Source organism: Cervus canadensis, chromosome 8 (assembly GCF_019320065.1).
Source record: "Cervus canadensis isolate Bull #8, Minnesota chromosome 8, ASM1932006v1, whole genome shotgun sequence".
NCBI lineage: Eukaryota > Metazoa > Chordata > Mammalia > Artiodactyla > Cervidae > Cervus > Cervus canadensis.
The window spans coordinates 87,979,548-88,046,703 of record NC_057393.1 but is presented as its reverse complement, the minus strand read 5'-3'; the positions used below and the strand labels follow the sequence as shown (position 1 = coordinate 88,046,703).

General features: G+C 45.8%; 1 long non-coding RNA gene across 1 annotated transcript; it reads right to left on the bottom strand.

Moving 5' to 3' along the window:
• Window positions 1-9,146: 9,146 nt before the first annotated feature.
• Window positions 9,147-33,658, bottom strand: LOC122446533. Its single transcript, XR_006270894.1, has 3 exons — window positions 33,589-33,658; window positions 16,063-16,069; window positions 9,147-9,238 (listed from the first exon to the last, which is right to left on the bottom strand). It is a non-coding gene; the product is annotated as an uncharacterized LOC122446533 (long non-coding RNA).
• Between the last annotated feature and the right edge of the window lie 33,498 nt (window positions 33,659-67,156).

The window sequence follows — 67,156 nt, the reverse complement described above, 5'->3', positions numbered from 1 at the left end:
TTTTTTTTTTTTTGGCTCCAAAATCACTGCAGATGGTGACTGCAGCTATGAAATTAAAAGATGCTTAGTCCTTGGAAGGAAAGTTATGACCAACCTAGGTAGCATATTATAAAGCAGAGACATTACTTTGCCAACAAAGGTCAGTCTGGTCAAGGCTATGGTTTTTCCAGTAGTCATGTATGGAAGTGAGAGTTGGACTATAAAGAAAGCTGAGCACCGAAAAATTGATGCTTTTGAGCTGTAGTGTTGGAGAAGACTCTTGAGAGTCCCTTGGACTGCAAGGAGATCCAACCAGTCCATCCTAAAGGAGATAAGTCCTGGGTGTTCATTGGAAGGACTGATGCTGAAGCTGAAACTCCAATACTTTGGTCACCTCATGAGAAGAGTTGACTCATTGGAAAAGACCCTGATGCTGGGAGTGATTGGGGGCAGGAGGAGAAGGGGATGCCAGAAGATGAGATGGCTGGATGTCATCACCGACTCGATGGGCATGAGTTTGAGTAAACTTCGGGAGTTTGTGATGGACAGGGAGGCCTGGAGTGCTGTGATTCATGGGGTAGCAAAGAGTCGGATATGACTGAGCGACTGAACTGAAATAGCAGGGAGGGAACACAGCTCCACCCATCAACAGAAAATTGGATTAAAGTTTTACCAAGTATGGCTCTGCCCATCAGAACAAATCAGTGTCTCTCATCAGGAAGCTTCCATAAGCCTCTTATCCTTCTCCATCAGAGAGCAGACAGACTGAAAACCACAGCCACAGAAAATTAACCAATCTAATCACACTGACCACAGCCTTGTCTAACTCAGTGAAACTATGAGCCATGTCGTTTTGGTGCCACCCACAGCGGACAGGTCATGGTGGAGAGTTCTAACAAAATGTGGCCCACTGGAGAAGGGAATGGCAAACCACTTCAGTATTCTTGTCTTGAGAACCCCATGAACAGTATGAAAAGGCAAAAAGATAGGACACTGAAAGATGAACTACCCAGGTTGGTAGGTGCCCAATATGCTGCTGGAGATCAGTGGAGAAATAACTCCAGAAAGAATGAAGAGATGGAGCCAAAGCAAAAACCACAGCCAGTTATGGATGAGACCAGTGATGGAAGCAAGATCTGATGCTGTAAAGAGCAATATTGCATAGGAACCTGGAATGTTAGGTCCATGAATCAAGGCAAGTTGGAAGGGGTCAAACAGGTGATGGCAAGAGTGAACGTAGACATTTTAGAAAGCAGCGAACTAAAATGGAATGGAATGGGTGAATTTAACTCAGATGATCATTAAATCTACTACTGTGGGCAAGAATCCATTAGAAGAAATGAAATAGTCATCATAATCAACAAAAGAGTCCTAAATGCAGTACTTGGATGCAATCTCAAAAATGACAGAATGATCTCTGTTCATTTCCAAGGCAAACAATTCAGTATCATGGTAATCTAAGTCTATGCCCTGACCAGTAATACTGAAGAAGCTGAAGCTGAAAGATTCTATGAAGACTTATAAGACCTTCTAGAACTAACACCCCAAAAAGATGTCCTTTTCATGATAGGGGACTGGAAAGCAAAAGTAGGAAGTCAAGAAACACCTGGAATACACCTTGACCTAGGAGTACAAAATGAAGTAGGGCAAAGGTTAGTAGAGTTTTGCCAAGAGAACACACTGGTCATAGCAAACACCCTCTTCCAACAACACAAGAGAAGACTTTACACATGGACATCACCAGATGGTCAACACCGAAATCAGATTGGTTATGTTCTTTGCAGCCAAAGATGGAGAAGCTCTACACAGTCAGCAAAAAACAAGACCGGGAGCTGACTGTGGCTCAGATCATGAACTCTTTATTGCCAAATTTAAGCTTAAACTGAAGAAAGTAGGGAAAACCACTAGACCATTCAGGTATGACCTAAATCAAATCCTTTATGATTATACAGTGGAAGTGAGAAATAGATTTAAAGGACTAGATCTGATAGGGTCCCTGATGAACTATGGATGGAGGTTCATGACATTGTATGGGAAACAGTGATCAAGACTGCCCCCAAGAAAAAGAAATGCAAAAAAGCAAAGTGGCTGTTTGAGGAGGCTTTACAAATAGCTGTGAAAGAAGAGAAGTGAAAAGCAAAGGAAAAAAGGAAAGATATTCCCATTTGAATGCAGAGTTCCAAAGAATAGCCAGGAGAGATAAGAAAGCCTTCCTCAATGATCAGTGCAAAGAAATAGAGGAAAACAATGCAGTGGGAAAGACTAGAGATCTCTTCAAGAAAATTAAAGATACCAAGGGAATATTTCATGCAAAAATGGGCACAATAAAGGACAGAAATTGTATGGACCTAACAGAAGCAGACAATATTAAGAAGAGGTGGCAAAAATGCACAGAATAACTGTACAAATAAGATCTTCTTGACCCAGATAACCACAATGTGTGCTCACTCACCTAGAGCCAGTTATCCTGCAATGCAAAGTCAAGTGGGCCTTAGGAAGCATCACTACAAACAAAGCTAGTGGAGGTGATGGAATTCCAGTGGAGCTATTTCAAATCCTAAAAGATGATGCTATGAAAGTGCTGCACTCAATATGCCAGCAAATTTGGAAAACTCAGCAGTGGCCACAGGCCTGGAAAATGTCAGTTTTCATTCTAATCGCAAAAAAGGCAATGCCAAAGAATGCTCAAACTACCACACAATTGCACTCGCCTCAGTAAAGTTCAGTTCAGTTCAGTTGTTCAGGCATGTCCGACTCTTTGCGACCTCATGGCCTTCAGCACGCCAGACTTCCCTGTCCTTTGCCACCTCCCAAAGCTTACTCAGACTCATGTCCATTTCTCCCAGCAATCTTGATTCCAGCTTGTGCTTCATCCAGCCCTGCATTTCGCATGATGTACTCTGCATATAAGTTAAATAAGCAGGAAGACAATGCACAGCCTTGACGTACTCCTTTCCTGATTTGGAACCAGTCTGTTGTCCAGTTCCAACTGTTGCTTCCTAACCTGCATACAGTTTTGTCAAGAGGCAGGTCAGGTGGTCTGGTATTCCCATCTCTTGCAGAATTTTCCTCAGTTTGTTGTGATCCACACAGTCAAAGGCTTTGGTGTAGTCAATAAAGCAGAAATAGATGTTTTTCTGGAACTCTCTTGCTTTACCAGTGATCCAGTGGAAGTTGGCAAGTTGTTCTGTAGTTCCTCTGCTTTTTCTAAAAGAGCTTGAACATCTGGAAGTTCACGATTCACGTACTGATGAAGCCTGGCTTGGAGAATTTTTACTAATGTGTGAGATAAGTGCAATTGTGCAGTAGTTTGAGCATTCTTTGGCATTGCCTTTCTTTGCGATTGGAATGAAAACTGACCTTTTCCAGTCCTGTGGCCACTGCTGAGTTTTCCAAATTTGCTGGCATATTGAGTGCAGCACTTTCACAGCCTCATGTTTTAGGATTTGAAATAGCTCAGCTGAAATTCCATCACCTCCACTAATTTTGTTTGTAGTGATGCTTCCAAAGGCCCACTTGACCTCACATTCCAGGATGTCTGGCTCAGGGTGAGTTATCACACCATCATGATTATCTGAGTCATGAAGATCTTATTCGTACAGTTATTCTGTGCATTCTTGCCACCTCTTCTTAATATTGTCTGCTTCTGTTAGGTCCATGCGATTTCTGTCCTTTACTTCTGTCCTTTATTGTGCCCATCTTTGCATGAAAATTTCCCTTGTTATCTCTAATTTTTTTGGAAATCTCTAGTCTTTCCCACTGCATTGTTTTCCTCTATTTCTTTGAATTGATCACTGAGAAAGGCTTTCTTATCTCTCTTGCTATTCTTTAGAACTCTGCATTCAAATGCATATATCTTTCTTTTTTTTCTTTGCCTTTAACTTCTCTTCTTTTCATAGCTATTTGTAAGCCCTCCTCAGACAACTATTTTGACTTTTTGCATTTCTTTTTCTTGGGGGTGGTCTTGATCACTACCTCCTGTACAGTGTCATGAGCCTCCATCCATATTCCTTCAGGCACTCTGTCTATTAGATCTAATAACTTGAATCTATTTGTCCCTTCTATTGTATAATCATAAGGGATTTGATTTAGGTCATACCAGAATGGTCTAGTGGTTTTCTCTACTTTCTTCAGTTTAAGTCTGAAGTTGGCAATAAGGAGTTCATGATCTGAGGGTTTGGTCAGACCTTTCTATTGTTAGGTCTTGTCTTGTTAATTTAAGATGTGGGAATGGGTCTGATAAAAATATATAAGGCCGTTATAAAACCAACAATGGGGGCACTCTCTGGCCCCTTTCTGATGCCTATGTCAGAAGCTTTCTCTGTCCTTTTTATTCTTTAATAAAACTTTGCTACACACGAGGGGAAGCACACTGACTGAAACCGCCCACCCTGGCCAGGCACCATAGTAACAATTTGCATGAGTTATTTTATGACAGGAGGTCCTGGTAAGGAACATGGAGTTAATACGCCACCACCAACCAGAAGAGCTCAGGAAAGGTCAAAAGGAGACACCACATGTCCGACCACCTCCCAGAATCCTCTCTGGCATCCATCGTGGCTGAACAAGACATGTGCCACCAGAAAGGACTCTGAGTCACTCAGAATGATTGGTTAAGGACAACCCGGAAACTAATCCCATCACCATAAAACCGGAGACTGCAAGCCACAGTGGCAGAGCAGTTCTCCTGGGTTGCCTGACCCTCCTGCTCTCCACCCAGGTGCCCCTTCCCAATGAAATCTCTTGCTTTGCCAGCACATGTGTCTCCTCGGACAATTCATTTCCGAGTGTTAGACCAGAGCCAAGTTTCAGGCCCTGGAAGGGGTCCCCCTTCCTGCAACAGACACACACACACACACACACACACACACACACACACAAATCCAACCCAAACCCAAATCTGAAACACAGATTCTGTATCAGGCCAGGTCTTATAATCCCCACCCCCCAACGTACAGACACTGTAATGTGTCCACTGTGGCTAAAGACAACATCAGTACTCTTTGTTTCCGCTTCTATCTAGCACCTTTCTCAGTGGTAAACTGATTTCAGTATCTTTTTCAGAGCCTCATCACGAAGCTTCTATAGTTAGGTATAATTCATCAAGGTTAAGAATTAGCCCAGATTTCTCTAACTCCCTCCTTATTTTTTTCACACGAGGCTTCTTGATTGTAGGTTCGGAACATTAAGATGCAAATGACAGAGGAAGGGAGCACATTTCAATGTGCAGAGGTGGGGGTGGGGTGGGGCAAGGCAAGAGGCAGTTCCCAGAGGAAAGAACCGCCGTCCCCTGAGGCTTGTTAAGATGGAAAGGGGGAGGGCAGGAAAAAGGAGGGGGCCATTAGGCAGGTTTCTTTTGACTCACACTTTGCTGGTCAGGGTGAAAGAAAAAACTTTACAAGCTCTTAAAAACCTAATCACTAATCCACGGGCACTCTGCGCACAGACCCTGACTCAGCAGGGCACAGCAAAACTGGGAACAGATGGTCTGTTTTCTACCCAGAAGCTAAGCTGAGGTCTGACTGGTGTATCTTCCTCTTCCCCTTGGAGAGTTTGTGTGATCCAGTCTACTCTGAACAGAGTTGGTATATTTCCTTGGAACAGAACTAAAAATGACAAAGGGGAGAGGGAGTGATGATGTAGGAACAGAGGCCAGGCTGTTCCAAATTTGTTCTCCCGGAAGTGTCACCACCCCCATGAGAGGCCAGGGCTTCTATCGGCCCGTCCCTTCTTCCTGGCCACTTCTCGGCTGCTTGCTCTGGATCTTGTTGTCTTCCCCCTTCCCCTTCTTCTTCCCCTCCCCTCTCCTCTTCACCCTCTAGCCCCTCCCCTTCCTCTTCTCCCCTCTAGATCCCCCTCCTCCTCCTGGCCCCTGTGTCCCTCATCCATCCATCCCTCTGGCCTGCAGCCCGTCCTCCTGGTCTGATCCTCCCTGCTGCAGTCACACACACATTTCCCATGGGCTCCACGCCCGAGTCTCTGAAGTCCGCCCACCTGGGGAAAGGTGAGCAATGTGTTCTGGGCCTCGGGCCTTTGAGGATGGGCTCTAAGAAAGGGTAAGTGCTTCCCCTTGACTCTGAGCCAAGCTTACTGGGGAGAAGCCTCTAACATGCTCGACTTGCCTGACAAAAGGACAGCTGAAGCCCTGCCCTGCTCTGCCCACATGCTTATGGACAGAAAAGAGAGCCAGGCCTGCTCTTGCCTCTGCCAACGACATTGCTGGAAGGCTCGTCAGATTGTAGCTAAATTCATCTCTGGGTGGAGAGAGGAACTGCCCGAGGCAGGAGCTGGAGTCCAGGAAGCCTCCCCATACCAGAGGACCAGTGAGGGGCAGTGAAGGTGCCCAGCCAGCCCCAGTTCTGGGATCACAGCCATGACCATGACTGTGGCCAAGTCGCTCACCTCTTTGGAGCTGCTCCTCATTGGTCGGTGGGTGTTGGGTGAGGCTATATACACTTCTCTTGTCAGGGTGTCTCAGGCATGAACTCACAGCATGCTGGGAAGCAGGGCAAGGCGCTGACCATCCTCAACCCCCTACTTATCCGTCCTTCCTTCTGGGGCTTCTCAGAGAAGTGCTTTCTGTTGACCCATTGATCAAGGGGGTGCTCCTAGGAGGGACAAGGTCAGCGGGTAGGTTTTAACTCTCCAAGGAGGGGTTTGCAGACAAGAGGCATCATACCCTGTGCCTTCAACCTTTAGAGCAAGTCATTGAAAGCATCTCTGATCTGAGATGCTCCAGAGGAGAAGGCATGGGTAATGTCTCAGGTGACCAAAGTAAGATCTATATCTTATCATGATGTATTTTAAGATACTAAGCCTAGGAATGCTTGTCTCAGGCCTGTTTGGAAAGCAGCAAGACAATAAAAACATTTAAACTAAAAAAAAAAAAAAAAAGTCCAGGAAGAGTTTCAGGGAAGCCTTGTCATGTTTTATCCTATGATGACAGTCCATGTGGTTGAGCTGGGACTTTAAAGTAGAAACTTCTCCCCCAGATTCCTTTGTTTTTAAGGGAACAAACCTTTGCAGCAGTGTCACAGAGAGAAGGCGGGGTGTTCAGCAGCTGGGCAGGTGTCCTTGTGCGGATCCCACGCCAGGAGTTCACACTGACCTCACAGCTGGAGGTGTTGGTGTTGGTGGGGTGAGCATGTGAGGTGAGGCACCCCCGGTGAGATCAGCGCCTCCCTGCTTTCCTTGCCATATTTGTCCTGGGGGAAGTGAAGATCAGTAAACCTGGTTCCACAGCCCCAAATCTACAGCCAGTTAACAGATATTCATTTGAGAACCAGCTCACCAGCAGGAAGTGTTCACACTGAGCATCAGCCTTCTGGTGCCCAAGCTTGCTTATTCCTTTCCCCGGGGATGTGGGGCACCCCCAGTGGGGGAAGAGCCTGAGAATCTGGGAAGACCTAGAGGAGGGGCAAGGAAAGCCATCAGACTCTTCCAGCTCCAGGGATGGCACAGCCTCCCTCTTTGATCACTCCAGCATACAGGAGTAAGAGCCTATCCAATTGGTAATTAAGAGGTGATATGTGTTTCAGGAAAGCCATCTTTAAGTAGCTAAATCTACAAATCAATTGAAAATGTGATGAGATTTATAAAAGCTGTGCTTACACATGACCTTTAAGAAGATAGTTACACTAGAAATGAACACTACACACTATTTGTTTTTCCCCACGTTCTCTATCATGAAATGATACACAAACAGGAAATAATGTGCCTCTAACAAAAGGTGCTACTCTCAGGAAAGCCCAAGAAGTATATGTGTGTACAAGGGTCTGAGTGTATGCATATATATATATATATATATATATATATACACACACACACACACACACACACATATATATTCACATGCTTTTATATGAAAGAGGATGTTTATGGAATTTAAAACACATAATACAAAAACACTCATTGAGGCAATCATATTAGACAGAGACACAGAAATTATGAACTTGTCTGCTTGTTTTGTCACATATTTCCTCATAAATTTTTTAAACCCCAGCATCTCTAATATAAAATTTGACTCAGAATATCAGTTTGGTACAGATTTCTCTGACACAAGTTGTGAATTATCCTATGAGACATTGTCTGTGAAGTTCTGCAGATTCCCCCAGAAACAAATATACATATTTATTGATAATATTCCAAGGAAGCTAAAGTCTCCATAAAACCAAAAGTGACTCGCTTCCTATGTGCCCAGCTTCTGTCTCTCCAGGCTTCGTATACTCTTCGTGGGGATTATAATAAGAAGCTGTCTCCAAACCCATCCACTGTCCCCAGTGATAACTGTACCCCACACATTACAGGATTTGAGGGGAGTGGGCAGGGTCCCACTTCAGTGGTTAGAGATGTCATCAGTGTGCTGACTTCCTCTCCCCCGGCCTCCTCCTGATACCCAGGGGTGCCTGTCTTTCTCCAGTGGAATGTACACAGCCATCGCACTTGTCTTTCTGCCCACTTCCACCTCTGGTCCTTGCCCCAGTCACCTGACTGTCCAGAGCACATCCAGTTGTCCTGCAGTCCCACCCCTCCTGGGGTGTGACTCACCACAGGAGATGCATCTCTTGAATGGCTGCCCTCAGCACGCAGTGGTGGGCATAGCAGGGCAGTGTCAGATAAATGACCTGTGTGATTTGGGCCACCCTCTCAAGTATGACTATTCTGAGTTCCTGATCGAAGTCTGCATGATGCCAGGATGTAGTAGGTACACCCTGTAGTAGTCTACAGTAGATCTGAAGCAGGATGGATGTATTAGATACCAAGTCAGCAGCAAGGCAGCTGGTGTGGGCACAAGGCATCGTTAAAAATCAATATGGCGAGGACTTCCCTGTGCTCCAGTGGAAAAGAATCTGCCTGCCAATGCCGGGGACACAGGTTCAACTTCTGGTCCAGGAAGACCCCACATGCCAGGGTGCAACGAAACACATGTGCCACAACTACTGAGCCTGTGTGCTGCAACTACTGAGCCTCGCACCTGCAGCTGGTGCTCCACAATCAGAGGAGCCACTGCAATGAGAAGCCTGCGCACTGCAGCAAAGAGTAGCCCCCACTTGCCACAACTAGAAAAGGCCTACAAGCAGCAACGAAGACCCAGCACGGGCAAAATAAACTAAATAAATAAATATGACTAGCCATCTAGTCAAGGCTATTGTTTTTCCAGTAGTCATGTATGGGTGTGAGAGCTGGACTATAAAGAAAGCTGAGTACCAAAGAATTGATGCTTTTGAACTGTGGTATTGGAGAAGACTCTTGAGAGTCCCTTGGACTGCAAGGAGATCCAACCAGTACATCCTAAAGGAAATCAGTCCTAAATCTTCATTGGAAGGACTGATGTTAAAGCTGAAACTCCATTACTTTGGCCACCTGATGGGAAGAGCTGACTCATTGGAAAAGACCCTGATGCTGGGAAAGATTGAAGGCAGGAGGAGAAGGGGATGATAGAGGATGAGATGGTTGGATGGCAACACTGACTCAATGGATATGGGTTTGAGTAAATTCCAGGAGTTGGTGATGGACAGGGAGGCCTGGTGTGCTACAGTTCATGGGGTCTCAAAGAGTCGGACATGACTGAGTGACTGAACTGAATTGAAGGAGCTTGCAACTTTCTCTCAGTATTTTAATCTTTGAAATTATTATGTGTGTGTTGCTTGTTTGGGTTGATTCTTATTCTAGACTCTCTTTCTCCTTCTTTCAACTATACCTTTCAAGCCTCTTTCCAAGAAGCAAGAGGATTCCAATCCATCTCTTTAAGGGATCAGCTCTTTCTTGCAAAGATGGAGGGAGCTGGTATGAGTCTCATCTTGTCACAGCCCTGAAGGAAATGCTCCAAAGAAACCATGTCAGGAGGCAGGGCCTGCCTGACTGACTACTTGATATTGACCAGCTGTCTTTCTCCTATATTTATTTCTAGAGGAATGTGGAAGTTGGGTGCTTGCCTCCCTAACCACCACTTCCAGCTCAGTGCCACCCACTCCATGCCCTGGTAGGGTCCTTCCCCACCTCCCTGCATCTTTGCATGATATTTCTGCTCCCTGCCTCCGAGCACGCCTGGTCCTCACCTCCTGTCTGTCTGTCAGGGCCTGAAGCAGTCCATTCTCCTCCCACATCCCCCTCTGGGCTTCTCTGGCCTCATACACTATGCCTGTCTCCATGCCCACCCATGCTCTGAATCACTCACTGTAGCACCTAATTATGGGCTGCCTTGAAGGCTTTGACTTATTTTCTGTCTGTTTTAACATCTATAACTGAGAAGCGAACACTGAGCAGGGCCTGGATAAATATCTACACAAATTCTTTTTAAATCAATGAAACCTGTCTACAGGACATTTCTAGAAGAACTGTCTGCATAGTTAATCCTCAGAGTTGTATGTTCTAAGAGCCGACCTCCTGTCTGTTCCTTCTTTGAAACTCCCAGGGTATGTAGTCTTGACTCAAAATTCACTTGACTTTGCTTCTTTCAGTACCCATTGATTATTATACTTACTTGAAACTCAAAGAATTTCGTTTTATACAAAACAAATCCCATTTCAAACCTGCCATCTAATTCCTTGCTGGCAATTTGTAAGTGGTAATAGTACTTACCTTATACAGTTACAGAGCAGATTACATAAATTCTGCATGTTAACTGCTTAGCACAATAGATAGCCTGGCATAAAGTGAGTACTCAGTAAATTTAACTAGTATTATTATTGCTGCTTCTGACTTCTAGCCTTCTTGTAACAAACTGCTTGCCTAATCTCCCTATTTCATATTTCCAGGTGACTGAGGTTTGACAGTGCATCATCTAAGTGAGGGACACACAAAATTAGAAATTTGGGCTCAGATCATTCTTCCAGGAATGTCTAAGATGGAAGTTTGGAGGGGAAGTCACCTCTCTGATACCCTAAGATCTATGAAAAGAGAGCTCAGTGGGACCTCTGGAAGCTGCTCAGAACAGTAACTATTCTTTGTTTGAACCAAAGAACATGGGCCTTTGGTTCTTGGACTTCCTGAAGATCACAGGGCTGTGAATGATCTCCTTTCTCCAAATATCACCATGAAATACGGTGTTCTATCTTCTGGACGTCCTGTCTTGGAGCAGCGTGACTTTGTCATTTTAAGCTGTATTTTGGCACCAGCTGGTGCTTCAGTTCCTTTTAGGTACAGCTAGAGTGCAAGACTCAGCTCTGTTTTGTCAAAAGTTTAGCTTTCCTTTTAGGTTCAAAGGATTCATTAACAAAAGAAACCACTCGTAACACACAAACAAGCAATTTCAACTTTTTTAAAGGAGATTATTTGACTTAATTTCAATATGCAGTCGTTAAAAGAAAAGAAATAGAAACAATAGACAGAAGTAACAGTGTACACAACACCAAATTGTGCCAACTTACATCCAAACGTGAACATCGTTGCAAAGGCCAGAATGACAACAATCTGGAGTCCCAGCCGGGAAAGGGTCCTGGGTGGTGCATCCATCCCACAAGTGAGACCTCCAATTGCAGTCTGAGGGGCTTCTGCTTATAATTCCAGGCTGCAAACGGGTATCATCATCAGTTTGCCTGCAAAAATGCAGCTCTGGTTTTAACTTTTTACAATGCTTCTTGCTTCACCCTGTGAATCATAAGACTTCTTAGACCCTGGGGCACTGGGCAGGACCTGAGGCGCTTAAGAGATTCCAAGACCCACTGCTTGACTTGCTGGTAACAACTGGTGTGCTTGCAGGCAGGCATGTCATCCAGGTAGGGTCCAGGCAAGGTCAGAAGTTGATCAGCGGCCTGCTTTCCTACTTCTGAAGGCTGAACAAGACCACCTCCATTTTAATTTCCCTAACAAGTTCTCTGATGGACAGTTATAATTTGTGAAACTGTATGACTATGAGGAAACAGTTGAGATTGCATTCAAAGAAAGGACAATTATCTCATTGGTGGGCAGGACACAAGGCCTAGACCTATATTTGAAGGCTGCTACTGTATTTGAAGGCTGCTACGCACATTTACAAATGGACCAGAGTCCTTGACTGAGGGGCATGGCTTCTCCTCCTACACTACTGACTTGCTCTGGAGGTTAGACCTGGAGGACACTCTTGGACAACTGAAGTCATACTGCTTCACCAGTGTGGATGTATAGAGGGTCAAGAAGGACCAGGATCTCCATAGATAAAGTAAAACTGAGAAGGAGTAACTATATGGATTTTTTTTCCTTTTACAAAATGATCTTCTTTGCTTGAAAGTTTATGGTTAATCCTTGTTTTCCCCTCAACATAGAGCTTTGGAAAAGAGAAAAGGTATCTACAAAATATTCTAATTTTCATTCCCCTTGGCTGAGCCACACTAGTCCTAATTCCTGGCCATACAGGCCAGAAATAGTTCTGCCAGCCCCTTCCTGGGTCTCAGCCAGATTCCCAAAGAGGAAAGAGAGTGAGGAACCAACGATGGGACAGGCTGTTTCTAATGGGCTCATTGCCTACAGGTTCAGACTTGACCCCTCAAAGCCACCTTTTCCAAGCTGCTTCTCTTCAGTTCCTAACGAGCTGTGATGAGGGCAAGGCTGTGTTGTTCCCTGGCTGCTGATGCTACTGCTGCTCCTTGGAGGGTGTGAAGGGCCGGGACAGGTGGAAGGGGCCCAGAGCAGCAGGAGGGACCAGGGCAGATGGAAGTGGCCTGGACAGATGAGAGGGGCTGCAGGGCAAGATGGGCTGTGCCCAAACAGCCGGAGCCCAGGTAGCTACAAGCGTCAGCTCTCCTTGGACAGGCCTGTAATATCTTTGGAAGAGAAGACAACACAGAGAACTTCTGGTCGAATTAGAAACCCCAAGTCAGGGTACGTGGGCACTGGAATGGGCCTGCATCTATGGGGTTGTGGGAAGGATCTGGCCCAGAGAAATGGTACTGGGTGGATGTATAATTCATCCAAAGTCTGAGTCAGCTGGCACATGTTCCCAGGTGAGAATACTGGAGATAGTTAATAACCAACAACATCCCAGCGGATGACACCATCTGCAGCCGAGCTGATGAATGAAAATCTAAGTGACAGTGGCAGGAGCTGGAGAGAACCTTGCAAATGAGGCTGATGGAAGAGCATGCTGAGGGAATACACCCTCCTTTTATAATCGCGCCACTCTCAGAGGCACTCCTGTCCAAGCCTGCAGGCTGCCAAGGATTGGAGAACCAAGGGCATTGCACTGCAAGAAGCAGGCAGAGGGCTTCTCAGGACACAGCTGGAAGGAAAGAGAGAAACACTGGACCTGAAATGTCCAGACCAGGCTGGGTCCTGCTTTTGCCTTGTAAGAGCTACATGACTTTCCCATGCAAACTTGACCTCTCTGGGCCTTGTGTTTATTATTTCCAAAATTAATACATGCTGGACAGGACTGTTGGGAGACTAAAATGAGATACCATCAAAGCTATTTTGGTTTCAAAATGCAAAACTCCCATTTTTAGGCAAAATGGGGAATTTTTAAAAGAATGCTGGAAGATCTCATACACTGTAATTGAAGGAAGAGAGGAGAGCCACATCCAAGAGCTCCTAGAACCAGGGGCTGAAATGCTCCCAGAACTTTCTCTTCACTTCATGCCTCTCTGGAGATTCCCTTGGAGATTAATTTCTTGAACATGTCAGAACCCAAAGTCAGTGACAACTCCCAACTTTCACATCCACTGTTTTACCAACAGAGAATTGACTCTGCTCCCCAGAATTACAGGGAAGGCCTCTGTTTGGCCCACCTAAGGCCAGGTGACCAACCTTCACTCAATCAATTGCAGGGCAGGGGGATATGGTCTGTGAAACATGGGTTTTCCTGCAGGAACCTCATGGGGGAGATGAGGTTAGAAAAATCCCAGAAGATGGAGTAGTAGAACCAGAGGGTGGTGGGTGGACAGACAATAGATGTCCACCCAGGGCTTTGTAAATTATTACGCAGGGCCCTTTCCATGTGAAGTCTTGGCAATGGCTACTGGACAAACACCCTCAGTGCTGAGAAGTGCTTTAGAGTCTTGTGTGTATGGAGACAAACAAGCTTCAGTCTCTGTTTACTGGTCTTAAGGAAGACATCTGTTCTCTGCACTTGGGGACTGCTGCCTTGAGGCAGTAGTTTTATAATCTCTGAGCTATACTTTGGCACCTGTTGAATGCTAATACTGCTGGGAAAGAACTAGGAAGAAATCTATACATAGAGTCTGAAGGTCAATTAGCATGCACCAACACATTGAACTTGAACAGCAATCAGAAAAGACTAGAAGTTTGTGCTTAAGTGGGAAGAAAATGAACTTGTCGATGGACAAAACTCTGTGGCCAGGGCAGATTATGAGAGTCATGAATCTAAGATACTTAGCTCTGGAAACTTTACTGCCATGGTTTATTATCTGGTCTCGTTGCTCCTCTTCCAAGAGCTCTGTCTACCTTGAAATAGATGGCCTGCTTTGCAAGTGGAGAGAAAGGGCATGGGGCCACACCTTGCAAAGGGGGATAAGGGGAGAGGAACATCTAATTAGAATTAAAGCTCAAGGAGCTGGGCCTCCTTATACAGTGCACAAAATGTTCTGCCTTTCTTCCCACTTTTAACTTCTCACCCAGAAGGGCTTAAGTTTCTCTGAGATTTCAGAGTGTAAACTGGCTTCTAGGTGGGCAGCCCTTGGAGGCCAGCATCAGTGGCAGTGACCCGGCACCATCAGCCTTCATTTTGTCTCCTCTAGTTTGTGCTTGGCATCTCCCGGCGATAAATCCTTCATAATTAAAGAATAAGGGGAGAGAGGAGGCAATCTTTAAAATGTTAATCCTGTCTTCATCAGCATCAGAGAGTCTTGGACTCTAAAACTGAGTAATTGTTTACACGGGCCGAACACAGCTGAATTAGAATCCCTCCTTATGCTGAACGAAAGTCAAAGTGTTAGTTGCTCAGTTGTGTTAGACTCTTTGCAACCCCATGGCCTGTAGCCTGTCAGGCTCCTCTGTCCATGGGATTTTCCAGGCAAGAATAGTAGAGTGGGTTGCCATTCTTCTCTAGGGGATCTTTCCAACCCAAGGATGAGACCTGGGTCTCCTGCATTGAAGGCAGACTCTTTACCGTCTGAACTACCAGGGATCTGGTATCGATTCCTATGCGGAAAAGCACCAGGCACAGACAATGCATTCTCAAGGCCTGGCTGAGGATCAATGACTGGGTTTCAATACCTCAAGTCTGATGATTTTGTTTCTGTGGGTGAATTTGACAGACCTTGGCCTCATAAAAGGGCTTCCCTGATAGCTCAGCTGGTAAAGATTCTGCCTTCAGCACAGGAGAGCCCAGTTTGATTCCTGGGTCAGGAAGATCCACTGCAGAAGGAACAGGCTACCCACGCCAGTACTCTTGGGCTTCCCTGTGGCTCAGTGGTAAAGAATCTATCTGCAGTGCAGGAGACCTGTGTTTGATCCCTGGGTTGGGAAGATTCCCTGGAGAAGGGAAAGGCTACCCACACCAATATTCTGGTCTAGAGAACTCCAGGGACTGTATAGTCCATGGGGTCACAAAGAGTCAGACACGACTGAGTGACTTTCACTTGTCTCATAAAACTCTGGTCAATGCTTTGCACTGAGCAGCTCTGGCATTAGGCCCATCTAACTCCTGCCTTTCTGTATCAATGGACAACAGGAAGCGGGATTCATGACAAGGAAGGATGGGGTGCCATGACAATGACACCTGTTTGGTAAAAAGTGAGTGGATTGAAGCAGGAATTGGGAATTTTAGGCATCTGTGTCCACTCCACCAACCCGCCCACATGGGCAAAAAGCTATGCCTAGGAGACTGTTTGGATTCTCTTGTACTTTATGTGATCACTGGAAAATATGAGTGACACAGGCATGGATGCAAAGAGGAAATGGTAAAATAAGAGATGGCTTGGGGCATAGAGCAAAGGGCCACAGCCTAGGAACAAGAAGTGGGGTCGCCAGAGTCCCAGGAAGGAAAAGGTCCCATGAGGGCGTTCTTAGCCTGAGAGTCTGTGAACTGGGCTGGTGGCACTGACTCTGACTTCCCTCAGATCTAACTCACTTGCTACCCACATCCTTCTGAAAGGGCCACTTTTCTGCTCCATGACTGAGTTGACCTCTGCAGCCTACTTGACTGATGACTCTGGACCTTGCTCTTAGGTTCCAAAGTTCTCAAGATGGCAAGTATCCTGACAACACTCTCCCTGGGGTTTATCTTCATGTTTCCCTCAGTGGATGCCTGTCTTAGTCTGTTTGGGCTGCTATAACAGAATACTATTATATAGTTTGTTTATACATGACAGAAATTTGTTTCTTACATTTTTGGAGGCCAGGAACTCCAAGATCAAGTCTCTGGTAAATTCCATGTCTGGTGAGACTTTGCTTCCTGGTTCACAGACAGCTGAGTTCTCACTGTGTCCTCACAGGGTAGAAGTGGTGAGAGAGCTCTCTGAGGTCTATTTTATAAGGGCACTAATCCCATTCATGAGGGCCCCACCTCAATGACATGACTACCTCTAAAACCCCCACCTCTAATTTCTTCACACTGGGCATTAGGATTTCAACATATAAGTTTTGGGAGGACATAGGCATTCATGCCATTAGAATGCCTGAAAGAATATAAATATATCTTAAAAAGAACCATAGAGGTAATCTTAAAATCAGAGTCATCTATTTGAAACTACAAATTATAAGTGGGGCTTAATTACTTATTGATAAGGAAGTTTCCTTTCCAAGGAAAAACCAACCTTTCTTTAATTTAGTGCAGATTAATAGCATCAGTGGGTTTCCCAGTTGACTCTAGTGGTAAAAAGAACCTTTCTGCTAGTGCAAGAGACATAAGAGATGTGGGTTTGATCTCTGGGTCAGGAAGATCCCCTGGAGGAGGGCATGGAAACCCACTCCAGTATTCTCACCTGGAGAATCCCATGGACAGAGAAACCTGGTAGGCTATGGTCCATAGGATCTCAAAGAGTCGGACATAATTGAAATGACTTAGCATGCACACACATAGTATCAATAAGGCTCTGGGAGTAGATTTTAAAGTATCTAATTTGGAGAATGCTTTCCAAACACTCATTTCCAAACGAAAAGCTAAGAGTTTATAATCATTCGATGAGTTTCTGAAAAGACTTGGGTGTGAGGTGGGTGCTGTGCTACCCGCATTGCTCACAAAGCTTTCTTCTTGAAGTGTTTGGCTTTTCAGTGCCATGTCTGCGTTGCCGCTTCTCCTTCCCTTCCCTCAGCTCAGCACACTGCCTCACACACACACAGACACACACACACTACAACAGAGGGGGACTCTGATTCTGGGTTTTCTGGCTATGGTGCCTTGTGCAGGACAGAAATAGAGGAACGTGAAACAGATACCAACCCACACTCAGCTCTCTCACCAAATATCAGAGCAATGTGCCCTCCCACTTATTGTTGCTGTTTAGTGACTAAGTTGCTTCTGGCTCTTTGTGATCCCATGAATAGTAGCCCGCCAGGCTCCTCTGTCCATGGGATTTCCCGGGCATGAATATTGGAATGGGTTGCCATTTCCTCCTCCAGGGGATCTTCCCAACCCAGGGATCGAAGCTGCATCTCCTGCATTGAGAGGTGGATTCTTTACCACTGAGCCACCAGGGAAGCCCCCACTTCTGTTAGTCTTGCTCTATTTATGTCAATGCAGGGCAATGGTGCCTGGTGGGGATGAGGACAGGGACACTACAGAAAAGTTGGGAATTTTCAGATGGTTCAATACTTTGCTATTCTTTCTAAACTATCTCCCATTCAAACTTTGGGCCAGGTGCTATTTTTGAACACTAAGCATGAAACAGGAATGATGAATTGTTTGGTGCCAAGGACATAAAATAAAGAAGGACAATGTAGGTAAAAATAATGCTGCTGTGATTTATGGAGTTTCTTTATGCTTTTTCTCTTTTTCCCATATTCTTCCAAATTTTTCTCAGTTTGCTTAAATAACTTCTCTCACTTTTTCTCTTACTAGGAGTGAGAAAAGGACTTAGTCATACTTTTACCTTTCCAAAGTTTGTCTTACAATAAATAACTTTCCCTCCAAAGCCATGCTCTTAATAAGGTGATGAAAATTCATTCAACAAGATTTCTTCAGCACCTACCAAATATCAAGTGCTATGGAGGAAGCAAAGGTAAGCTATCAACTGGCCCTAGGCCAAAGAGGCCACCCAGTGGCCGGGGCTAGACCGTCATGGATCTGCCCTGGATCCACGGTAGGTTGGAGGTCCCTACCCCAAGCAGACACAAGCACTGGCTAAGTTTGGGTAGGTGTTGGGTAAGGCTTCTGGAGAACCTCTTGGGGCAGTGAGGGTGGGTGATCCTTCCTTAGTAGGGAACTCTTGGTCTACTACTCAATAATGAAGATTCGAGAAGCAGAGTTAGTGGCTTTGGAGCCAGGGTGCCTGGATTTGAACCCCGCCACTGCTACATGCCACATGGGTGACCTGGGGTAATTTACTTAACCTCTCCAAAACCCCAGATTTCTCCTTGATAAAATGAAAATGATAATAGAGTCTGTCTCACAGAGTAATTCATTAGCTGCAATAATATTAATAACAACAACAATAATAACTCAAGTCCAATCCAGAACGAGGTTCATGGGCAAATATGGGCCTTTCCAGGAGGAGAATGTTTGGGACTTTCAGAAAAGTGTTACCAACCAGGGTTCTCAGCCTCCTTAATTGATAGAAATGTATCAGAGGCCAGACAAGAAATTCAAGTAAGGCTTTATCAGAGCAGCAGGGAGCGAGAACAAAGAGCAGGCTCCCTGGCTTGCTTGCTGAGGGGAGGGGCCAGCTGGTTCCTTACATGCAGTGAGGGTAGGGGTGTGTCCAGGGGTCAGGCCAGAGGGGTAGCTTGGTGGTTTGCCCACCGCTTTGGTAGTGCTATGTGCAGGGGGCATGCTCAGTACCCTGCTTGGGCTCCCAGCTCTCGGAAGAGGCAGCTGGTTTTTAGTCTTTTTGTGTCTCGCCCAGAATTTGTCTCAACTGTGTACACACCCGGTTGTCTTTAGTCCCATATAGTTTCTTTGTATTTTGTAGCTCAAGGAGACGTTTGTCCAGGTGCAAGCACTCCAGGTTCCAAGTCCCAGCCTGTCCCAAAAGGGGGCCACTGGGTCTGGATGAGGGAGTCAGATCATTAGGCTGACCGATGGGTCTGCAGACATGGGTGTTCTGGTGCCAGAATGGTTGTTAGAGGGGACCACGCACTGAGGATGTAGGGGAAGGTGAACACTTAAACCTGTGACCGGGAGGGAGGCCTGGCACCGGGGCCCACCAGCCGGTCAGCGCTCTGAGGCCCTGGGGAGGGCATGGCTGGCCCCCACAGGGCCCTGGGCAGGCTCTTGTTGGCCCAAACCCAGGGAGCGGCTCCTCCTGCCGGTGCTCAGGCAGCAGCCTGGTGGGCGGGGCTGAGTCAGCGAGTGGGACAGTCAGCAAGCATCCTCTGAAGTCCCTGCTCTCAGGGAGTTTCATTCATGGAGAAGACAGAAAAATCCATGGCTGTGAAAATCCATGAAGTGTTGCACTTGTGACCCTCCTAACATATGGTTGTGAACTTTGAAGTTGGCTTGCCTGGGATCCAAAACAGCTCTGCCGTGGACCTGCCATGTGTCCTGGGCAAGGAATTCAGCCCCTCTGTGCTTTTATTCCCTGTTAAATAGGCCTGATAACAGTAACCATCTTGTTTTTAGAAGGATTAAATATAAAGGTAAAGTGCTTGGCACAATTCTAATTATTATTATCATTAAAACTAATTAAATAAACTCCAACCACGGGACACCTGCTTTGTCCTTTCAACCAAACACTTACATTTTCTCAATGACTGTTTACTGGAAAACATTCATTACAAGGTCTTTATCAGGGTCAAGGATGTTGGATGAAGTATGCGTGTCATCTCTGGGGCTGGTGACGCAAGTGATTGTCGGGGAAGACAGACAACCACTCGCATCTGTGGTCCTTGGGACAGGGTCGGGTCTGCTTTAACTGGAGGATAGAGGAATGTCCAACAGGAGGTCAGGATTTCAGGGCTGCTGCTGACTGGCCCTGACCTCCAGAGGGCAGGGCTTGGGTGTCTGATGTCTGAGGGCCTGAGTCAGACGGCGGAATGGCCCAGCCAAGCGGGACAGTGCAGCTCAGCTCCCACAGCAACCGTGGCAAAGAGAGCCGAAGGCCAGCTGGGATCAAGAATGGATGAAACATCAGCTCTAATTTTATCTTACTCCTGGCATTGGTCTTTCTGCAGAGATAAGGAAAGAAATTGGAGATGGGAGGGCTGCAAAGGTGAAAAGGCATGGTGGCCTGACCAGAAGCAGGAGAGTAAACCTCCCTGACATAGGCATGGGGCCATCTTATCAGGAAAACTGGGGCTCCAGGGTCAGCACAGACTTGCCAGGGGGCAGGGAGTACAAGGACCCAGAGTGGGGACCAGCTATGCAAGGGACAGCCAGAAGATCCCAGGATGTCCCTGTCTAGGGAAGCCCTGGACCACTGTACATCTTGATAAGAGGAAGACTGGACCAGCTCTGCCATGACTGCAAGAGCTGGGGCAATGCCTGCCACCCACAGATGCTCTGCATCACCATGGCTGCTCCCTGGCTGTCTGCACTTTGGAAATGACAATGAATTAAGAGCAAAAGATGAATGCTGCTGGCCGGCTGTATTTATATGCTCGACTTCCATGGAAACCCAGAAGGTAGTAAATCAGTCAAAAGCCATATTTAATAACTCCTAGTAAAACCCAATTTACTCACCTGCCAACCATGGAAAAGTTGATTGCCTTGTCACAGGAGCCCCATTCACTGCAGACCATTGTAACTAACCCGGACAGAAGAATCAGCTTTCCCTTTTTTGGATAAGGATGATGCTTTGAAAATGAGCCATAAAATAGCCTAGAAGCAACATGTCTGCAGTGAATAATAGTGCTAGATTACTTTATTTGTCATATACTCCAGATCTGTCTACCTGGGTAGCCGGCATCATTCCTGAATTTTTAACAAGAGGCCTTATAGGGAAGACAGAGGAGGCAAATAACCCTCAACTTGTGAGGGAAGATATAAAGAGCCATGCCCTTTATTCCTGGCTGTTAAAAACAAGTATTTGGCCTTGGCTTTGGGGGATGATGCTAGCTGTCTGGATCACACCTTCTCAAACGCCAGTTGCATTGGTAGGTTTTCTGGGGTCCTTTCTACATCATGACCAGCTAGCTCAGTGAATGGATTGACCTGATTGAAATGATGGGGAAGCTTTCATTTCCACCTCACCGATCTCCACACACTATTGTGTGCCCCAAATTTTCTCCAACTCTGCCCACTGCCATCAACAAGCTGCTTGTTCCTGCGAAAACTCCTGATGCTCTCCAACTGTTTTCTAGATGCAAGTGCACTTTGAAATAAGTTTGAACCGAGATGGCTCAGAGCTGAAAAAGAGGAAATGATGCTGGTTACTGGGTAATTGAGTGCCCACTATCCTGTCTCTTGCATTTTTTCTTTGCTGTGTAATCAATTGTTCCAAATAGGTGAAATGATTTCTGCTTCCAATCAGAGCCATAGAGCTGGCATAACATAACATTTCCTGTATCTCTTCGGTGATCAAGAACTGGAAAACTTGCAGGAAGACTCCAGGATCCAGGACTGAGAGAGAGGCAAGGAACTTGAAGTCTGCATCCAATATCATGACTGGTGTGAGTGTCCTAGGATGCAGACCTTTCCCTCGGGCTCTGAATTCTGTCAATGCTGGGCTTGAGCCCATGTCTGCAAATAGGCCACATTTCACAATCAGCTCACTAGTTAGAGTTCTATGCTTTTGTTTGTTGCAGACTAGCCTCATTTCCAGGGCTGAACTTTGTCTCTTCAGAATTCTTTCACAGTCATAAGCAAGAGGATGTGAATTGTGCAGGCCTCCTGTTTAATGGGTGGGAGCTAAGTTTGGCTCAATATTTTAACAAATAAATTCTTTGCAGTATTTCTCAGATTAGGCTAGGAAGATATGTTCTCAGCAATCAGAACGCTTGAGACTGTCTTATTTGTCACAATTCTCCCATACTTAACTTTTTTTAAGTTGTGTAACCATTTTCCTAACACTATTAAAAGTAATCCATATGTACTTTCTGATCATCAGCTCACAACTCCGGCCTGGTTTCGGTGTTTCATTTGGTTCCCAGTTAGACACCAGCACTGCATACATTTGTTTCCCTAATGGTACACTAGATGGGGCTTCCCTGGTAGCTCAGCTGGTAAAGAATCCACCTGCAGTGCAGGAGACCCAAGTTCGATTCCTGGGTCAGGAAGACTCCCCAAAGAAGGGATAGGATATGCCCCTTAGTATTCTTGGGCTTTCCTGGTGGCTCAGATGGTAAAAAAATAAAAATCTGCCTGCAATGCAGGAGATCAGGGTGCAATCCCTGGCTTGGGAAGATCCCCTGGAGGAGGGCATGGCAACCCACTCCAGTATTCTTACCTGGAGAATCCCCATGGACAGAGGAGCCTGGTGGCCTACAGTCCATGGGGTTGCAAAGAGTGGAACATGACTAACCACAGCACAGCACACTAGGTACCTTTCTTCATAACTTTTAATGTAGGTGCTGGTTTTATCTTCACAGAAACCCTGCAGGATGGCTATTATCATTTGCCTTTTACAGAGAAGGAAACAGGCAGAGATGTTATGTGACCTTCCCCGAGTTACACAGCCAGGAAGGGCTGGAGCTGGACCCAGGTGGCTATTTGACCTCAGAGCTAGTAGCTCCTAACTGCTTTGCTATTTTGTCCTACTAGCTAATAGCACGTCACTTCCCATGTGGGGTTTCTCAAATTGGGCTCCATAGAAACCAGGAGATTTGTGAGTTTATACTAAAAATTATTGAAAGTTATTTTTCTGAAAGCAAATTTGTAAATTGCTTAAATTTGCAAAAGCACAAGCTTTGTGATAATCATTTGGGGTTTAAATCTAGACAAAGGTCTTACTAGCTATGTGATCTTAGGCATGTTTCTTTATATGTCCAACCTGTTTCCTTCTCTATTAAATGAGATATTGGTCTCCCTGTGTGGTCATTCAGAGTTTCTGTCGGAGTTATGTCATAGTTTGATGAAGCAACACGTGTAAAGTGCTGGGCATACCATGTTCAGTGAGGTTGTTCCCTCTTTCTCTCCACTCCACCACCACGTCTTCCTCTTGTCAGCTGGGTGCAAGGTCTGTGATAACAAATGCATGTCCTGAACTGGTAGAACTGCAAGAGGAGAACTATCTTTAGCTTTGTCAGTTACCACTCTTGGTCAAAGGATGAACCATTTACAGTTGACCCCTGGAATCTGCAAGGGATTGTTTCATGGATCCCCAAATCTGCAGATGCTCAAATTCTTTGTATAGCATGTTGCAGTATTTGCATATAACCTATGGACATCCTCTTGTAGTCTTTAAATCAACTCTGGGTTACAGTATAAATGCCATGTAAGCAGTTGAAAAACACAATGTAAACACTATGTAAATAGTTGCCAGTGTGCTGCAAATTCAGGTTTTGCTTTTTGAAACTTTCTGGAGTTTTTTTTTTTCAAATCAATCCAGTTGGCTGAGCCCACAGATGTGGAGGCTGTGAATATGGAGGGTCCATGCAGGTAAAAGCATTCTATGCACTGGGAAGATCATTCCAAAGAGATAATCATTTGTAGACAGCCATAAAGATGTAGTGAGGCTTCGGACAAGAAGCAAGATAAAATGTCCTAGTCTGAGGCAATAGCTCAAATTTTTATTTTTGCCATAAACTTGTGTGTTCTTGACCTGAAATTTCTTTTTAATATCTAAAATGAGAGAATTTTAATAGAACAGTGGTTTTACACTTTCTTTCTAACACTTAGAATACTTCCATCAAAAAAACAAAAAAAATTGTGTCCCTGAAAGCATGTTAGTTTCACAGAGCATGACAGATTTGATCAATTTATAGTGGCTGTCTGGGCCTAATGGAGAGAAGGATTCTATGACAATAGAGAAATCTGTGATGGATTAGCAATGTCTGCCAGGGGTGCAAAGGGTAGATAGGCTTCCCAGTGAATATCATCTTGTCTGGAAGACAGATATGATAAACAGGTAATGGGGAACATTTCAGACTCAACCAGACAGAAATGCCTGACTCCAGTTTTACTCTCTCTAGCAAACCTTTTTGCTACATGATCTTAGAATTCCTCCTAGCATCTCTGTCTATGATGTTAAATCTTGGAGGTAAAATACTAAAAAACCATATGATAATTGAAACTTTGAGAAAAATTTTATGGTTAATTACTAAAATTGCCCCAACCAAACTCAGCAGAGAAAGTGAGACTAACATCCCTGGCATTGGAACACTAAGCCCAGCCAGGATAACATCACTTTTTGCTTAAAGCTTCACTTTAATTGAGAGATGAGAAATAAATTAGGCTTTCAGGAAACAGGGGTTAGTACCAGATCATCATATTTGGCTGTGAAATGTTTAGTCTTCTCCTGCAGGCACCTGCTTCGTGTAATTGACTGTCTTGTGGGATGTTTTAATAGCCTTTTCCTAAGGGGTGAATAATGTCCACTGTAGTGCTCCAGGAGCAAAAAAAAAAAAAAAGGCCGCAGCTGGGCAAGATGCTTAGCAACTGTTACTGCGTTGAAGAGATTTGCCAAACTCAGCAATCCGAGGCAGTAGAAATTTATCATTGTGGTCATGAGGTTGACTCAGTATCAGCTAGGATAGAGACTCTCTTGCAGGAAAAGAAAGACCCTTCACTACAGTCCTGGGAAGAGACCTACCTAAATGCCCACCAAGCCTTCAGCACTCGGCACCCTCAGATCGAGGTGCCAACTCTTTGCCCTGGGCACAGAGTGTTTGTTTAAGAGAATTTGCAAAGTATTAAGGCGGAGTAACCCTCAGCAACTATCCACAAATGGCTATAAATCGTATTCTAATACAAAAGAAGAGGGAAAAAAGCCCTCAGATAAAGAACAGTTAATGACATAAATGGGTAGTTTATAAGTATACCCTAATGTTAATGTTAGCGAATGCCACCTCCTTTATCAAGTTTTTTGCAGAGTTGAACTTAAAAATATAGTTCCAAGATGGTGAAACTACTCACTTGAGTTTTGCTGGACTGAACAAGTGTATCGATCTGATAAGAGTATATGGGGCCATAGACATTAAACGGTCAAAAAAAACAAAAAAAATTCTAACATTGGCCACGTCTTTCTTCCTGGATAATCCAATGTCATGGGCAAGTTGCTGCAGCAAAACCAGAATCCTAGTTCTTATCTGTAAATTGAGAGGGAAGGAATAGGAAGTAAAAATGAATTAAATGATTTAAGTCAATATTTTCAATTATTTACATCACAGGGTATTTACAAAGGCCTACAAACATATTATGACCTTGAAAACTAAGAACTAGCCTGACTTGGAAATAGTGTCATTATTTTTCTTTTCAAGCACATGTAAATGCTGTTATTGTCAGGCAGTTATGAAAGTCATCGCGCTTCTCAGCTGTGCATCTCCAGTCTGATGTATTTGTCTTCTATCATCCAGTGTGTATTCTGCCATCCATTCAATCAGGACATGGAAAGATGTTCAACATCATTAGCCATACCCAAGTCAAAGCCAGGTGAAATACTACTTCATGACCATGAGAATGTCTCTAATGAAAAAGACCACAACAAACGTTGGCCAGGATGTGAAGGAATTGGGAGCCTCATACCCTACCAGTAGAACGGTAAAATTGTGCTTGTGTGAGTGCTCAGTCATGTCCAACACTGGAGTGGGTTACCCTTTCCTCCTCGAGGGGATCTTCCTGACCCAGGGATCAAACTCAAGTCTCCTGTGTCTCCTGTACTGGTAGGCAGATTCTTTACCACCATGCCACTTGGAGATAATGGTACAGTGCTAAAGAAAAACAGTCTGGAAGTGCCTCAGAAAGGTTAAATATGGCATTACCATATGACCCAGAAGTTTCACTTTCAGTAATATACTCAAGAAAAAATGAAAATGCATGTATCTGTATGGCTGAGTCCCTTCGCTATTCACCTGAAACTATCAAAACATTGTTAATCAGCTATACCCCAATACAAAATGTTTTTGGTGTTAAAAAATAATAAAATTTAAATTAGCAGCAATATTCAGCTGGTAAAGAATCTGCCTGCAATGCAGGAGACCCTGGTTCAATTCCTAGGTTGGGAAGTTCCCCTGGGGAAGGGATAGGCTACCCACTCCAGTATTCTTGGGCTTCCCTGGTGGCTCAGATGGTAAAGAATCCACCTGCAGTGTGGGAGACCTGAGTTTGATCCCTGGGTTGGGAAGATTCTCTGGAGGAGGGCATGGCAACCCATTCAGGTATTCTTGCCTGGAGAATCCCCTAGACAGAGGGGCCTGGTGGGTTACAGCCGTGGGGTCGCAAAGACTTGGACACAACTGAGCAACTTAGCACAGTGTATTCATAATAACCAAATCTGGAAATAAGCTCAGCAGATCATCAGCTGATGAATGGTTAAATAGCATGTGGTATAGTCATATAAAGCAATATTATTTGGTGATGAAGTTAAAAGAAGAAAAAGAAATGCAGTACTGATGCATACTATGTATGATGTGGATGAGAATTAAAAATGTTATACTAAGTGAAAAAAGAGGCATAAAAGACCTTGAATTGTATGATTTATTTTATATGAAATGCCCAGAACAGGCAAATCTATGGAGACAGAAAGCAAAACAATTACTGCCTAGGACTGGGGAGCTCAGGGGAAATGGAGGGAGATTGTTACTGGGTGGGGGAGTTTTGGGGGGTAATGAAAATGTTCTAAAATTAATTCTGCTGACAATTGCACAAGCTTATGATTGCTGGCTCAGATGTTAGAGAATCTGCCTACAATGCAGGAAACCTGGGTTCTATTCCTGGGTCAGAAAGATCACCGGGAGAAGGGCATGGCTACCCACTCCAGTATTCTTGCCTTAAGAATGTCGTGGACAGAGGAGCCTGGCGGACTACAGTCCACGGAGTTGCAAAGACTCAGACGTGACTGAGAGACTAAGCATACATGATTATACTAAAAGCCATTAAATGGCACACTTTGAATGGGTGAATTATATGGTATGTGAATTATATCTCAATAAAACTGTTATAGAAGAAAAAGAAATAACCCAGAAAAAACTCAGAATGTTAACAGCCTAGACTAGATAATTAGAACAAGAAATCAATGGATTAAAAAAGAGGCAAGAAATGTACCATAAGCTCAATATGTGATAAAATTTGCACTCCAAATCAATAGTGAAATAATGAAATTATTTTATTAATTATTCAGTAAATTATGCAAAGAAAGTGGCCAACCATCTGTGAAAGACAATAAAGTTAGATACTATGCTCACAGTATCAATATAAAAACAAATTCCAAATGGGTTTAGAGGTAAATGGACAAAATGATATACAAGTGTTTAAAAACTAGACAAAGAATTTGTCATGTAGAAGGCCTTTCTAAACAAGAAATAAAACTGAGTGTTCTAAAGAAAAAGGCAAGCAATTCTGAATACTTGGAAATTAAAACAATTTATGACAAAAAATGGTAAAAATTTTAAAAACAAGGAAGGCTATTTAAAATGTTGCTATGGACAAATATTTAATGAATGATACATATAAGGAGTTCTTACAAATGAATAAATAGAAAAAAAATTTAGAAAAGATAAGAGCAGATAATTAACTAACAAAGAAATTTATATTATATATATATAATTTATATATAAGGCCAATAAACACCTGAAATATATGCATAGAAGTTAATATAAACAACATTTTTTTTTAACTTGTGTGATTGGCAAAAATAAAAAAGACTGGAAATACCTAATTTTGGTGATAAAATATTCACTCTCATTCAATATTCCTAGGAGATAAATTGTTAATCTTTGAGGGATCAAAATTTGGCCATATAGATCTAATTTTTTATTTATGCCATCATGGTAGTTCCAATCTAAAAATCTAGCCTTGAAAAAATGCTCGCGCAGTTGCACAAAATTATAAGTAAAGAAAATTGCAACACTGTGCATAATAATAAAATATTGGAAACAAACTAAAGGACTATATTGCTGGGGAATTATTGCATAAACTAAGGTACATCCCTCCGTGGAATATTTTGCAATTGTTAGAGTAATGTATACTGAATGGAAAGACATCCAAGATAAATTCTTAAGGAATGAAAAGCAAATCTCAAAACAATAAGCATGGAAAGATTCCATTTATATAAAATGTCTTTGTAAATATACAAAACGATTAGTAGTGCTTAGCACAATTACTGTGCGGCATGTGATATAAGGAAAAGTTTCTCTTACTTTTGACTTGCCTTCAATGAAGCTATATTTATGTATAATTTAATTTATTTCAACTGGTGCTTAATAAGGGACACAGGTTAGATCAATTCTCAGTTTCTTTATAGTTCTCCCACTCTACGACTCTGTAGAAGTATCTGTGGCTGCTGCCTCAAGCTACCTTAACCTCGGCAGACAAGAGAACCTTGCCAGCCCTAGACTTTGTGACTTGAAGCCATCTCCTATCTGATAAAATACACGGGTTTAGCAATTTTGCTTTAACAGACACCTTCCAGAGTAAACACATCTGGTTGTAGGTCAGACAGTGAGACAGTAAGCTTATCTTGGTGTCAGAGGCAGCCTGTGTGTTTGATGGCATGACCCAGGAGATGGTCCACAGTGGAGCGCCTGGAGGCTGAAGAGAGTGCTCACTTTGCTTTTCTCTAGCTGTATCGGCTGTGGGAAACTGGACACACACGTGCCAAAGAGGAAATCGTGGACAGGGGATGGGGGTGCTGTTGACCCTTCCCGCCTGCCCTTCAGCCCCTGCTCCAGAGAGAAAGCAGGGCAACCATCCCATCTGATAGCATCAACCGTGTCTAAGGTAGACTCTTGGGCGGTGTCACCAGAAATCTAAGCAGAGACTTTAAACGCACAACATACGTAGACCATCTTGGTTAGGAAACTGATGGCAAAGAACAGAAAAATTCTCAAGCTTTCATTTCACACTTCAACATACAAAATGCAAAATTATATCTGGGCCACATAGAGAATAAAACTGGAATACGAAGGTGAGGAGTTGGGACCAACTTCGCCTTCCCCACCCCTTCCTCTCCTCTCTGTCTCTCTCTCACACACGCACACACACACCGAGCTCTTATCCCTTCTGAGGGACCAAATATTCCTTCTCCTTCGTCCTTCCTTCTTCCTGCCTTCTCTCTGTCCATCCGTCTGTCTGACTCTCTTTTTCTCCCTCTCAGTGGGCGCCTTCCGCTTTCAGAAGCCCACAGTAGCCATTTATTTCAGATGAGCACCATGACTTCAGCCTTTGATATCCAAATTCTAAATCAGAAGTGAAAGATCTGGCTGTCTCAGACCAGCTTAGGAGCTGGGCCTCAGTAGGTCCTGGTAATTGCTCTTCATCTGAGCAGTAAGGAAGCAAGAGAGGCAGGCAGCAAGAGCAGTGGGCAGCCTGGGCTCAAAGTCTCTGGGAGGAAGGCCATTGTTAGAAAAGGGCTGGATCAGTCCACACGATAGAGTCTCAGATTGAAAGGGCACTTGGACTAACACAGCTTCCTCCCCAGGGTCTCCTACGTGACCTTCCTCACATTTGTGGTTTAGCCTCTGCCAGAACGTTCCAGAGGGGTGCCTCCCTGCTGCAGCGAATCTCAGTTTAAAGCAGCACTGACCAGGACTAGAGTCCTGATACTGACTCTGAGCCTTCCTCGTGTACGCCTGCCAGCCTCGCACTCTGTCTTCTCTATGGGAGTCACGCCAGCTCCTGAGAGGTATGACCATCAATTCTTGGAAGGCTTTGTAGGAGCATGTGCCTGAAAGTTGCATTTCCACAAATCAGTGTGAAATCAGTGAAGAAAAGCACCCCTTCTGTCTAGGCAGTTCTTACACGCCTTTATCCTGACACTCAGTCCACTTGGAGGACTGTTGGCCTTGTTGCTGAACTGGAATTCATTAATTCACACAGGCATACATTCATTCATTCAACAAATATTTACTGCATGTCTACTATGTGACTTCCCTGGTAGCTGAGCTGGTAAAGAATTCACCTGCAAAGTAGGAAACCCTGGTTTGATTCCTGAGTCAGAAAGATCTCCGGGAGGATGCCATGGCAAGCCACTCCAGTATTCTTGCCTGGAGAATCCCCACGGACAGAGGAGCCGGGTGGGCTACAGTCCATGGGGTCGCAAACAATCGGACGTGACTGAGCTACTAAGCACAGCTCAGCACTATGTGGCCAGCACGGTAGCAGACGCCAGGCACAGAGTTTGACCAGGGAACATACCTCTGTCCTCATGGAGAGAAGGGGCGCAGCGTCTATCAACAGAGGAATGGATAAAGAAGATGACATACTGCTCAGCCATAAAAAGAAGGAAATAATGCCATTTGCGGCAACATGGATGGTCCTAGAGATTATCATACTAAGTGAAGTAAGTCAGACAGCAAAGACAAATGCCATATGATATCACTTATATGTGGAATCTAATAGAAAAAGGATACAGGACTTCCTTGGCGGTCCAGCGGTTAAGAATCTGCCTGCCAAAGCAGTGGACACTTTTTCCATTGCTGATCCAGGAAGATCCCACATGCTGCAGGGCAACTAAGCCCATATGTCACAACTACTGAAACCCAACACCTAAAACCCATGCTCCACAACAAGAGAGGCCACTGCAAGGAGAAGCCCATGCACTGCAACTGGAGAGTAGCCCCTACTTGCTTCAGCTAGACAAAGCCCACGCACAGCAACGAAGACTCAGCACGGCCAAAAATAACAAATAAGTAAATAAAAATTCCAAAGATGATACAAATGAACTCTGTTGCAAAACAGGAACAGACTCACAGATCTTGAAATCAAACTTATGGTTACCAACCGGGATGTTTCCAGTCGCCCAGTCATGTCCGACACTTTGCGACCCCACAGACTGCAGCACACCAGGCCTCTCTGAGGGGAGATAAATCAGGTCTTTGGGATTAATTAGGTGCACACTTCTATACATAAAATGGATAAACAGCAAGGACCTACTGTACAGCACAGGGAATGTGATTCAGTGTCTTGTAATAACCTGTAATGAAAAGGAATCTGAAAAAGTGCATATATGTTTATGTGCGTGTGAAACTGAATCACTTTGCTGTATACCAGAAACATTGTAAATTGAGTATGCTGCTGCTGCTAAGTCGCTTCAGTCGTGTCTGACTCTGTGCGACCCCATAGATGGCAGCCCATCAGGCTCCCCCATGCCTGGGATTCTCCAGGCAAGAACAGTGGAGTGGGTTGCCATTTCCTTCTCCAATGCATGAAAGTGAAAAGTGAAAGTGAAGTCACTCAGTCGTGTCCGACTCTTAGCGCCCCAATGGACTGCAGCCCACCAGGCTCCCCTGTCCACTGGATTTTCCAGGCAAGAGTACTGGAGTGGGGTGCCATTGCCTTCTCCATAAATTGAGTATACCTCAATAATGAAAAAGAAAAAAACTGTATATATCATTCATAGGATGAAAGAATTGTGAAAGAAAAACCAGGTGCTGGGCGCTGGTAGCAGAGAGGGACCAGCTGGGTCAGGATGATCAGAACATCTTTTCTCAGGAAGTGAGGCCAAGGCTAGGGACAGTGAAGTGAAGTCGCTCAGCCATGTCCGACTCTTTGTGACCCCATGGACTGTAGCCTACAAGGCCCCTCTGTCCATGGGATTCTCCAGGCAAGAGTACTGGCGTGGGTTGCCATTTCCTTCTCCAGGGGATCTTCCCGACCCAAGGATCAAACCCGGGTCTCCCACGTTGCAGGCAGACGCTTTACCGTCTGAGCTACCAGGGAAGCCCTAGTGGACACTAGCAGGCAGGATAATTTACAGTGGGAAGGGAAGCCTTTTGGGACAGAGAGGAGCCTGCGCAGACCCAGAGGCAGTGGGAGTTTGACCAACTTGAGGCAGGAGGAAGAGGCCAGTCTGCCTGGAGGTTAGTGAGTGAGAGGGAGATGGGGATAGAGGAGGCCGCCAGCAAAGCCAGCAGGGCACAGCCAGAGGAAGGGGGAGGGCCACTGCCAGGCTCCAAGCGGGGAATGAAGTGGCCATATTTTTTATTTTACAAGCTCACCCTATCTGCTGTGCAGAGTAAATTAGAGAGAAGGCAGAGTGGGCAGGAGAAGGGCAGATGGGAGGGACCCTGGATCGCCATAAGAGAGCTGCTTGGACCAGGGGGGTGGGGAGCAGGAGAGACAGTAGAGTTTGAACAACATCAAATTCAGTAGATTTTGAAGGCAGAGGACTTTGTGATTGGGAGGGGAGGGAGGGGGTGAGTCGTTTATATTGAGACAAAGAACGGTAACAGTGTATTCAGTGCGGGGCCCCAATATGTAAGAGATGCTTGGGAAACATCCAAATACAGATGTCAAAATTCTAAATGGAAAAAAATGTCTAAGTTGAAGTCTGTGGTAATTTTAACTAGAATTCTGTGGGCAGCGTTTACTGTATTGCTGAAAAGCAAACCCTAACTCACTAAGATTCCAGTGGATAGGATAATTCTTCACTATTTTATAAATGTGGAACAATCAAAATGCAGACAATCATTTTGTGAATAACACGTCTTGAGTAAATGTGTTTGTCTTCAGCGTTTGGAGAAACTGAGACTGTTCCGTAATCCAGCCACCGTGTTTCCATGAAACTACCGTTTTATTACACTTTCCTCCTCCCTCACTTCTTTGTTGGGAGTAATCTGTCCATGCGGATGAGTTTCCGGGCTCTCGGGCCTCCTGGGGGGAGTAGGTGGTGGTTCTGTGACAGCGTCAGCGGGACTGATTTCTAATTAGAACCCAGTGTAGGAATCATGATGCATGAGAGCACGACTCTGATAATGAATAGTGACACCTTCAAAAATAGCTGATCAAAACCCATCTGCTCAGAGCTGCAGCCCAATATGAGGGTGGTCCTTGGAGCTGCATGCCTGTAGGGTGAACCCAAAGCTCTCCAAGGCAGGGCAGAGGGGCAGAGGAGACAGGGTCAGGGCCCGGGATTCCAGACCACTCACTTTGCACCAGACCACCCCTCTCTCATCTCATCCAAGCCCACGAATGAAAGGTAGTTGACACAGCCTGTCTCAGGAGTCCTAGAGCTTCCTGAAGCTGATGCAGATCCTACCTGGGTGTGTCCAGTATTTTGCATTTACAATAACTAACAGGGATCCCCAGGTGGGGGACTCAGACTTGCAGGCTTGCCTTGGGCATGTCTGTTTTCTTCCCTCGTGATGTTAACTGAGACTGGCCTCCAAAGCTTAGATGAGCTGTCACACTTCCTCCTGTCCCCCTGCACCCTTAGCCCCTACCCATCCTGTTAATTATTTGTTCAGAAGGTCCCTGGCCCAAAGAAATCTCTGTTCATTTCCACCCAGACTCTGGCAGCCCCATTGTGAGATGAGCTGCTTCTCAGTGGCTGGGGCTTTATTTGTGCATAAGCAGACCCGGAGCCCTGGGCCCCAGGGGTCTTGCCACAGCCCAGATTCACAAAGGGCCCATGAGACTCGGAAGGGTGGTTCCCAAGGCTACCAGCCAGCAAAGGGAGGAGTGATGATGGAAGCCTGCCCACAGATGGGGGAGGGCTGTGCTTTGGAACTGTGGCGTTAGAGAAGACTGTTGAGAGTCGCTTGGACAGCAAGGAGATCCAACCAGTCAATGCTAAAGGAAATCAGTCCTGAATGTTCATTAGAAGGACTGATGCTGGAGCTGAAGCTTCAATGCTTTGGCCACCTTTATGCGAAGAACTGGCTCATTGGAAAAGACCCTGATGCTGGGAAAGATTGAAGGCAGGAGAAGGGGACGACAGAGGATGAGATGGTTGAATGGCATCACCAACTCGATAGACATGAGTTTGAGCGATCTCCAGGAGTTGGTGATGGACAGGGAAGCCTGACGTGCTGCAGTCCATGGGGTCGCAAAGAGACACGACAGAGTGACTGAACTGAACGGAGGGCCAGGGTGTGCAGGGCAGAGGGCTCCCTCCCTTAACTTCCAGGAGAGCTGCCTGTCCCCTCTAGCTCCATAAGGCTGCTCAGTGGCTCCAACACTGTTCCGCAGTGACGGCATTACAGAGACAAAGCAGCTTCTGTTTGGAGGCTTCAGTTTGGATGAACTTGCTGAACAGCCTGGGGGGAGGTGTTTCCAGGCAGCTGGGTAAGGCATGTTTGCCTCTGGCTCTGGGATTGACCTTGACCCAGTGGCCAGGAAACAAAGGGCCTGCTGCTGAGACAAGGATGGGGAGGAAGGCTGGTCCACTCCTGTCTTGGCTGGGCTTTCTGGTCCTCACTGCTCCTTTCCAGAACCACCATTCAGATGACTTCACAAGTCTAAGGTTCTCCCCACTGGTCAGACTTTCTTTCATTTGATGTTTCACCCAGAGCAACTTGGTTTGCCAGGTGGCTCAGTGGTAAAGAATCCAGCTGCTAAGTAGGAGTTGTGGGCCCTGAGTCAGGAAGATGCCCTGGAGAAGAAAATGGCAACCCACTCCAGTATTCTTGCTGGGAAATCCCATGGGCAGAGGAGACTGGCAGGTTACAGTCCATGGGGTTACACTGAGTCAGACACTGTAACTTAGAGATTAAACAACAATCAGAGCGATTTACAGATCCAAGAGGCTGACCACAGGCAGGGCTCTTAGTAAGCATAAGTATTTCTGGACATGTGATGGGGTCAACAAGAATGTTGCTGGCTTTTATACATCAACCAGCTCAGAATAGGGTGTAGAGGAAAGGTCACACCCAGGCAGCATGGATGCTACTGAGGAGGGCAGATGACCATGCAGATCAGTCTTCTCAAAGGAATTTTGGGTTTGGGAAATTAATCACCATTCTTGTTGTGACCTATATCTTGAGAACCGTTTGGTCTGGGGAGGTTGACTCATCCTAACAAAACTCACTAGAAAATTAAGTATACAACCAGAATGTCTGTTTTTAATTTTAGAATGAGAAATTGAACTGTCAGGTAGACCAGATGTTCACACTGGTCTGAGTGCTAACATTTTTCTCTCCCTGTGGGCAAGTTATATGAGAAGTGAAATATGAAAATGATGTTCAGCGGGAATAGAGTTAGAGCAGGAGGTATATATGTACAAATAGGTATGATAGCACACACAGACAAAAATGGCTCTCATGAAGGAATGAAGGAAGAAGTTATAAAAACTGTAAGTATAGAGCCCACAGATCCCTAGACACAGGAGCCACAGCACGACATGTAGAGAAAGACCAGGGCTGATCAGGAGACAAAGGGAAGAGGGAAAATGTGAGCAAGAGCCTTAATGTGATTTCCATGGGAAGGAACATGTGAGGCAGACTCAGAAACCTCAGATTCGGCTAGTTTGCTAATTCCCAGCAGGTTCTGGGGCAGACAGGCTGCCCTAGTTGTCTGTGCCTGGCCCTCTGGCCCTGGGATGATTAGGGCAGATGGATAGGGTTAGGGTTAGAGCCTGATAGAGAAGGTGGTTGGGACATGGGCTCTAGATTCATTGATTTGCGTTTGAAAGGTACATTTCGAGGTGAGTTGTTCATCTTCCCTCAGTTCAGTTCAATTCAGTCTCTCAGTGGTGTCCAACTCTTTGCTACCCCATGGACTGCAGCACTCCAGGCCTCCCTGTCCATCACCAACTCCAGGAGCTTACTCAAATTCATGTCCATTGAGTCGGTGATGCCATCCAAACATCTTATCCTGTCATCACCTTCTCCTCCCGCCTTCAATCTTTCCCAGCATCAGGGTCTTTTCCAATGAGTCAGTTCTTTACATTGGGTGGCCAGTGTATTGGAGTTTCAGCTTCAACATCAGTCCTTCCAATGAAGAGTCAGGACTGATTTCCTTTAGGATGGACTGGTGGGATCTCCTTGCAGTCCAAGGGACTCTCACGAGTCTTCTCCAATACCACAGTTTGAAAGCATCAATTCTTCAGCACTCAGCTTTCTTTATAATCCAACTCTCACATCTATACATGACTACTGGAAAAACCATAGATTTGACTAGATGGACCTTTGTTGGCAAAGTAACATCTCTGCTTTTTGATATGCCGTCTACGTTGGTCATAGCTTTTCTTCCAAGAAGCAAGCATCTTTTAATTTCATGGTTGCAGTCACCATCTGCAGTGATTTCGGAGCCTCCCAAAATAATGTCTGTTACTGTTTCCACTGTTTCCCCATCTATTTGCCGTGAAGTGATGGGACCAGATGCCATGATCTTAGTTTTCTGAATGTTGAGCTTTAAGCCAACTTTTTCACTCTCCTCTTTCACTTTCATCAGGAGGCTCTTTAGTTTTCTTCACTTTCTGCCATAAGGGTGGTGTCATCTGCATATCTGAGGTTACTGATATTTTTCCCGGCAGCTATGTGCTTCATCCAGCCCAGCGTTTCTCATGACGTATTCTGCATATAAGGTGACAACATACAGTCTTGACGTACTTCTTTCCTAATTTGGAACCAGTCTGTTGTTCCATGTCCACTTCTAACTGTTGCTTCCTAATCTGCATACAGATTTCTCAAGAGGCAGATCAGGTAGTCTTTTATTTCCATCTCTTTAAGAATTTTCCACAGTTTGTTGTGATCCACACAGTCAAAGTCTTTGGCATAGTCAATAAAGCTGAAGTAGACGTTTTCCTGGAACTCTCTTGCTTTTTTGATGATCCAATGGATGTTGGCAATTTGATCTCTGGTTCCTCTATCTTTTCTAAATCTAGCTTGAACATCTGGAATTTCATCGTTCACGTACTGTTGAAGCCTGGTTTGGAGAATTTTGAGCATCACTTTGCTAGTGTGTGAGATGAGTGCAATTGTGCAGTAGTTGGAGCATTCTTTGGCATTGCCTTTCTTTGGGACTGGAATGAAAGCTGACCTTTTCCAGTCCTGTGGACTCTGCTGAGTTTTCCAAATTTGCTGGCATATTGAGTGTAGCACTTTCACAGCAGCATCTTTTAGGATTTGAAATAGCTCAATTGTAATTCCATCACCTCCACTAGGTTTGTTTGTAGTGATGCTTCTTAAGGCCCCCTTGACTTCCCATTCCAAGATGTCTGGCTCTAGGTGAGTGATCATACCATCATGATAATCTGGGTCATGAAGATCTTATTTGTATAGTTCTTCTGTGTATTCTTGCCACCTCTTCTTAATATCTTCTGCTTCTGTTCAGTCCATACCATTTCTGTCCTTTATCGAACCCATCTTTGGATGAAATGTTCCCTTGGTATCTCTAATTTTCTTGAAGAGATCTCTAGTCTTTCCCATTCTGTTGTTTTCCTCTATTTCTTTGCATTGATTACTGAGGAAGGCTTTCTTATCTCTCCTTGCTATTCTTTGGAACTCTGCATTCAAATGTGTATATCTTTCCTTTTTTCCTTTGCTTTTCACTTCTCTTCATTTCACAGCTATTTGTAAGGCCTCCTCAGACAGCCATTTTGCTTTTCTGCATTTCTTTTTCTTGGGGATGGTATTGATCCCTGTCTCCTGTACAATGTCACAAACCTCCATCCATAGTTCTTCAGGCTCTCTGTCTATCAGATCTAGTCCCTTAAATCTATTTCTCACTTCCACTGTATAGTCATAAGGGATTTGATTTAGGTCATACCTGAATGGTCTAGTGGTTTTCGCTACTTTCTTCAATTTCAGTCTGAGTTTGGCAATAAGGAGTTCATGATCTGAGCCACAGTCAGCTCCCAGTCCTGTTTTTGTTGACTGTATAGAGCTTCTCCATCTTTGGCTGCAAAGAATATACTCAATCTGATTTCGGTATTGAAAATTGACCATCAACCATCTTGATCATCTTCCTTAGAAATGGGTTAAACCCTGGGAGAGGATGGAGAAGCAGTCCATCCAGGGTTACTAAGGCCCCAAGAGATCAAAGCTAAGAGTATGGAATAATAGAATAAAAAGGCATGATTAATATAATAGATAATCTTCTATGTATGTTTGTGAGTGATTTGAATGTTTAATAGATTCAGTAAATTTATTGACTTAACGTTGCCTACTGTGGATAAGTTGTACAGATTACCCCTGCCTTATTGGAGCTCATAGTTCAGCATCAGTCTCCAGAAGCCCAGTAAATCTGTATCCATAATAAGAAAATAAGGATATACCCAGCTGAGATTTGCCTTTGCCCACTTGAGCATGTTCTCTGACAGTGCTCAGATGGTCACTACCAACATATGTCTCTATGACTTTGCATTTTCTGACTTTCTAGACCTTTCCTGACCATGTTCTGAAGGACATGGTCCTTGTTTAGGTACAATGATACATCTAATCAGGGCATAGACCACACTATTTGGCATGATAGCCTTTCAGGTTCTTGCAATTGATTGTACACAGCTCAGTCCTGTGCAGATTTCATCATTTAAAATGTGTATCTTCAAGAACCATCTTCAAGGCTGTTTTCACACATTCCAAGAAAGAAAACTCTGGGGACTGATTGCAATATGTGATTTCTCAGACCAAGATGTCCCAGAATCATAACCATTTCCACTGTCCTAAGAAATACCCTTTATCACACTCCCCAAGTATGGCTTTCAGAGGGGAGGGGAGAGAAAGTTTGGAATAAAACATCCCCCTTCAGAGCCAGTTGATTCAGAACATGCCATGTAGGTCATGTGTCTTCAAGGAACTCTGGCAGACACATTTGTGGTGTACACAGTCTCAACACTCTAAAGAGAAGGTCAGCATGAAGCACAATGAAACACCTATTATTTTTAGCAATTTTCATCTCACAAAGGTCCAGTTCTACAATGGGGTTTTCAGGTCAGTATTTGCAACCCAAGACACAATTCTCAGTAGGAACAATGTTACAGAAGTTATGCTGCATAATTGTTCCCCCAAACCTGCTTCCCTTTGTCTAGAAGGTCCGGCACTGGAGATGAGAAGCTCATGCATGGATTATGCCAGTTACCTGAAGATGAAAACACCAGTTCAGTTCAGTTCAGTTGCTCAATTGTATTCGACTCTTTGCGACTTCATGGACTGCAGCATGCCAGGCTTCCCTGTCCACCACCAACTCACAGACCTCCAGTCCAGTTCAGTTACTCTGTTGTGTCCAACTCTTTGCGACCCTGTGAACTGCAGCACGCCAGGCCTCCCTTTCCATCACCAACTACCAGAGTTTACTCAAACTCATGTTCATCAAGTAGGTGATGCCATCCAACCATCTTATCCTGTCATCCCCTTCTCCTCCTGCCTTCAATCTTTCCCAGCATCTTTTACAATGAGTCTTTTCCCAGGGTCTTTTCCAGTGAGTCAGTTCTTTGCATCAGGTGGCCAAAGCATTGGAGTTTCAGCTTCAGCATCGGTCCTTCCAATGAATATTCAGGACTGATTTCCTTTAGGATGGACTGGTTGGATCTCCTTACAGGCCAAGGGACTCTCAAGAGTCTTCTCCAACACCACAGTTCAAAAGCATCAATTCTTCAGTGCTCAGCTTTCTTTATAGTCCAACTCTCACATCCATACATGACTACTGGAAAAACCATAGATTTGACTAGATGGACATTTGTTGGCAAAGTAATGTCTCTACTTTTTGATATGCTGTCTAGGTTAGTCATAGCTTTTCTTCCAAGGAGCAACCATGTTTTAATTTCATAGTTGCAGTCACCATCTGCAGTGATTTTCAAGCCTGCAAAAATAAAGTCTCTCACTGTTTCTCCATCTATTTGCTGAAGTGAAGGGACCAGATGCCTTGATCTTAGTTTTCTGAATATTGAGTTTTAAGCCAGATTTTTTAATCTCCTCTTTCACTTTCATTAAGAGGCTCTTTAGTTCTTCTTCACTTTCTGCTATAAGGGTGGTGTCTTCTGCATATCTGAGGTTATTGATATTTCTCTTGGTAAACTTGATTCCAGCTTGTGCTTCATCCAGCCCAACGTTTCTCATGATGTATACTGTATATAAGGTAAATAAAAAGGGTGACAATATACAGCCTTGACAAACTTCTTTCCTGATTTGGAACCAGTCTGTTGTTCCATGTCCTGTTCTAACTATTGCTTCTTGCCCTCCAGACAGATTTCTCAAGAGGCAGTTCAGGTGGTCTTGTATTCCCATCTCTTTAAGGATTTTCCTCAGTTTGTTGTGATCCACACAATCAAAGACTTTGGCATAGTCAATAAAGCAGAAGTAGATGTTTTTCTGGAACTCTCTTGCTTTTTCAATGATCCAACGGATGTTGGCAATTTGACCTGTGGTTCCTCTGCCTTTTCTAAATCCAGCTTGGGTGAATTTAACTCAGTTGACTATTATATTAACTACTCTGGGCAAGAATCCCTTACAAGAAATGGAGTAGCCATCATAGTCAACAAAAGAGTCCAAAATGCAGTGCTTGGATGCAATCTCAAAAACAACAGAATGATCTCTGTTCATTTCCAAGGCAAGCCATTCAATATCATGGTAATCCAAGTCTATGTCCCGACCAGTAATGCTGAAGAAGCTGGAGTTGAGCGGTTCTGTGAAGACCTATAAGACCTTCTAGAACTAACACCCAAAAAAGATGTCCTTTTCATTATAGGGGACTGGAATGCAAAAGTATGAAGTCAAGAAACACCTGGAGTAACAGGCAAATTTGGCCTTGGAGTACAGAATAAAGCAGGGCAAAGGTGAATGGAGTTCTGCCAAGAGGATGCACTGATCATAGCAAACACCTTCTTCCAACAACACAAGAGAAGACTCTACACATGGACATCAGCAGATGGTCAACACCAAAATCAGATTGATTATATTCTTTGCAGCCAAAGATGGAGAAGCTCTATACAGTCAGCAAAAACAAGACCGGGAGCTGACTGTGGCTCAGATCATGAACTCCTTATTGCCAAATTCAGACTTAAATGGAAAACATCGGTGCAGAGACAATAGCCAGGTAAGTGAGGCCATCAGCACAGAGACTCCAGGATCTTGGTAGGGAGAGCTCCTGCCAGTACAAGGAGACCTTGAAATTGGCCAGTCTGTGCGAGATAAAGGTATAAGGATGTAAAAGTAGGATGTTTTCACGGGGCCAGCCCTTGCACAAGCAGGCAAATCTTGCCTTCCTCACTCTGCCTTCAGTCTTCTCTGTCCGCACACAGGTTCTTCCTTCCTGGTCTCACACTGCCGACTTGTATATCAGTTACAGAAATGATCAGGATGACAGAAAAACCTAAATAAGCTCCAAAAACTCTCCCGTGATAAAGAATCCTAGTGGTTGTGCAGATAGTGGGGGTCCCACTTCAGTTCTTTGCTCATCCGTCTGAGCATGTGCTCCAGGTGGGAAGCAGGGGATCTTCTTCCACACCCTCCATCTTTCCACTTGCATCTCATTAGCCAGAGTTTAGTCACATGGCCACAACTAACTCCAGGAGGAAACAGGTAATACCTTCTGTTGTTATCGAGTCCAGGCTCAGACTGCTTAGTGCATGACAGACTTATTAATCAAGAGATGAGTTGTTGGGGCAAGGAATAGACACTTTATTTGAAAGGTCAGCAGACTGAGAAAATGTTGGACTGCTCTCCCAAAGAACCATCCTACCTGAGTTAGAATTCAGATTTCTTTTATACCAAAAGGAGATGAAGTGTGGTTGCTTGTTGCAAACTTCGAGATGTCGAATCCTTTGTTCTTGAAGCTGTCAATGTAAATCAGGTCAGGATGTTTCTATGAACCCCCAACAAGGCAAATGGTAATCTCTGTTCAGCAACTCTTTATCTCTATATAAATAAAAAAGTAGGACTTCCCTGGTGGTCCAGTCGTTGGGAATCTGCCTGCCAATGGAGGGAAAACACAGTTCGATCCTTGGTCTGGGAAGATGCCACATGCCGCAGGATAACTGAGCCTATGTGCTGCAATTACGGACGCCTCCGTGCCCTGGAGCCCGCGCTCTGCAGTAGGAGAAGTTGCACAATGAGAAGCCCAGAACTCAAGAGAATTGCCACCGCTTTCCAAAACTAGAGAAAGCCGGTGCACAGCCATGAAGACTCAGCACAACCAAAAATAAAAAATAAATCAAATTTTAAGTGGAAAAGTATTATACCTTTAAAGATCAGAGACTTGAGGATGAGCTATCCTGCATACTTCAGGCTGTAGGCAACAGTTTTAACTTGTAGCAACAAGTTGGAGTCAGATTTGTTCTTCCCTATTTTGCTGTTCTCCTATGTTGGAGAAGGAAACGGCAAACCACTCCAGTATCCTTGCCAGGAAAATCCCATGGACTGAGGAGCATGGTGGGCTGCAGTCCATGGGGTCACAAAGAGTTGGGCGCGACTGAGCTACTAACACATTATGCTGTTCAGAGCACCAAAATATATCCTCTCAATTCTCACAGTGTTTCTGTGAATTAAATGGTTATTATCCCGATTTAATGATCTGGAAACCGAGGCCTAGAGAACACGCCCGTAGCTGGCAGAGCTGGGATGTGATGCTGCAGATTTAACTTTGTTGCCCTGAGATCAGCAAAGGTCTAAAAATGCAGTGGGATCAGCCTGTGCAGGACTTGGGATTGCCCCTGCCCATGGCCACAGATGCATGAGCATCCCACAGCTGCATTCACACGTCCCCTTGTTAACCCTGCAGACGGGAGCTTGCCCTCCTGCCAGAACGCGGCTGGGTGGTGACTTTCTTCAAGTCCCCTTGCTGCAGTTTTGCTCTCATTAGGTCACAGAGTGCCCTCTGTCAATCCTGCTTTCTTTTACTGTCAGCCGCTGGTGGTTTCAATCATGTCATTCTAATGTCAGGCATAAACATGGCCTCCAGCAGCACCAGCACCTGCCAGATTAGGAAGGTGCTGCCGTGCCTGCAAATGTCAGAGGTCAGAGCTGCATGCAGCAGACAGGAAGTGGAGCCACAATGGAGGCCAGGGGATAAGGGGGGGAAGGCCCCTTCCACATCAGTGGAGTCCTTACACAGATGGTGTTGCAGCTGATCTAACCCTATGTCAACCCTTGGATCAGAGGGGTGCCGTCCATGACTCAAGGGCACTCCAGTTGAATCACAGAAGAGCTGGTTCTATCACCCAGAGGATCCAAGAGGAGAGAGAATAGGGGACAGGCCAGGGCCCACAGAGGAGCAGACATGGCCAAGTGAGAACCAATGGTTAAGGTCAGGGTCCAAAGCCAGAGGCCAAGGTTTGGAGTCAGGAATGGTCACCAGGGCATGAGGATGGATGCTGGCACCATGTGGGCGGGCTAAATGCTGCCTGTGGGCAGAACGGATCAACATGCTGCTGTCTGGGAGGCAGACTGACCCTCCCACCGTGTGTGGTGCAGTTTGGGACGACAGCAAGAGGGCCCTGGAATCCAGCCCTGGTGCTTCGGGCCTCACTGTGTGTATGATCTGAAGAAGGGCCTTCCCGAGGGACGCCCTTCCTGATTCATACCAAGATGCCCCAGAGGCCAGGGGCAGCCTTGGAAGTAGGTGTGTCCACCAGAGGACGCTCCCCGAGGCCTCGCCTCTGCCCCTGGCTTCTACCCCTAGACACACACAGATGTCTCCTGGGGTACAAGTCAGAAACCTCGGAGTGAGAAGGTGCGTCACAGACCTGTGCTGGGCAGGAGTCCCTCCCTAAAAGTCCCATCCTAAGGGGCCTCCTTAAGGGCTCAGACTCTGAGCTATGACCCTTCTGCTAGAACTCCCAGCCCTTAATCTGCCTCCCATGCTAAAGCCTCCAGTTACTTGGGCATCAGCCTTACCTGCCCAGCATGCTCATGAACCAGCTGCCTCTGTGTCCTCCAAAATATCCAGCCCAGGCCTCGGAAGACAAGGCTTGAGAATTCTCACCACTTTCGTCTGGCCCTGGGCTTCCCTGGGGCTTCAGTGGTCCTCCCGGCCAGACGGAAAGGGACTGAGTTGGGGGACTGGCCACCCCTGCCCCCCCAACACACACACACACACAAAGAATGATAACGTGATAATCATAAGAGACTCTAACTACACACCTGAGCCTGTTGGGAAGTTCTACTCAATGAGCGCCTACTACTTGTTGGATGTCTCTAAGAGAGCTTATAATTTAAGCTCCACCGCAGGATGATGCATTTCCTGTTACTATACTCACTATTCCATTGAGGGACCAACAACTCAGAGAAAGTGTGAGTCGCTCAGTTGTGTCCAACTCTTTTGCTGCTCCATGAACTGCAGCCCACCAGGCTCCTCTGTCCGTGGGATTCTCCAGGCAAGACTGCTGGAGTGGTTTGCCATTCCTTTCTCCAGGGGATCTTCCTGACCCAGGGATTGAACCCCGGTCTCTAGCATTGCAGGCAGATTCTTTACCATCTGAGCCACCACGGAAACCCAACTGCTCAGAGAGGGTAACTGATTTGTCTAAAGACACACAGCAGGATTGAAACTCAGTTTTTATGCCAAATTCAAATATTTCTTTATTTTTCCTTTTCCCATATACCATCATTTCTTCAGTTCACAATAAACCTTTTCTTGGACATTTAGCATAATGCTAGGCACTGTGGGTCCAGTGATAAATAAGACACAATCTCTACCCTTAAAACAAGTTTGCTTATGGATTCCAGCAGAAAAAGATCATCTGAATGGAAATGATGTAATTTTACAAATTACATCATTACATGTTAGCAAATGCATGATCAAGCACAATGGCCTCTGGAAGTTCTCATCCCAGGATTACAAAGGCAGACTTTTCCAGCCCTACTGTGTCAGGAGGGCACTCATTGTCTCTCCAAGGCCATGGCCAGTGCTCACAGATTGGGGCCTGAAGACAGAAGTTCAGTTGGAAGTGAATGAGCTTGCTGGGCTGTGTGCACAGCTCTCAGAGCTGCTTGGGCTCCAGCTCTGCACAGAGCTGAGTGATGGAGGGAAGACGATGCTCAAGCTCCCTCCTCCTCCCACACCATCCTATGCTCCCCAGCTGGGGCTGGTCCTGGGCAACAGCATTGATAGAGCTGCTTCTGTAGACAGTTCTCACGGTTCCAAACTTTACCCAGGGACTCAGTTTGCAGAACAAATAGCAACGGGTCTGTTTTGTGCAGTGGGGTGGACAATGGAGAAGGAAACCGAAGCCAGTATTCTAATTCACAGGGTTACACTGGGGAGACCCCCCGGGGCAGCTGTCAAACAGTGTTATGGAGCCAAGATTCCAGTTGCTATGTGGTTCCCCAGGAAGTTCACCCTGCATGCAGCCTTGGGCTAAGCTGGGGCAAACTTGCCATTGACTAGCAGACAGGAGTCCAGGCTGTGAAAATTTGAACCTCGTTAAATGTCTTTGAATCAGAGAAGATGCAGAACAAAACAGAGGCGTGATTTTGGGAGGGGGTTGGATGAGAAAGTGGATGTAGAGAGAGGCAGGCAGAGGTGAAGCGGGGAGGACCCATGGTAGACCCTGGGAGCCTAGATTCTGTGGGCACCACCAGTTTTATGGGATGAGAGGGAGACTCAGTAAGTGCGCAGCTGGTGATCAGCTTTTCCTGGACGTTGGAGGACTCAAGAGGGCTGCCTCTTTCAGGAGGGCACAGGGGAAGTACCCTGCTCTTCACATTACTGCACCAGGCAGGTGGACAAACACATCCAAGCACCTCACACACGCGTGCGCATGCGCGCGCGCACACAAACACACACACACACACACACACACAGGCCCCATTGGGTCTATAGGCCTGTGTAATCTGTAGACCAACCTCTCCAATAGAAATAGGATGCAAGCCAGTTACAAAAGTTAAAACTTTCTAGCACACACATTAAAAAACTAAAAGGAACAGATAAAATTCATTTTAATGATACATATTGTTAACCAAATATATCCAACAATATGATCATTTCACCGTGTAATTGAAATGAAACTGGCAAACATTTGACAGAGAATGAGATGGTTAGATGGCATCACAGACTCAATGGATATGAGTTTGAGCAAACTCCAGGAGGTAGTGAAGGACAGGGAAGCCTGGAGTGCTGCAGTCCATGGGGTCACAAAGAGTTGGACATGACTTAGATACTCAACAACAACATGTTTTTATACGACACAAAATTGTGACTCTGATAAGCCCACCGAGAGGTCAACCGAGTTCTGATGTTCACTGGGCATCACCTGGATGAATCACTCATTCATCTGCTTCCAGCTTCCTGCTTGTAAAATGAAGGACTCAGGCCAAGGGGCCACTTGGGTTGGACAGATTAGCCCTAGAATTTGAGCTTGGGGAGGCTCCCATTGATAGTAACTCTCCTCCTGGGATCAAAGAGGGAGATGGGCTGTATCTTAAGCTGCAGTCCCTCCAAGCTCATCATGATGTTTATTTAGGATGGTTGTATGGAGGGAAGAAAATTTGGAAGAACACTCAGGATGTTCTGGAAAACCAACTTTCCTAGAAATGCAAAGCCCTGATTTATCTATGCGTTACTCCTTGGAAGGAAAGTTATGACCAACCTAGATAGCATATTAAAAAGCAGAGACGTTACTTTGCCAACAGAGGTCCACCTAGTCAAGGCTATGGTTTTCCAGTAGTCATGTATGGATGTGAGAGTTGGACTATAAAGAAAGCTGAGCACTGAAGAGTTGATGCTTTTGAACTGTGGTGTTGGAGAAGACTCTTGAGAGTCCCTTGGACTGCAAGGAGATCCAACCAGTCCATCCTAAAGGAAACCAGTCCTGGATGTTCATCGGAAGGACTGATGCTGAAGCTGAAATTTCGATACTTTGGCCACCTGATGCAAACCGCTGACTCATTTGAAAAGACCCTGATGCTGAGAAAGATTGAGGGCGGGAGGAGAAGGGGATGACAGAGGATGAGATAGTTGGATGGCATCACCGACTCAATAGACATGAGTTTGGGTAAACTCTGGGAGTTGGTGGTGGACATGGAGGCCTGGCATGTTGTGATTCATGGGGTTGCAAAGAGTCGGACATGACTGAACGACTGAACTGAACTGATGTAGATGCTCCCATTATGGCCCATATCAAGCAGCTGACGTCACAACAACCATCTTGCAAACTTCCCTAAATGTATCAACTGGCTTGTAGGAGGCATGGAAGTGTCCAGGGCACTGTGGTGAGATTCAGAGTTTAATCCTGAGGAGGAAATCCATTGGTCATGGTGAGTGTTAAGGTCAGCTCTATGGCTATGCAACCATGAATGGCACAGAGGTTTATTACTCTATGGTCATTGCCTGAAAATTCTTAAAAACTAAGTTTTTAATTCATGTTATGTAAATGAAGTCTTTGGGGTGCAAATGAAACCTGTCCCATGCATGGTTTGGCTGCAGGTCAAGTGTCCCTTGGCCAGGTCCTCAGATGCTGGTCCCCCCCCACCCCCTGCACCTCAGATCCCAGCTTGCCTCCCCTGGGCCCCCCTCAACAACCACTGGCATCCTCCCGTGGTGAGACCTGAGTGCAGCACTGGGGAATGCCGGGCTGGGAGGTCGTGGCAGCAGGCGACCATGAAGGCGAGCCCCTTGCTCGCCCTGATCCAGGCACCAAGCGTGTCTTGGTTTCTGAGTCTGTAGTCCCTTAGGAGCTGCCGAGAGCTGGCCCAGGGTCCCTCACTGTGGCTGGCAGAGGGGGCACCCTGCTGAGCCCCAGAGTGGAGACCCCAGGAGGCTCTAAGGGTCTGTACTCACCCAGGGGATATTCTTGTTTCCAAGGGAGTGATGCTACATAGTGAATGCAAAACATGGCAGGTGGTGAGAGAAGGAGAGAATAGAGAAGAAAAATTTTCCATTTTAGTGTCAACAGCACTGTCTCCCTGCTGTTTGGGCAAGGAGATCTACATTTCCATGGTGCTCCGGGCCTGCGTTAGGAAGCTGGCCTTGGTAAGCACCTGTCTCTGGCCCTGATCAGCCAGGGAAGAACAGAATTCATTAGGCCAGGACTGTGTAACCACACTCCTAAGTTCAGGACTGACTTCCATCATGGAAAGCCCCTTGTTGGCCTTTTATTTTCATTTCCCTCCATCTCCCATCTGCACTTTGTATCCACCTTCACGAGATTCACAGAGGTCCATCCAATCCATTCTCTACTCATTAATTGACACTTAAAACCAAACCAAACAAAAAAACCTGTCTGTACCATGCAGCTTTTGGGATCTTAGTTCCCCAATCAGGGATCAAACCCATGGCCCCTGCATTGGAAGTGCAGAGTCTTAACCACTGGACCACCAGGAAAATTCTCATTTATAACTGAGAACAAGTCTACAAAAATCCTTTGTCATTTTCTACTATTTATTGCAAATTTTATCCAAATGGTATTGTGCTATAATGCTCTTCATTTTTCTCTGTTCTGCACTCGCTCTTGTGCCTTTGAGGCCTGATTCTCGGTCCTGCAGACCTAGCTTATGCCCTCTGGATGCTGCCAGGGATTTCCCACGTGAACAGCATCAGGCCTGACCTTCTCTTTTCCTAGCGATAGACACCAAGGCTGCCAAAAATTTTACTGTCACAAGCAGCACCATGATGACTTTCCTCAGACATGTTCCCTTGCACACAGATGTGCACACTTGTGGGGGGGCATGTATTAATACACGTATAATGTGTAGTATGGGCTTCCCAAGTGGCACTAGTGGTAAAGAATCTGCCTGCCAATGCAGGAGACAAAAGAGATGCGGGTTCGATCCCTGGGTCAGGAAGATCCCCTGGAGGAGGAAATGGCAACCCACTCCACTATTCTTGCCTGGAGAATCCCATGCACAGAGGGGCCTGGTGGGCTACAGTCCATGGAGTTGCAGAGTCAGACACCGCTGAAGCGACTTAGCACACAGGCAAACAGTGTGTAGCATGGTATTTCCCTGCTCCACTTCACCAGAAGCTCACTGCCTGGCTGCTTCCCCAGCCAGCCGCGCGTAAGGACCCCAGTTCATCCCTCACAACCAATTCCTACCACCCAGCTTTCGAGCCAGCATGGGTGATTTGTATTTCTCTGTGATTTCCATTCGTCTGGCTCTGATCACTGGCGAGGCTGAGAACCTCTTTATATCCTTGTTAGGGTTTCCCCAGCTGTGACTTGCCTACTCAGATACGTTGCCTATTTTTCTATTCTAGTTATGTTCTTCCCTGGCTAATTTGCCAGAGTTCTTTACATTTTCCAACACCAACAATTATACATTATAGAACATGGATAGATCTTATCCTGATAATATTTTCAGCCATCTCCTTTTATTCCCTTTTGGTCTCAGATCCCAGTCATGGAACAGAAATCTTGACTTTCCTTTTTTCAATATATATTTTGTGGTTGTTAAAATATAGTTGATTGATAATATGCTTTAGTTTCAGGTATAGAGCAAAATGATTCAAATTATGTACATATACATACATATATATATACACACATACATACATATATTCTTTTTCAGGTTTTTTCCATCATAGGTTATTATAAAATATTGAGTAGCTGTGCTATATAGTACATCCTCGTTGTTTATCTGTTTTATATAGAGTAGTGCATATCTGTTAATCCCAAATCCCTCCACCCTTGACTTTCAAATTAGCAAAATTAATCACATTTTTCTCCTCTGGCTTTTACTTTTGTAATTTTTTCAATAGAGCTTTTCCCCATCAAGGTTTTAGAGAGATTCACCTCCATCTCCTGGCGTTTTACCTTTCGTCTGGGTGTGGCCGCGCTGGCCCTTGTTGCTGCCTGTGGGCTCTCTCTAGTTGCGGGAGAGGAGCCCCTCACTGTGGTGGGCTCTCTTGCTTCAGAGCACAGGCTCCTGTGTAGACCTCCTGTGGTGCTTGCGCTTAGTTGCTCGGCAGCAGGTGGGATCCTACTGCCCCAACCAGGAACTGAACCTGTGCCCCCTGAATTACCAGGCATATCCTTAACCACTGGACCACCAGGGAAGTCCCAATGGTTTTCTATAGTTTTAAATCTATTTTCTAGCTTCCTAGATTTGCCAATTATATTTAGATATTTCATGAATCTAGAGTTTTTAAATTTTTAATTGTGTGAAGTCCAGGATTGGTCTTCTATAATTCTGCAACTTTGCACACACATAGAAAAAGTTGGATGGAGCTCCAAGGAGCCCATAGAGAGGGGCTGGGACTTGGGAACTGTCCACACTGTTCGCTGATCCCAGGGTAGACAAGGCATGAGCTAAGAGGTTGGAAGAAAACTCGAGGAGCCCTAGGAACTGCAGACATTTTTTTTTTTAAATTATTCTCTCCTCTCATGGCTGACTCAAGGGACACAGCCATGAGGGTAGCAGTAATGGGCACTGCTTTATGGGTGGAGCTTATATAGTTGCTCCTCACACAACCCATGACCAAGCGAGCACCTTGTGAGGTGCATGCACAGTGCTACAAATGATCTCAGCTGCTCAGTTCAGTTCAGTTGCTCGGTAGTGTCCGACTCTTTGCGACCCCATGGACCACAGCACACCAGGCCTCCATGTCCATCACCAACTCCCAGAGTTTACCCAAACTCATGTCCATTGAGTCGGTGATGCCATCCAACCATCTCATCCTCTGTCGTCCCATTCTCCTCCCACCTTCAATCTTTCCCAGGATCAGGGTCTTTTCCAATGAGTCAGCTCTTTGCATCAGGTGGCCAAAATATTGGAGTTTCAGCTTCAGCATTAGTCCTTCCAATGAACATCCAGGACTGGTTTCCTTTAGGATGGACTGGTTGGATCTCCTTGCAGTCCAAGGGACTCCCGAGAGTCTTCTCCAACACCACAGTTCAAAAGCATCAATTCTTCACTCAGCTTTCTTTATAGTCCAACTCTCACATCATACATGACCACTGGAAAAACCATAGCCTTGACTAGACAGACCTTTGTTGGCAAAGTAATGCCTCTGCTTTTTAATATGCTATCTAGGTTGGTCAAAACTTTCCTTCCAAGGAATAAGCGTCTTTTAATTTCATGGCTGCAATCACCATCTGCAGTGATTTTGAAGCCCAGAAAAATAAAGTCAGCTACTGTTTCCACTGTTTACCCATCTATTTCCCATGAACTGATGGGACTAGATGCCATGATCTTAGTTTTCTGAATGTTGAGTTTTAAGCCAACTTTTTCACTTTCCTCTTTCACCTTCAACAAGAGGCTCTTTAGTTCTTCTTCACTTTCCGCCATAAGTGTGGTGTTATCTGCATATCTGAGGTTATTGATATTTCTCCCGGCAATCTTGATGCCAGCTTGTGCTTCATCCAGCCCAGCATTTCTCATGATGTACTCTGCATATAAGTTAAATAAGCAAGGTGACAATATACAGCCTTGACGTACTCCTTTTCCTATTTGGAACCAGTCTCTTGTTCCATGTCTAGTTCAAACAGTTGCTTCCTGACCTGCGTACAGGTTTCTCAAGAGGCAGATCTGGTGGTCTGGTAGTCCCATCTCTTGAAGAATTTTCCACAGTTTATTGTGATCCACAATTTGGCATAGTCAATAAAGCAGAAGTAGATGCTATTCTAGAATTCTCTTGCTTTTTTTGATGATCCAGCAGTTTTTGGCAATTTGATCTCTGGTTCCTCTGCCTTTTCTAAAATCAGCTTGAACATCTGGAAGTTCATGGTTCACATATTCCTGAAGCCTGGCTTGGAGAATGTTGAGCATTACTTTGCTAGTGTGTGAGATGATTGTAATTGTGCAGTAGTTTGAGCATTCTTTGGCATTGCCTTTCTTAGGGATTGGAATGAAAATGGACCTTTTCCAGTCCTGTGGCCACTGCTGAGTTTTCCAAATTTGCTGGCATATTGAGTGTAGCACTTTCACAGCATCATCTTTTAGGATTTGAAATAGCTCCACTGGAATTCCATCACCTCCACTAGCTTTGTTCATAGTGATGCTTCTTAAGGCCCACCTGACTTCACATTCCAGAAGGTCTCAGCTGTTACATAGTCATTATTTACAAAATGTGGGGCAAGAGCATGAACATGCCATCTTGGCCCATCTGCTCTCTTTCCACACTGGCGATGCACTATAATAGCCTAGAATGTGGCAATTAGATGCTCCTAGAACATCCCTACACAAGCTAAGAATTCCCAGGTAGGATTCCCTTTTATCCTAAGCTTCCTTTGTAACCAGGTCTTTGTCCCTTGCCTTATATTCTGTCATCCTCTGACATGTTGAACCCTTGATAGGCGGCCCGGTGATGCCTGGCCTGCCGGTCTCCTCTCCACACACAGACACAGAGGGCACGCACTAGCTGTGAGCCTGGAGGGCTGCCCTGTCTGGCACAGGCTGGCTTGTCACTCCCCATTCCAGATCCTCTCATTTTTTGAGGATACAGCCATTGGGATCTGCTTACCTGCAGCAGCTCCAGACTCTGCCTTCAGTCCCACAAAGGAGGCTGGCAAGGAATTGTATAACTGATAGCACCAGAACTCCAGGGGCTCAGAGGGTCTCAGTTGGGATGTCACGCAGTTTCTGTGGCCATTCTCCGAGTCAGACTCCAACTTCCTCACTTCCTTGATCCTTCCCACAGGCATCCACCCAGCACCTGATACCTGGTGACTGGATGCTAAGAAATAAGCAACCATTTGAATAAGAAGCTCACGTGCCAGTTGCAGAGATTGGCACATGAAAATACAATCTGATAAGTGTGATGGCCAAGGCAGGGCACTGTCAATGTGCGTTTGCCAAGCCCCTGGCATACGCCAGGCAGGAGTTTGGTGCCAGGACAGAGGATGGGGCAGGGGCTCTCCATCTAGAAGGAGTGTGTCATGATATTTAGAGCTAGCGTTTATTGAGTCGTTCCTTATGTGACAGGCACTTTTCTAAGTGCTTTGCTTGCCTGCACTTGTTCATTGGCCAAATGAACCTTTTGGCCAACCTGATATTATCATCCTTCTTTTTATTTATTTGTTTATCTGGGGTATCGGGTCTCGGCTGCAGCATGTGGGGTCTTCGTTTTGTCACGGGAGATCTTTCACTGCAGTACTTGGGTTCATGAGTTGTGGCATGCAGGCTCAGTGTGGTAGCTCACAGGCTTAGTTGCTCCATGGCAGGTGGGATTTTAATTCCCTGACCCAGGATCGAACTTGCATCCCCTGCATTGTAAGGCAGATTCTTAACCTCTGGACCACCAGAAAAGTCTCCATCCTTCTTTTATATGTGGGGAAACTGAGGCACAATGAAGCCAAGTGGCTGGTTCAAGGTCTCACGGCTCATAAGTGTCAGTATCTGGATTTGAACGCAGGCAGTATGGTGCCATGGGCTTCCCAGGTGGCACTAGCGGTAAAGAACCCGTCTGCCAATGCAGGAAACATGAGAGATGCGGGTTCGATCCCTGAGTTGGGAAGATCCCCTGGAGGAGGGCGTGGCAACCCGCTCCAGGACTCTTGCCTGGAGACTCCCATGGTGAGAGAAACCTGGCAGGCAACAGTCTACAGGGGCGCAACCAGTCAGACACGACTGAGCGCACACACGCAGCACACGGTCTGGGGCCAGAAGCCCTGTGGTACGGCCCCTCAGAAGGGGCCTGGGCTGAGGGAACCCAGAGGAGGACGTGTGCTGTCTCTAGAATTCAGGTGTCCTCCTGGCCGCAAGGGCAAACTAAAGGGGCGCCCAGGACACACTGTAGCATGTGTTAATGTGAATGGGCATCCTATAATCTCAGTTTTTGGAGCAACAAATGTGTGCTAGGTACCTACTCTGGGTCAAACGATGTAAGGGATTAAAAAAAAGTGCTGTCAAGTGAATGAGAGGCACTTAAGTGTCTGTTGAGTGAATGATGATTAAGAGAGTAATTGAAAAAATGAGTCAGTTTATTTGATGTCTCTTTTTTAGGTAGGTCAGCCAGGTGAGTGATATCACCGTGGTCCATTTGATGGCTCAAAGGCAGTAAAATTGAGAAGAGGGCTTGTGACTGGAGGTGTCTAGAGAGGAACGCATCAGGGGAGCTCAGGAGCAAAGTTTTTCCTGGGTGTGGCTTCGAAGGAAGAGAGTGAGACCATCAGGCATAGAAGACGGGAGGAGACAGACGAATGAACTAGAAGGCAGATGGTGTGGTGGGTTAAAGAATCCAGTGGGTGTGTGAGGATGCAGGTGGGCACAGAGATGCTGGCCAGAAAAGTCAGGAATGGGAGGCTGGGTTTCATGCTGAAGCCTAGGGCCTGGGGGCTTGCCTGGTGGCTCAGCTCTTAAAGAATTCACTGCAATGCGGGAGACCCCAGTGTGATCCCTGGGTTGGGAAGATCCCCCAAAGAAGGGATAGGCTACCCACTCCAGTATTGTTGGGCTTCCATGGTGCCTAAGAAGGTAAAGAATCCACCTGCAATGTGGGAGACCTGGTTTGATCCCTGGGTTGGGAATATCTCCTGGAGGAGGGCATGGCAACCCACTCCAGTATTCTTGCCTGGAGAATCCCCATGGGCTACAGTTCATGGGGTCGCAGAGTCAGGCATGACTGAGCGACTAATCACAGCACTAAGAGCTGGGCAAGGCAGGAAGGATGTCTCACAGTACCCTCCGACCCACAGCATGGTATCGGGGTCACGTGGAGACAGGGTGGGGAGAGCCCAGGGGACCATTCAGGAGTTAGGTGCCAGATTCCCGGTAGGCAGTGGCAATGGTGTTGCTTGGGAGAGAGTATGGAAACTCGAGGACACAATTTCTGGGTTGGGACTTTAAATCAGCAGCACTTCCTTCAAAGTGTATCTTGATGATGGATTAGATATAGCCAGTGAAGAGGCAGTGTGACCCAGGCTGACTCCCAGACTCCTGGCCTGGGTACCAGGTGGACGCCACCACCCACTGAGATGCAGATGGGGATGCAGGGCAGGAGCTGTTTGGGGAGGGGGCGGTGGTCGGTGATGATGCCTGGTGATGATTCTCTCCTCCCTGCAAGACTGTTCTCTGACTCAAGCCTGGATAGTGACCCTTCTCTAGGCTCCATGTGCTTTGTGGGAAGTTGCTCTGGCCAGTTGGATTCTGTTTCAGTTCTAGTGGGCTCTGAAAGTCTTAACTCCACCCTGCCTGCTGTGATGAGCTCTGAGATGGGGATGCAGCCCCAGGTTGCCCAGCTGACGTGAACCTTCTGAGTCTTGCTGGACCCTTGGCGCCGACATGTGACTTCTCTTTCTCTTTCTCCCTCTGATTCTCCTTCTCTGTTTCTGGAAGTAAGGAAAAAAAACACGTCACCCTGGGAGGCTGGGGTAACCACCGTGGCAGCAGCAGAAGAGTCAGTTTTACAAGGAGGTGGACCTGCTGAGCTAGACAGGGACACGGACAAGAGCCAGGGCCTGGGGAGCATGCCTGGGCCACTAGACGAAAGCCCTTTGGAAGCCTGTTCGACCTTGATTCCCTGTTCTGTGAGCCAAAAATTCCCTTAGGGTTCAAGTCTGTTAGAACTGGGTTTCTGTTAATTATAATTGAAAGCATCCTAATTGACATAGAAGAGCAGATGCCTGGTTGGGGAATCTCGAGCTTGGAGAGGGAATTGGCATAGAGAAGGAGGTGCAATGAGCAAAGATTCTGTTCCAGGTGAGTGGAGCCAGTGAGTCCTCGCAAGCAGAGGGTGGTTCATAGAAGTGGCTTTGAAACCATCTGGGCCTGCAGGAGTAGGACGGAGCGGGGATGGCTCCTGGAGGACTGGCCAGAGGAGTCTGAAAGGAAGGCAGTGGGGGAGCAGTGATCAGAGAAACACCATGGCCAGTGTCCTAGGAAAGGTTTGGAAATCCTGACAAGCTATTAAATCGCCCTGTACCAGTGGCTGGCATGTGGAAAATCTATAAAGAAAGGTATCTCTACTTGGGAAAATGAAATGTCTATTTGTTTTGGCCACCATTGGTGGCCCTCGTGAGAGCCGTCAGGATGGAGGGCAGCAGTGGAAATGGAGGTCGATTCTGGGGCATCTCGGGTGAACCTGCAGACAGTTGGGGAGAACACCTCATCATCAAACACAGATCAGACAAGCAGAGGAGAAAGGAAGCTGTTAGCAAAGGGGTTTTTCAAGAAAAGAGAAGGCAAGTGACATCTACAAGCTTGGTAGAAGGAGACTGTAGCAAAAAAGAGGGTGGGAATATGAGAGGGAGGCGGGGATGGACAGTGCCCTTAAGAGAGGAGGAAGAGGCTGGGCTAGAGAGCCTGGGAAGGGCAGAGGGACTGCTCGCCTTCTGAGATGGCAGAAGGAGGAAGACGGCAGGAAGGGAGCAGGTTAAGGAGGCTCAGGATGGCACAGAGACACGGAGGCCAAGCCTGGAGGGTGTGGCCAGAATGGGGTGTCAGAGCTCACGATTTCAAAGGAGAAGGCACATCCAGGTGTGGCCCTGGCAGTCGGTAACTGCTGTGGGGAGGAGACCAACTCCACAGGAAGCAAAGACCATCCTGTGTGCCCCCAACCAAGGCCCACACGCACAAATGCCTTCCCCCCATCTGGCTATGTGCTCCTGCCCCATCTCACCTCTTACCTGCTTCCTGCATATGTGCTAAGTCACTTTAGTCACATCTGACACTTTGGGATCCCATGGATGGTAGCCCGCCAGACTCCTCTGTCCATGGGATTTTCCAGGTAAGAATACTGTAGTGGGTTGCCATGCCCTCCTCCAGGGGATCTTCCTGACCCAGAGATTGAACCCACGTCCCTTACGTCTCCTGCATTGGCAGGCAGGTTCTTTACCACTAGCACCACCTGGGTGGGCTTCCCTGGTGTCTTCCCAACCTGTCCCTGGGTTGGGAAGATCCCCTGGTGAAGGGTATGGCACCCCACTCCAGTGTTCTTGCCTGGGGAATCCCATGGACAGAAGAGGCTGGCAGGCTACCGTCTTTGGGGTTGCAAAGAGTCAGACATGACTTAGCGATTAAATAACAAGCAGGAAAAACACATTGAAAATGAGGAGGTAGGAAGGGGAATCCCTGAGGCTGTTGCAAGTTACCTCCAAGTACTTATTGTGACGTTAGCCCCTCAGAGGGACAGTCTACTGCAGAGTCTCCATGGCCCAGGTTTCTAGCCCCCAATGGACAGACTGAGGTAGAAGGAGGGGAAAGTGGTCCAGGCCTGCTGGTTCCCATCCCCACCAATCAGAGCCCCCTGGGCTCCCTCTAACCACTGGGGGCTTTTCACCTGGCCCCACAGCAGGGTTCCTGGAAGGGTCACTGCTGGCTGTGCAAGCAGCAAATCCTGGTCATCTTGACCTGCTCCAGACCACTGCTTCCCGTTCTCCTTCCAAAATCTGGAGCTTTGACCCCCAAGCCAAGTGTATTTTGCGCTCAGCCTAGCTGATGTGTTAGATCTCAGCTGGAGTGGGGAAACCAGGATTCCAGACTCAAGAAGGGAAGTCCGTCTCAGTGCCTCCAAACATCCAGATACCCGCTCTGCTGCTCACCTGGCCATGGACTCACCACGCACTGACAATGTCGTCTCCATCGTTCATGCGATTCCGTGGAAGAAGCTTGGAAACCTCCCCCGCAGAAGAGCTGGCTGAGCTGCAGCGTGGGGCATGGGGCTGACCTGGTTGGCACAATCCCCAGCAGTGTGGAGGTGAGGCAGCAGTCTTGTGTGGAGCAGTACAAACAGGAAACAGCCTGCCAGTCATTCCTGGGTCCCTGCAGGGACTCCCGCCAGGGCAGACCAGCTCTGGACATCTGCTGGAGCCAGGCGCAAGCTCAGATTGCTTTTGCTTTGCCAGGTTTAAAAATGTAAAACTTGGGAGGAGGGTGGGAAATGCTTTCACTGCAGGAGTTTACTTTGGCACGGGGGATGGGCTGGCATCCCTTAAAATGAGTTGGCGCCTCACTGGGAAAATGCATTATTAGGTCTCTTTGCAGCTCCGTTCACAGTCCAGGGTTCCCCAGCCCACTCTGCCCTGGTGAGATTCGAGGGGAGCCTGGAGCTGAGACCCAGGAGCCAGGTCTCCTCCCATGTCCTGGGTTTTCTATGCAGAGAGGGATGAGCAGTCAGCCATCTGGGACTTCCCCGTGCCTCCTCCCAGACTCAGTCTCCTTCTTCTAATCTGTCCCTGAGTGACCCAGTCCAGGAAGGGGCTGCCGCTGCTTAGAGCTGATGCTCAGGGGTGGCCCAGGTGAGTCCCACCTGCCTAGGGATGGTAATGTGGCTCCCTTACCCTGGGCACCTGGGCTGCCTTGGGGGGTCTCAACTCCATGGTATGTCCTGTCTCCTTCCGTTGTCCCATTGGGTTTCTGCCACTGATGCCCATCAAGTCCCAGAAGACAACATACACACTCGCATGAACACACACACAAGCTGATTTACACTGTCTGCCTGAGCATGCGGTTTCCACCAGCACTGCCCAACGTGAAAGCAGCCATCGCCTATATCGGTGTTTGTGGGTTTGAGTTGAGAAAATAGTCCATCATGGTGGTGCACACTGGCAGGAAAAGAAAGTGACTTTAAAGCAACTATTCTTCAACTAAAAATATATGTATATATTCCTATTGGAAATACTGGGATATAAGATGCATTCTCTTTCTTTTCTAAAAATAATTGCTGCAAATTGATTTTTATCTTAAGTATCACTTATGCTTTTTTATTTATTTCTTAAAGATTGTCAATGATATTTTGGTACATTCCTCTATATATTGCCAACCATATGGGTCTGGAGGACAGAAATGATCTAAAACAGTTGAATTATGTCATATCATAGGATCATTCCAAGAATTCTCAACTTTGATGACCTCAAAAAGATGTTGATTCTATTACTTTAAATATCCTTGATCATTCTCTTTGACAAAGAAATTGTCAAAATGGGAAAAAAGGACTTCGTGGAGTTAACCCCATATTTTGTTTGATTTCTGGTACCCAGGGAGTAAGATGTTTTCCTATCATGCCTGGGAAGACAGTCTATCACTGTGCTTCTCTCAGCAACAAGTGGGAGATGGAATGAAGACCAGATGAGTTGTGGGGTGAGGGCTAACCAGTTGGTGGTCCTGGGACCATCCTCCTAGCAGCCCTTCCCCTGCCTGCCCTCCCCCCACCCCATATCACTTGGTTGGTCCTTGTGTTGTTACAGACTCCACAGCGAATTGTGAGTTATCTGGTCATAAAGTCATCCTTCCCACAACATCTTTCCCTTGGAGTCTCAGGCTGTCTGCTCAACGCCCACTCTGGTGTCTGCCCCACAGCAGACAGGGCAGGGGAGGAAGTTGGCTGGGGAAAGAAGGGTCATTGGGGGTGGTTAGGAGTTATGTGTCAGTGGAAGATGATCCATTGATTATCCATTTGCAGGACAAAACTCCCAAAAGTACTACCATTGTACATGAGAATATTATCCATAAATTATCTAGGTCCCAGATTCTGCTAAGGAAAAAAAGTCCTGATATGAGATGGTTCTTCCAGGGTTTTCTGACATTTGACAAATTTGACCCAACTATCCCTTTTTAAAAAAAAAATTATCTTTCAGTTTTGGCTGCGCTGGGTCTTCATTACAGCACGGGCTCTTCTCTAGTGGTGAGTGGGGGCTACTCTCTATTAGAGGCATGTGGGCTTCTCATTGCGGTGGCTTCTCCTGTTGCAGAGCACAGGCTCTGGGGCACGTGCGCTTCACTAGTTGTGGCATGAGGGCTCAGTAGTTGCTCCTCAGCTCCAGCGCACTGGCTCAATAGTTGAAGGACATGAGCTTAGTAGTTCCTAAGCATGTGGGATCATCCTGGATCAAGGATCGAACCTGGGTCTTCTGCATTGGCAGGCAGATTCTTTACCACTGAGCCACCAAGGAAGCCCCCAACTACCACTCTTAAAAAGCACAGACTGTGGCCACCTGGTTCCTACAGGTGGAAAATGGGAAGAAAGCATCTTTTATTTTTTTTTTACTAATTAATTAATATTTTGGCTGAACTCAGTCTTCATTGCGGCACAAGGGCTTTTCGTTTCTGCACACGGCATTTCTCTCATTGCGGTGCTCAGGCTTCTCACTGCAATAGTTGGGAAGCACAGGCTCTAGAATGCCTGGCTTCAGTAGTTTCAGCATGCAAGCTCAGTAGTTGCTGGTCGAGGGCTCTAGAGCTCAAATACTAGTCGTGGAGTATGGGCTTAGTTGCTCTTCATCATATGGGATCTCAGTTCCCGGACCAGGGGTTGAACCCAGGTCCCCTGCATTGGCAGGTGGATTCCTAGCCACTGGATCACCAGGGAAGTCCCTGCAGAGCACGTCTTGAACAGGAACTCACTGACAGTCTCAGCCTTCTCAGGCAGGCTCTGCCCCTTCTCCAGAACTCGGCGTGGGGATGTTCCTGGTGAAGGACAGCGGGGTATGCCACTGTGGGGTGACACATCCTGTCCAGGCAACTATTTAAGAGAATTTACCTCTTAACTGCAGAACTGAGTCACAACCTAAGCAGTGGGGTCAGCCAAGGGCATGTGAACACTCAGCCTACTTTCTCTTCCTGCCAAGGCTGGAGAGCGGAAAAGCAGCAGAATTGGGGGGCGTGCATGTTAAAACTCTGTCCTCTGCTTATGTAATAGTCAAGGGCACCAAGGGTTGTTTCCCAGCTCCCTCACAGCTAGCCGAGGCCTGTAACTGGCCACAGCAGTTCTGTGAAAACAAAGACCACCTGATCAGCCCTTTGGTGACTCACAAAGGCACTGGCTAACCATGACTTCTCCAGGTAAAGGTGCCATGACTGATCAATGGGAAGCCCTAGAGGTTCTGCGTGCAAGTGGGGAGCCCTGATCCCGTGTCCTCCACAAGCACGCTTGCCATCCATCTGACTATCTGGATGGACTCCGTCAGCTCCGGTGTAGGGCTGGGCTGGATATTTCTCCTTTTTGAGGAACAAGAAACTGGGCAATCCTCCTAGCACCTCTGCAGTGGTGATGTGGGGCCTTGGAGTCTTGAAACTGACCTGCTCTACATCTGTGCCTTGATTTTGCTCAAGGATTCAATGGCCAGGGTGGAAATTACAGTGGGAGCCAGGTTATCAGCAGGTTCAATACTGGAGCGTTTATGATTTCAGGCAGTGTTGAAATATCAGCGCTCCCACAATGTTTCCTCATCTCAAAGGTATCCAGTGATGCTTCCTTATTTTTACTTCTCTGTCTTGTTCTAACTTGACTGACATTAATCAAATCTTGGGTGCAGGGACTTCCCTGGTGGTCCAGTGGCTAAGACTCTGCACTCCCAATGCAAGGGGCCTGAATTCCCTCTCTGGTCAGGGAACTAGATCTCAGGTGCTACAACGTAGAGTTCTTGAGGTGCAACTGAAAGATAACCACATGCCACAATGAAGATCAAAGATCCCTGTGCTACAGCTAAGACCCAGTGCACCCAAATAAAGAAATGAAAAGAATATTTAAAAAATCTTGGGTACAGGTATCCTTATCCAAAATGCAAACAGTGTCTGAAATTCACAAACACAGCACTTCCTTCACTGTGACTGAAGAACTACCTTATCGCAGACCGTGTTATACACCTGGCCTTGCCTGGCTTCCGAGGCCTCACTCCATCCATCCAGCACAGAGTCCTTTTTTATATAAAGTGAAGGGGTTGGTCCCTTCGAGTTCTGTGGCTTTTCTTCCTTCCAATCAGTGCCAGGGCCTTCTCATAATAGCCTTTGTTTTTCCTTCCTTTGAAGCATGGTTTCCAGGCTTGAGAATCCTCAAGGACCCCTGAAGCTATTCATCTTTAATCCCTTCCCTGCTGCCCTGGCGTCTGATCTCACCCTTTAGTTCATCCAACCTCCCTGTCCTACCAGATGCTACAACTGCCGAGCTAACTGTGAAAATTTAGGGCCTGGAGCAAACATTTTAGAATCGTTCTTCCTCTGCTTTGCATTAATTACCAAATTAATCACTCTTTGGAGAGAAGGCTTCTTCCCCCATTGCTTCTCCTGCGGGCCTCCAGAACTCAGCTTCTTGGAATGACGTCTGTCTGAATAGATGGGCATCCATCAAAGTCCGGCTGCTCTCTGACATCTGGAGAGCACATTGGTGGTGTTTTATATTTTCCTGCCTTTGTTCCAACAAGCATTTGAGGTAAGATTGAACTTTCTTGTGTCTATGCTTGTCCATCTCAAGTCCCCACAAACGAACTCATTCAGGTTCCCACCCCCAACATTTGAATAAACAATGTATTCTTAATTGTGATGAATTATACATCATCTTGACCATTTTCACCATTTTAAAGTGCTGAGTGCATTGGCATTGAGCGCATTCATATTTCGTGCAATCACTACCATTAGCTATCCACATCTTCCCAAATCAAAAGTCCGTGTCCATGAACAACACCTCCTCATTCTGCTCCCCCAGCCTCTGGCAACCACCATTCTACTTTCTGTGTCTATGAATCTAACTACTCTGGGTACCTCCTGTTAGTAGAATCATACAGTTGCCATTTTTTTGCTGGCTTATTTCATTTAGTGTGATGTCCTCAGGTTCATCAATGTTGTATCCTGTACCAGAAAGTCATTCATTTTTTAGGTTGAATAAAGTTCCTTAGTCGGTATAAATCACATTGTTTATCCATTCATCCATCAATGGGCACTTGGATTGCTTTCCCCTTTTGGTTCTGGTGAATCTGGGCTACTGTGAACATGAATCTGTAAATATCTGAGCTCCTGCTTTCAATTTTTGGGGAGTAATGACCAGAGTGTAATTGCTGGATCACATGGTATTTCTGTTTACTTTTTTGAGGAGCCATCATACAGTTTTCCATAGTGGCTGCACCACTTCACATTCCCATCAACTATGCATCAGAGTTCCAGGTTCTCCACACCCTTGCCAACACTTGTTCCAGCCCTATCCTTTTCTGTTATGATACAATTCATCACAAGGTATAACTCAAGAGGAGACAGGTCATGCATAATGAAATCTCAGAGAAGAAAAAAGTAACAGGTTTCTGTAAGAGGCAATGGTTATTGCAGAAGGACTGGTGGTGTCAAAATTTCCAAGCAAGATACTGAAAATGGTCATATATATTGGCAAATATTTTTATAAATAAAATTGCACCTATATGTTAGATGTTCGCATCCATTAATGTAATGTACTTATATGGTAGAACTAAGCTCATTCACCCAAGTTGTTCTTTGAAAGAGTGAAGGTGGGATTTTTTTAAGCATCTTTCTGCACATGGCTACATTATTAGAGATCATTTAAACAATATAATTTCTCATTTGGAAATCAGTGTCACTGACAGGAATAATCCTCATACAGACAATGAGACAGCAGACCATTAGGGTAGCCAAATTTAGTTCAATTTTACATTTTGGGGCAAATCTCTTAAGAGGCTCCTGCTTTGAAAGACTAGAACAAGAACTTGTTCAGTTAGGAGGAAACACTGGATTTCAGAGTTCATCTCCACAATGGAATTAGTATAAGCAGCATGTCCCCCATATGCTATTCTCTTTAACTAGGTCACCACCATGCCTCCTTCTATTTAGAGCTCAGCAACTCAAGAGATGAAATGGTTTTAGGATGTTGTTGACTAAATGATGGTCTTTGGATAGTTAAAGAGTAGTGATAAAAAAGATTCAAGAAGGAGTTGAGGGTAAACCCTCAGACCCCTGTGCCCTGCTGTCAGAGAGTGTCCCTTTTTTCTCTGAACAGTGCTGAGTTCCCTGAGTGCTCAATTTACAAGGATACAGAAAGCCCAGTCTCAGAATTCTCTATTCATGGCAACAGGAATTGTGGGTTTTAGCCTGCTGTTTGGCAAGCTCTCAGCCCAGATGGGGTTCAGTAATGACTTCTGCAAGGTGTTTAATCAGATCCTAGAAGAGTCCATGACTGCCATGTTTAATTATTCCGGTTTAATGGAGCATTCAGCGAGATCCCACTTGGTTTGCGATCAATGATTACGGTCATGGGGAAGAGGGGCGAGGATCCAGACGCCCGGGCCCCATTGACGCTCTGCACAGCGATGGAGCAGCTCTGCCAGGGGCTGACATCTCCAGCTGCAGAAGTGTATTTATAGCCATTTTCTCCAAGCCAGCACCAATTTAGGCGAGGCAGATGATTTACTGAATCCCCTCTTGTACGCGGCCTTCCTCCCCATTTCAATGCAGGGGAAAGGCTAAGGGAGGAGCTGATGTTTAAACAAGAAAAATTCCTTTACATCAGCACCGAAGGGGCTGATTGACGGATGCTGATGGCCCAGACATGGGTAATCGAACCCTTAATGCTGCTCTCTAATAAGCGGCCAAAGGGTATTTGCATGTCAAAGGGGCTGATGATTTTCTTATCTCTACTTGTGAAAAACCAAGCTGCTCTGCAAATTTTTGGTAGGTCAGATACTAGGGATGGAAAACAGAGGGTGGTATGTTTCAGAGTCTGCTGATAATTGAATAGCTGAATTTTCTGATATTAAGATGAACTAGAGGGAACTTAAAATCTATTTTTCTTAAGTAACAGTTCCTGAATCTTATATGTTAAAATATCAGAATGTCACTTTTGGAAGTGATGCTCATTTAAACCTGTTATAAATTCACTAGAAGACTTTCTTTGGGCTTAAGCTTTTGTGTAATTCTTATTATTGGCAGTCAGGAAGTTAGGGTATGGATGTGAGAGTTGGACTATAAAGAAAGTTGAGAGCCAAAGAATTAATGCTTTTGAACTGTGGTGTTGGAGAAGACTCTTGAGAGTCCCTTGGACTGCAATGAGATCCAACCAGTCAATTCTAAAGGAAATCAGTCTTGAATATTCATTGGAAGGACTGATGCTGAAGCTGAAACTCCAATATTTTGGCCACCAGATGCAAAGAACTAACTCATCTGAAAAGACCCTGAATGCTGGAAAAGATTGAAGGCAAGAGGAGAAGGGGACAACAAAGGATGAGATGGTTGGATGGCATCACTGACTTGATGGACATGAGTTTGAGTAAACTTCAGGAGTTGGTGATGAACAGGGAAGCCTGGAGTGCTGCAGTCCATGGGGTGGCAAAGAGTTGGACACGACTGAGAGACTGAAGTGAACTGAACTGAGGAAGTTAGGTCTTTGGGTTAAGATGCTTGCTCCTTGGAAGGAAAGTTATGACCAACCTAGATAGCATATTAAAAAGCAGAGACATTACTTTGCCAACAAAGGTCCGTCTGGTCAAGGCTATGGTTTTTCAAGTGGTCATGTATGCATGTGAGAGCTGGACTATAAAGAAAGCTGAGTGCCAAAGAATTGATGCTTTTGAACTATGGTGCTGGAGAAGACTCTTCAGAGTCCCTTGGACTGCAAGGAGATCCAACCGGTCCATCCTGAAGGAGATCAGTCCTGGGTGTTCAGTGGAAGGACTGATGCTAAGGCTATAACTCCAATACTTTGGCCACCTCATGCAAAGAGTTGACTCGTTGGAAAAGACCCCGATGCTGGGAGGGATTGGGGGCAGGAGGAGAAGGGGATGACAGAGGATGAGATGGCTGGATGACATCACCGACTAGATGGGCATGAGTTTGAGTAAACTCCGGGAGTTGGTGATGGACAGGGAGGGCTGGCGTGCTGCGATTCATGGGGTCGCCAAGAGTCGGACAAGGCTGAGCGACTGAACTGGAGGTCATAGGTCAGAAACCCAATGCATTCCTGGGGACATCTTATCATGTTCCCTCTGAGGAGCATAACAAACACATTTCCCTCCCACCTGCCTTTAATCAGGTGTTGAATTAAACCCAGTCAACTGTATCTACTTTCCTTCCTGCTAGTATGTAACATGCATAAACTGCCCAGGCTAGAACTAGGGAAGTGGTTTTAAATTTGTAAGCACCAAATCCACAAACGCTCTAGTGAACTGGAACTGATTCTTACTAACTAGTCACCCAAAAGGGCAGAGCATCTATAAACATCTTCATCACCTCCTCGTGCAACTCTCCCTTTCCCTGCTCCATCCCCCAACTTGGAAATTCTGAAGAGCAAACCATTGGCTTGATCTCAGAGGATGTGAGATGAATCAAGAACTTTCAGAGGTTGGGACTAAAAGTGGTGGGCCTTTGTCTCTCAGAAAGGTTTGCGTGAGTCTAGTTCACAGGGACTGTGGCAGAGAGTGTGGCTTTGCCATTCATGGTGGCTCGTTCTAGTGATTCACCTTCCTTGTGGGAAAAACAGTATCCTATTCACGGCTTCTCTACCACCAGAGTTTTTTGGTCAGTCTAAATTTCATGTCTGTTCTCTTCTTAAAACGCAATCCAGGCTTCCCACTTCCCAGGCCCACATTTTACACAAGGATCAAGTGATGCTAATATTCATGTTCTCCACTACTGACCATCGTCACAGTTCTTCATTAAGAAATCTATGAAGAGCATGCTTCTTACTGTTTTATATAGATATCTCTTTGATCTTTGGCTCTGCAGATGAGCACTATGCTTTATGGTTTCATGAGTTTGAAGAAGACTTCAGTTAATGACATGTCATCAATTTCAGCATTTTAATGGGTTAGCAGGGCAGACGATTCCTGGCATTTCAAAGTTAATTGTGATATCAATGAAGGCAGGACTGTATTGTTATACTCTCTGCCCATGCCCAAAGTAATTTATATGTTTAATGATAAACCTGCTCCTTAAGGCTGAGAATAGCGGGATAAAGCCTATGCAATAAGAATTAACTTTGTCATATGTGAAAATGGCCTTAACACATAACCACTGCATAAGGTTAGGGAAAAACCCGCTTGATATTACTTATTCTGAAATAAAAATAACTTTTAGTGGATACAGTCTAATATTTAATGAGTTTATACATAGTAAGTCCATACAGAAAACTGTGCTGAGTTGCTAAGGGTACATTTTGTAATTAACAAGTGTCCATGAGGACATCAAGTTGCTCAAAACCACATGCACAATGGGAGCAAGACAGTGATTTTCTACAGCTTGGCTGCTGACTGGAAACATTCATTTGAAAAAAAGTCCTATAGGCCAACACATGGTCATGTTCTTTGGCATGGCCTTTGGGGGAAGACCTGAGAGATGATTCATTCGTTGCTAGTATCAGGCAAGAATACTGGAGTGAGTAGCCATTTCCTTTTCCAGGGGATCTTCCTAACACAGGGATTGAACCCAGGTCTCCTGCATCGCAGGTGAATTCTTTAGAGACTGAGCCACCAGGGAAGCCCTAGTATAGACAGAGAAGTATTTCTTCAAAAACAAAACAAAAGGCTTCTGGTGGGACTTCTCTGGCAGTCCAGTGGCTAAGACTCTGTGCTTCTAGTACAAGTGGCACGGGTTCCATCCCTGGTCAGAAAACTAGGATCTCATATGCCATGTGGCATGACTAAAAACAAAGAGAAACCTTCTGGTCTTGTCTGTAGGTATGGCTTAGGGAGGTGGGAAGACGGTCCACTCAGGGAGGTTAGATCAGCTTCCTTTGTTTTCTCTAAATAACATCAACTTTTGTATCTGCTTGGTTACCCTGTAAAGCAAAAGCATCTGCCTGGCTTCAGCCTCAGTTTACTGAGCTGTAAGATGGGAATCCCAGCACCTACCTACGAAGGGTAATGCTAGGGTTCAA